The sequence below is a fragment of the Aedes albopictus genome, chromosome 2, assembly GCF_035046485.1.
Source record: "Aedes albopictus strain Foshan chromosome 2, AalbF5, whole genome shotgun sequence".
NCBI lineage: Eukaryota > Metazoa > Arthropoda > Insecta > Diptera > Culicidae > Aedes > Aedes albopictus.
Genome location: NC_085137.1, coordinates 144432734 through 144504822, shown reverse-complemented (window position 1 = coordinate 144504822; position 72089 = coordinate 144432734).

The window sequence follows — 72089 nt, the reverse complement described above, 5'->3', positions numbered from 1 at the left end:
CAGGTTCTAATTATTACCTACCGAGGAAAATTTCTACTCAGTCACTGGGTTGTTCTTACTCAGAATCAGAAATAGTTTTTGTTTTCCTACACTAAATAACGGCTTGCGGTTGAAATTACTATGAGCCATTTTACGAAGTGACAACAATGTTGATTCGCGAATACGAAGTTGTCGAATGTGCGTGAAGGCTTACGTGAGAAAAAACGAGAGGGAAATATTTTTTGCTTTTTTTCACGCACATTCTGACAGTTCCTTACGAGGTTTTTCATTAGAGCGACAAAGAGTTGGAATCTCTTTTACCTTCGTAGTCGCGAATGTTGATATCGATTTTCACGGGTTTGGACGCTATCTCCTGCTAAAATTTTATTCATAATAACGGATCGTAAAATGGACTATTCTGCAGGATCAATTTAAATATATACATCGCCACTAAATTTGTGTAGACTGAGTTTCGCTTCAATTCAACAGATAAATACGGTCAATTTTATAATTGACCCGATTTACAACTAACCCTTTACACTGAAATTAATTTTGTTGTGAAAACTAACTGAAAGACGGCTTGCGGTAATGACCAGCATAAAAATGATTTCAAATTTACCATGGCAAAAAAGGTGATCATCGTCCAACAAACGCTTGTTGTCTGCGTTTTGTTCCCTCTCATATCAACTCGTTCTATAGAGATAAGTGACATTTCATCACACGAACACTAGCGCAAATTTTTCCTCACACAAAAGTGCACGCCGATTCAAAGGCTATTCAGATTGCATATGCAAATATTATCCAATCGATTTGGGTAAAACGGGTAAATAATGATAAAACTAACGTCCGGGGTAAGAGTGCAAATATTTTCCTCGCAGTTTCACAACTACATCTACAAAAAAGGCACGCATACATTTGAACGTGATTACCTCTATAGCCGAGTGGTAGCATGCGAGCCAGTTGATCTCAAGCTTGTTGGTTTGGACCCAGTTGCCAACAGATTTTTTGATTAGCGGGGTAACATTGATTGGCTTGACCGACCTCATGAAATGTTCATGGATCATTTCCAGTATGCTTCATTTTAAGTTTTTTACACTTTTCATAAGTCTTATTTTATGAAGTTTGTCATAATCAACACAATGAATTTTCATGAGGTATTCTTATGGCTTCCATAATATTTAAAGAAAAAGACAATTCACACCGTCTTCAGCCCGCACAGACTGAACACATTACTTACACTAGACAACGGACGAGACACAGAACACCCAGTGGCCCAGTGATGAATTTTTCGTTTGACGAACAGTTTCCACCGACTGGAGCGGGAATCGAACTCACACTTCGAGGCTTACGATATGCCTAGACGACTGCCGTCGCTAACCACACGGCCACGAAGCCCACAAAATAATATTTAGTTATAGCAAAAGTTCATAAGGTGTTTTGATGAATTTCGTTATTATATTCGCTGGGTGAACTAAATCGATATCCCTGATTTCGAATATGCTGTCCAAAGTCATACAAATTATGTGCTTTTTTTGTCACTGTCAAACCGTCTAAACTAATAACGCCTTAAGGTAGGCAAACTTTTAGGGAATTGAAAACCTTCTTTTAATAAATCGTATATTTCATCAACCCGGTTAGGGTTCATTCACAAATTTCATAATGCCAAAATTGGCCTTTCCTGACACCCACCCACCCTTTCGTAACACTATTTATATGAGAAAAAAATTTATTTGTTCGGGCTGTAACAACATGAAAGACACTCACCCACCCCCTCCAGCGTTATGACATTTGTGAACAAGCCCTTACGGTCGAGTCGTGTACTGAGTACACGCACCATGAAAAAAGCACATTTGTGGTACACAGCGTGAGCGTGGTGTCGCTGGGGTGGCTGAAGACGCGACTGTTCGAGGGTTAAAAAGGATCACTTTCGTAGTGTGCCGCGCTTGTTGATGAGAGTGAACATTTTCGCTCCCGTCGTTTATTTTTAATTTCATTTTTATCAAATTTTCCATTTTCCTCAGTATTGAATGTTTTTGATTCCTGTATAAAAAGGACCAAAAATTTTGTTTTGGGACTGAATCACCTTCCTCAGCGTCATGCTCAAACTACTATTCTTATATAAGATGATGGTAACAATTTTCGAGCTTTCGGATATGGATGGGATAGTTCATTTTTTCAAAATTGATTCATAAAGTTACACTCATAGCACAATTATGGGTTAGGTACCTACTCAAGAAGCAGTCATTTCATAATCGATTTTCATACAGAAATAACATTTACATTATTTTTATTATGCATTCTTATCATTGAAACTCCTTTTTATTGTTTTATATAAAAATCTGCTGAAAATTACTAAAAAGTTGATGAATAATAATGAAAACTACATTAATGGGCCAAAATTGGCTGTGTAACAATTATGGGTCAACTTGTTGTCTACCTATTATTTATTTAGTTACTCAAGTTTTATCTATTTTGTTAATGAATTATCATTTATTCTCGTTAGATCAACTATAGTAGAATCTAATGCTGGTCTCAAATCTCTTAACGAAGCGTGTTTTCATGATTTGAAATCAATTTTTCAAAATTGGGACCAAATCTCCATCCACCCACACCACCGATAAACGCCTAAAAGTATGCAATGTATATGTACGCAGAACTCTCAATTACATATATGCTGCACAAAAAGTCACCCATAATTGGGTTTTTAAATTTAGAAAAATTCAATGATTTTATATTTTTAAACGAGAGAGCACCTTTTCCTGAGCCACTATGATTTTTTCAGATTTTTAGAACTTTATTTTGATACCTAAAAACAATTTCAAAGAGATTTTTCCAAATGACCTTTTGACAGCTGGGCAACTGTTTGACAGCTCCGCCCAGTACAAAACGCGACGAGGGGTGATTCGACAAATCGCTCCCATACAAACTTCAAACTGATTTTTAAATAGGTTCCCGGGCACCAAAATTCATGAAAATTTGGATTTCGGCTCAGTTTGGCATGCAGATTCAGAATATGGAATTATCTCAACACCGCTAAAGAAGCCAATTGCGTGATTTTCACGCAGCAATAATGAGTCACTTAAATTTTGTCTGAAATTAGCTTTAATTAGCTGCAATCACATTAGTTTCCACATTAGGAACACAAATTTTACCTTTGTTCTGGTGGCGATACCATTTCGTACTTGAAAATCACTAAAGATCACTTTTACAGAGCTTACGAAAGCAGCGCACGCACTTTATTCACAATCGAAGCGTTACTTTGACAGATGGTTTTGCACCGAACAAAAGTTTTTGAAAATTTGTATGTTATTATTGGAAATACTGTTACATGGGAAAATATTAGGAAAATTTGCTGAAAAACTATGAAAGATACCCCATTTTACTGTACATTTTTGGTTTACCCTTAAAGAATCTAATTGCTATAACTATTACAAGTTCAAGCTTCTATGTTGCAGGAGCTAGAGAACGTATTCTACGAGAAAGGCACTATCACCGCTAGGTGGATTAATCTGGGTATTTATGAGTATTCCCTTATATAATTTTTCTTATAAGAGAAATAAATGTTCTTATTGGCCGTTGGGTTTTAAGATGTTTTAAGAGAAAAAATTCTACTCAGCTACTGAGATGGATTTATTTCAAATTATTTTTTTTTTCCTGCTCAGTTTCAGTTAGAAGTGAGGCAACTAATTGAGTTGTCTCAGTTTTAACTTAACGGAAATTAGGTAAGAAAATAAAAGTCTTTTCTTTTTCTGAGTAGGACCAACTCAGTGACTGAGTAGAAATTTACCTCGGTGTATGAATGTAGTAAGGCAATGGCACGTCAGGTAACGGTAAGTGATAACGCTAAGTTGCATACATCTGGGCGTTAAATTGGATATTAAGACCAATACGCATTGACGGCACCGCGTTTGACAGCTCGTGTGCGTGAAGGCAAAATGTAAATAAAAGTGGAAAAAAAATAAAGATTTTAGTGCTTATTTTTTCGTAACTTCCAGTGATTGTATTAAAAAATGGTATGTATTCTCTAAAACTATTGGATTAATTCACTGAGGCAATTGACAATTGACAATTGCTAAAACTGTTGGATTAATTCACTGAGGCCAACACTGTCCACGGGGGACCACTACCCAGGGGCACCGACAAATTACCGCGGGGGAACTTTCGGTTAGCGTAACGGCGGAGAAACACGGAGCAACACAAAGATGCGTGTGCACGGCGCGGCGGTCGGTTTATTTATCAATAACAACAATGTATAAACAATAACAAGCATACATACATTAGGCAGGGTCGGCGCAGGGCAATGATGATAAACATCGCACAACATATATTAGGCTGGCCCAAATATTCCAACACTCCTCCTCGATGTTGGTCATCACTATCACAAAGTTCCACAAAGTTAACAATCACACAAAGTCTTCAAAGTTCACATTGAACAACACAGCCTACACAAAGTTCCTCCTTCTGCACCGAACACTTCTGCCTCGTCAAGTATTACCACAAAGAATCACAAAGTTCTTAACACTTAGCATCGGAGTCCCTCGTCATAACAATCAAAATATTCTTCTTCTTGGAACTCCTCCTCAGCGCGATGCCCAGCTGCATTTCTCCGGCGGTTGCCGATCTCCGCTCCTCCAGCTATCTTCAGGGCATACAGCTCACCACTAAGCTCCGCGACGGCTTCCACTCTTCCGCTGGAACTCACTATCTGGCACTTCGACTCCACAAAGTTAACTTTTAGTCCCTGCTGTGCCAGCTTCCGGACCGACAGCAGTCCACATTCCAGCTCCGGGATGTACAGCACATTCTTCACGAGCACTCTGTTATTTCTTCCGTCTCCATCGACGCACTCCAGGAAGCCTTCTCCAACACCGGCGGAACTCAACACCGAGCCGTCCGCCAAGTTCACGTTCTGCTTCACCTTTTCGTCGATTTTCACGAAGAACTTCCGGTCACTGGTCATGTGGCTCGAGCAGCCACTGTCCACGTACCAGGACCTCCGCTTCCGCTGACCTCCCACGCCGAAACAAATTCCCGGGTTCTTCTTCACTGCAGCTTTCTTCACTTCCAGATCTTTTCTTCCACTTTCACTTAGCATTGGGCACTCTCTCCGGAAGTGGCCCGGTTTCCGGCAGTTGTAGCAGACTCGCTGTCTTGGTTTTCTGCTTCCTTTGCTCCTGCTTCGCACATTCAGCGCCCGGTCGTGGCGCTCTTTGGACACATTTTGCCGCTTCTCCATCCGTCGGTGGTACTCGTCCATCAGCCGCTGCTTTACGAACTCCAATGACTGATCGGCGTCCGGACGGCTCTCCAAGGCCGTCACCAGTCCGTTGTACGATTCCGGCAGACTCCGGTACACCATTGCCACTTGCAGCGAACTCTCGAGTTTCTGTCCCGCGCACGACAGCCGATCGAATAACTCTTCGATCTGGAACAGATGTTTCTCCATATCTGTTCCATCTTCGTAGTTGAAACTACACAGTCTTTTCAACAGGGACACTCGCGACGTTACCGTAGCCTTTTCGTGGTACTTCTTCAGCTTTTCCCACACTTCCGCTGCAGACTTCAAGTCTTTCACCAGCGGCAACTGATTGTCTTCAACGTTCAGAATGATCAAGGCCTTTGCTTTCTGATCCTCTTTCGACCACGCCGCATTCACCGGCACCGGCTTCACTTCAGATACCGTATGCCACAGCTCAAAAGTTATCAGCAGCATCTCGATTTTCACTTTCCACGTCTGGTAATTTCGATTATCCAAACGGGAAATCAAAACTTTTTCTGCCATTCCGATTTTGTTCTTTTTCTGTTGGCGCACACTGTACAGCCACGAAGGTACAGCCAACAACACACGCGAACGTACCCGACGGCGGTACACAGACTCCGTCACAAATGTTCGTTTCACAATCGAACACCACGGCTACGGTGACGAATACACTAATCGCGGCACAAAATGGCAATAATCTTCTTCTCACGGCTGCGGGACACAAAATGGTGCACACTGAGTCCATCCGGCACTGTCTTCTCCGTTCTGGACGCTACCAAAGTCAAACGGGATCAACAAAGTTCGCCGACCACTTTTTCTCTGTCCCGGTCACAGCTGTTCTTCCACACAGCAGCTGATTGCAACCGAACGAGCCAAATAAATTAGCTCTCCCACCGACCGGCACCACACAGGAGGATTCGCGAGACAAATTTCGCACTCAATCCGCGACTGTTCCGAGCACTTTTTCACTGGCTCTTCCGCCACACTGGGCCCATGACCTGTTGGAAATAAAAACACAGGCTTTGTTCTCCAAACCCAGGCACTGACTGATTACCGCGGGGGAACTTTCGGTTAGCGTAACGGCGGAGAAACACGGAGCAACACAAAGATGCGTGTGCACGGCGCGGCGGTCGGTTTATTTATCAATAACAACAATGTATAAACAATAACAAGCATACATACATTAGGCAGGGTCGGCGCAGGGCAATGATGATAAACATCGCACAACATATATTAGGCTGGCCCAAATATTCCAACATTGATGAATCTTTTTTAGTGATCGTAGAAGATTTTGCTTTACTAGAAAGTGTTTTAATTTTCATTTCTTTATGAGGTGTTTTTTTACGGAGGAGCAAACATGCAAAATATTTCGGCAGAATTATGAATTAAAATTGATCAATTTCCGAAAAATAAAACTATACGTTAACAGAAAAAGGTTCAATTTAATCAAATAATGAAAAATATCAACAAAAAAAATGACCACTACTGCCTTTATTAAGCCTAACAATGTTGCTCATTCCAGGCGGCTGTGGAAGAAACAAGTGAGGAGCTGACGATAAAAATCCAATTGACTGACATCATCGGATATGCTGCGGGCGGTTCCAGGATTATAGTTGAAGGCGAACGGGTCTACCAGGCCAATCATTTGCTGCTAGTAGGTGTGCACGCAGCTTATGAAGATGGATATGATTTGTTTGCTTCTTGTTTAAAATCCTCGTCTCCAAGTTCAGAGCCACACAAAATCTACATCCGAACCAAACCTTCATTCGACGCGTGGACATTCCGGTGCTCCTGTAAAGCAGGTCTCGGAAAGTGTAAACACGTGATGGCAGTACTCAATCATTTATTGTTGTTAGTAATTACATTGATACACGGTGAAAAAAAACTTGGTAATCCCCTATTTTATTGTTTTAAAGGTACCCATCCATCCAGCGGCTCACAGTCACCGATATGCAGCAAAAATGGGGTAAAGTTGCCCAAAAGGTTGCGAGTGATATGTACAAGGCTACCAAACTGAGCGAGTTCTGCAGCAAACCTCAGGCATCCCCTAAAAGCACCACCAAGACTTCGAATATTACTGTTACGACCAGTGTTGAAGAGCAGACCCACATATTAAACACGTTTTTACAAAGTATGTTCCATTATTTTAGTAGTTTAGTAATTCATACCTACGGTAGTAGTTCCTAGATTAGTTTAGTTTAAAGTTTCAATAAGTTTTATGTGATGTATGTAGAAGCTATAATATTATATTCTTTTATTTCAGAGCTTCCCGAAAGCAGCCTATACTTTGAAATAAACGGTAGGCCAGCATTGGGAGAAAATGTTGAGAAAGATGCGTCTAATTGCGTTGCTTTGGGTGAGCTACTAGACATTCGGCTTCACTACCGCTGCCCTTCGATCGATTCGCTCATATCGGTTGAAGATTCGGAAGAAATCACAACTCTCAAACAATTTCTGGCAAATGCTTTCGAGTGTGAGTTATACACAGACATCGATCGAGACAACATGTACTTTATTGGACCTCTAGAGCCCAACTTGAGTGTATACTATGAAGTTCAAGTATGCGTTTCCGAGCTCGAATCTTTGCAGTTATGTGCAGATACAATAGACCAACGCATATCACCAGTTTGGAAGGATGAAAGGAGCCGTCGAATAACTGCCTCGAAAGCGCATAGCTTGTACACGTACTATAACTGTCACACAGACACTGTTAAAGACTGGCGACGAAAAATAACTGGACTTGTTGTTCCAAAAGAAATTCATTCCGTTGCAATATCTCATGGCATCAGGTGTGAATCCCTTGCCATAAGGGCATATGAACGAGACTACAATAAAACTGTTAGTCAATGTGGTTTTGTAGTTCCACCACACATTCCATGGTTGGGATGTTCGCCAGATGGTATTATAATGCATGAGAGAAAAATTATTGAGGTAAAGTGCCCTTTGTTAGGTGCAGATCACTCACTTAACGATGTGCTGGAGAAGGCAACGTATCTCTCCAAAAGCTTGAAGCTTTTGAAACGAAACCATCAGTACTACACACAAGTACAGTTAAACATGTTTGTTTTAAAGTGTACTACTGCGGATTTTATCATTTATTCTGAAGCAGAGGATAAATGTCAGGTTGAAACCATCAACTACGATGAATCCCATGTAAGAACGATACTTTCATCCTTAAAGGAAGTGTATTTCAATGCATATTTGAAATATTTATTTTCTGTGAATTTCAAAAACAGTAACCGTTAAATGTAAATTTTAACTTCAGCTATGATAACCAAGTATTGAAATACGCAATGTTATGTCTTTACCTGTTAATGTTCCTTCTCACCAAATAAAATAATAAACTGCATTTTTAAAAGCTTGTGTTCTTTTTTCGTTTTATTTACATGTAAATATCTATTTGTCATTTCCTCAAAACCTTTCATTTGAAAGAATTGGCTTCGACACGTTTGTAATGCCACATGTGATCAACATAATATCATCCAGGACAGGAATCAGATGATTATCTATTTTGTCGTTGAGGATCCCGAACTGCTTCACCCTTTGAATGGCCCGTTCCACATGCACTCGAGCTGCAGCTATAGATACATTTTCCGTGGCATCAATCTGGCTCAGTTGTGTCAAAGGAGCTCGTAGAAACGGTGGTCTTACTAATTTAACTCCCTTTTTGCGGCATTCGTCATCGATTAAGAATCCTTTGTCAGTCATTACCGATTCCCCAACGTTTATCTTATCGAGAACATTTTCCTGTATTACGATCTGTTTGTCCGAGCACTTTCCACCATATCCACGACTAATAAAAGAAATGGTTCCCCCTGGAGTAACTGCAATGAGATACTTGGCAGTCTCCCGTCCTTTATAATGCGAATAAGCATTAATGCGGCAATGTAAGCAAGCGGATTTCTTAATTGCAATTTCCGTGCAATCTAAAACTGCAACCACGTCTTCATACGTCGGACGAAAATAGTGAGGCATGTTTCGTTTAATCTGAGCTTGAGATGGCCAGTACACAAGGGGTTCACAAACAGCTCTGATCCAAGGAATTGTTCGGAAGAAAGTTTGCGACACAGTCTGGTAATGCAAATGGAAAAGGGTACTCATGCAAGAGAATGTCAAGTTAGTTTTCAGCTTTATAAAAACTAACAGCATCCGTTCTCGCAAAGTTACTGTGGAGTAGATGCTCGCTTTATAAGCTGACAGTGTCCTTATAGACTGCTCGATCGCATCCAACATGTTCAAAGAGTTTAAGCCTGTCCAAGAGTTCAGCTCAACATCCGTCTTGAATACGACGGCCATGGTCCTTTGACGTCCTTGAAATAATTTGTCCATATCCAGTGTATCCACTTGAATCTCGGCTTCTGCTGTTTTGATTTCTTCGGTCTGTGTCATCGTCGAACAAAACTTGTCACTTTCATCAATCTCCATATTCAACTTGTTTCGCTCTCGACTGGCGATTCTAGTTGCACGATCAACAGATAACTTTTGCACCGTAGCGCACCATTAATCAGGATTGGGATGCAGACTAAAACAGACAGAAAAATAATATGACAAAATTAGTCTACGATTACATATTGACACATATTATCTTAATATGATATTTCACAATGATTTCTATAAATTTCAATAGCAAACAATAGTATGAAACGAGCTCACCCATTTATGTGCATCCATTTATCTCTCCGTCGATAGCTGTCTTGGTTTTCGTCGTCGAACTAAGCACGAACCCGAAAGCAAAACTCAAAAGAACCACTAAATGCACCCGCGCTAATCTGTACCGCAAACGAAGAAAAAACAAACAAACCGCCACCTCTAACGCACTAAACTACCTCGGCTACACACGGCGAACGACGACGCACACGACACAGGCCGACGATGATAGCACAACGGTGCGAATCGAAAAAAGCGGCTTTTTTGCTGACTGGCATCGCCACCTCGAAAGCACTGAACTATTAGCTAAAAATTACCGAATTTTGACAAAAAACCAACGAACGTTTGGTAATTTTATGAATTGGAAAATGAACATTCGTGGAACTTTTGAAAGAAGAAAAAGACATCTCTAATTTCTGATATGTTATGTATAAATGTCTCAGCTTTCAATTGATGCAAAAATTTCCGGTAAAATCAATATGGCGGACCCATCTTTTAATTATTGTAAATATTAGCTCTATCTTTCCTCTTATTTTCAACAACAATTCATTTTGAGGTGGTAAACTTTCAAGTTATAACGGTTTTAATGGGCCACCATTTGACCAAAATCGAGGGGTCTACAAAAATTGTTGTGGCTCTAACTAACGTGGGGTCCATCAATTTGAGTAACCAAATGTATTTTCCATACTTTTTTAGCAAGAACTTTCAGAAAATCGCCACCTTAAACATTTTTGAAGATAAGGTGTAAATAGTGGGCCGGTCTCAGCGAGAATTACCCAGTATTATGTTCTTTGTGAACTTTTTGTCTTCTCGGGGTGTTTGTATCAAAAAACAAGTTGTTTTTTTTATAAAATTCAAATTTACCGCACTTCTACTTCCGGATGACTAACAACTTTACCAATCATCGCTAACTTTACACTGGTCACCCCAACACCCGAAGAAGTACCTTGTTCTATTTGTCATCGTGCTCGCAATAGCAGAACATCCGGGAAGGCGATGACACGGCACATTTAACCTCAATTCCAGCCAGCAGCTGCTCCACCCGTGCAGTTCTGTCCTTCCTCCTGCCAAACAATTCTCTAAAAAGCCACTACGATATTCTCAAAGCAAAACAACAACAACAACAACAACAACCACCCAAGCCAACAAACCGTCCGTCAGTTATGTTTGTTTTTCCTGGGACCTGTCCAAGCTGAAAAGTTGCAAACGGAAAGTGGCGACCAGGCATCCAAACCTTCGGTGACGGACCCAAGACCGCTCGGTTCCTTTTGCTAAACAAAGTGCATTTCATTTGTCACTCTTTCGCTGCTGGCTGCTGGTCGGTATTACATTCCATGACTGGTCAGTATTTTCCGCCCATTTGGAAACATTTTTCATGGCGGTGTGACCAAGTCATTGGCCAAGTCCAACAGACTTTTCCGGACGGATTTTCCTTCTGCACACACACGGGAGCGAAACTTAATTTACATACAAACACAAACGAAGTCGGTCCGGACGACCGACGGGAGGACAGACGACATGTTTTGACAGGCCTTAAACTGGCTACATGAGGCATAACATTTCCGGAAGTTTTCGGGCAAGACGAGAGGTTGATTAGGAATGTATGCATTCGGTTATGGGGGAACAATTACTGATGACGTTGCACAATTTGTTCCTCGGGGAGGATTGCTGTGCATTTCAAGTTCTGTACACCGTATTCTTGGTGGATAAATTGAACCTTGTTTCCCTAGTGCAACAGCATAAGGTGGATTAATGAGGGGATTCTTCCACTGCACCTGATTTTTCAATTTTCCAACTAAGCGGACAAAGTATTGCATGCTTGGCATGACGAACGGTGGGTTATGCTTATCCCTAAGGCTCACGTCAAATCGTCATTCACATGTTTTGCCTCCTCCCCAGGTCTCTGTAGTTTTTACCATTCATTCACTGCTGAAGCAATCAAAACACGGGCTTTTTTTCCACCAGATTTTTTTCCACCTACAGCTAGGATGAATTACACCGGTCTGCCTGCCTGGCTGCCGTAGTGGAAACATGGCTACATGCGACGTTCTTTGTAGGCAATTTATTCAATTATGGATTATTTACCCTAATAACAGACATTTGCCTCTGTGTTGCTTTGCTGTAATGTGATGATTGAAGACATGCTTTCCTGATACATGTATATTTCTTTTATGGTTTGATTCATTTTTGTCGTTTTCTTTCCATTTCTTTACAGGTGAGTGAACCAATGCGGATATTCGAAGCCTCTTGTGGTGTTAGCATCGAAAGAAGAACTCCCACAACCAAAGAAGTAAACGCGAAGGTATTCCGCAATATCATACATAAGATGACAGGTTCGATTCCCTTTCGATCGAGGATCTTTTCGTATCTAACATACATATACTTCCTTAAATTCCTTAGGCATAGAGTAGGCAGCTCGATATGGGCACCATCCGGTATGCCACGCACATATAACACCTACAAAAGGTTAAGCGCCAGGGATAACAATGAAAAGGATAATAGTAAATTGATGGTTAGGGACTCGGCTTAGTCGCAGACAATGATGAGAAGTAGACAAATTGTCCATTCAACGCTAGACAGATGGTAAACGATAAAACCAAATGGTAGCCCACAAAACCGGGGTACGACCAATATTCACAAGTTGTTAGAGCTAACAGAGTTTCAACTTTTTTTTTAATCTCTATTAACGAGATTTTAGCCCTAGACTAGTTCATCTCGGGACCCACGATTTACTTCCCTTCCGAAGGAAGAACTCAAATTTTTTGTGGGCATGTCGGGAGTGGGATTCGACCCCAGGTCCTCGGCGTGATTGTCACGGGCTTAACCATCACACCAGATCCGCTCCACCGAGTTTCAACTTCTAGTCTCAATAACACTAGATTACAGCATTTTTGAACTCGGTAAGCTGATGATCATTTTTGGTGTAGAACCGTGTCCTGAGTTCGAAAATGTGAAGCAAAAAAAATTACAGTAAAGCGGAATTTTTTTCGACTTTCCATACAAGGTTGATGATTTGAAATCGATTTTTGTTCTATTTTTAAGCAAATTCGCTCACTTCACATATCTTATTCTCCGCAATCAATGCTCGGATTGAGCTGAATTTTTTACTGTAAGTCGCCTATATATGATATGTCAAATAAACGTTTAGAAAGAATTTTTCAAATTGTTTTTTTCTTATTGAAAAAAATACATTGCTTCATACATTTTTGGAAATTTTGCTAAACTTTAAGGAGATCGTCCCAGAAACTCGTCAATATCTTGAATTTCATGAATCTGACGCAAAACCTGCATTCAGATGATCGAATAGTATTGTATTCAGCTTTTAATTTATGGAATAAGATTTGAAATTGGTTGAACGAAACGCAATATACTTGAATTTTAGTTAAGGACAAACGTCTTCAAATCCCGCTTCAACATTGCATCAGAACTTCAGACGCACAAATCTCAAGAAACAAGCATCAAACAACAGTGCATTTTATTATTCTGTTCTGGCTCACATGTCATATGCTTAAAATAAAAAGATCATGTGCGCTGGTTTAGTTTACGAAGAGATTTGTGCTTTCGAAATCGTGAGTAGGTGCTAAAGTCGGCCATTGTGGCGGCCATTTTGGGATTCTAACAAGTCTGTCCTTAATTCCATATTTTAAAAAATTGTGAAACTCGATATTGAGCTAAAACTCAAAAACTGCTCTACTTATAATTTTTTGAAGCGCGGTTTCGAAATCAGCGCTAAATTGTACTTCGAAAATTTTGATCGTTGACAGAAGTTCACGATTTTCATTTTATGTTGTAAACTAGTGTAATCATTTAAATATCGAAATTTGAAATAGAAAAAAGTTACCCTGACGGCCACATAAAGATTAAATAGAGTTAATGCATTTCCATTGCAGTTTACTACGAAATATATACAGTATTATCGAAATCAGCCATTAGATCCTTAGGCGAAAAACTATATTAGGTCGAAAAGCTCATAGGCCACTGGTAGGCCGAAAAGGTCGTCAGGCTGATATATCGTTTGGTCTGAAAAAGGTCATGTGGCCGCAATATATTGTCGCATCAAAGTGCTTATTTGGCCGAATAATACATAAAGCCGATTCAGTCGAGCAGGTCATTAGGCTGAATAGATCATTAGGATGAATATGTCATTTTGTTATTAGTTTTAGTAAGTCAAATAGGCCGAATTGGACGACAAAAGATCATTATGCCAAAAATATCGTTGGGCCGGGTAGGTTATTAGTCTAAATAGGTCGTTAGACCTATCGCTTCTCGGCCTAAAGGCTAAGATCAAAGTGTGTAGGTCGTTAGACCTAATGAGTCATACAAGTAGTCATAAGGCCGATTAGATCATTTGGTCGAATAGGTCTTTAGGCCGAATAATGCATTAGATCGAATAGCTCATTGGATCCAATAGGGCGCTTGGTCAAATAGAACATTCGTTCCAATAAGCCATTAGGTGACCTATCAGGTATCAGGTATCAGTAGGTCGGCTCTAGAGGCACGTTCTCCTCCATTCGGGAAATTTGTGCCATCGCCATGAACACGAGCCTATTCATCATTTACCTGACGGAGAAGGGAAGGAAAAAGGATAGGACTTGGGAAAGGACAGGTAAGGGAATAGGATCGTCATACTCGCAAAAGCGTACCACAATGGGTTCACATAGCGTCCTGAAAAGGACACGGTAATAACGCATAAGCGTGCCACAATGGGTTCGAACAGCGCTCTGAGAAGGGCACTGTGATAATGCATAAAGCGAAAGAGAGCCTATAGCTCTTTACCACAGCGGGTTAAGAACAACAGAATATCCTGAAGATTCAGGTTTCTGAAGTCAGTTTCACTTAATAAGTGTTTACCGAATACTCGGAAACGCAGTTGCGCAAAAACTGGACAGTTACATATCAAATGATACGAAGTTCCATAATCGGATTCACAGCTATCACATGCAAATGAATCAGCTTGCTGAATATTCGCCATGTGATAACTGAGTCGGCAGTGGCCAGTCAACGCTTTGACCAGAATGCTGCAATTCTGCTTTGACAGATTTGTAAGATACTTCCCCACCCTTGGAGATGGCTCAGTACAATACAATTTGGTTTGACGACATGACTCCAAACTATTCCAGTATTGTCTGTGTTGAGTGGCAGCCCAGGTATGAATCTGAAGCTTTACCCAACACTTCGATATCGGAATAGCTGGCTCAGGGCCAATGAAGTCATGTGATGCTCCAGAGCGAGCTAACTCATCAGCCAATTCATTTCCAGCGATGGAAGAATGGCCAGGTACCCATAGAAGGTGAACAGCGTTTGCTGAATTCAGCTCCTCGATTTGAGTTCGACAAGCGATAACTATCTTCGACCTGGAGTTGGCCGAAGCAAGTGCTTTAATAGCAGCCTGGCTATCTGAACAAAAGTATATTACTTTGCCCATTACGTGCTGCTGAAGTGCTGATTGCACTCCGCACATAAGAGCAAAGATTTCGGCCTGAAAAACGGTGCAGTGTCTGCCAAGTGAATAAGACTGATACAGCCTTAGCTCACGAGAATAAACACCAGCACCTGCTCGACCTTCGAGAAGGGAGCCATCAGTGTAACATACGATGCCGTCTGAAATACTTCTCTCCAGATAACCAGATGTCCACTCTTCCCGGGAAGGGAATTTCGTGGAAAATGTCCTATATGGAAAATTACAAGCAATTGTAAGATCACTTGGAGCAAGGACAACTTTGTCCCAATTCACCAAAAGTGGAAACAACGAGGTGTGTGTTGAACTGCGGTTCACAGGAGTATCCTCTAGTAAACCGAGTACCCATAAGCGGTAAGTGCAAGAAAGTGCTTCTTGTTTGAGATGAATGTGTAGTGGGGCAACGTCAAAGAGCACTTCGAGCGCTGCCGTAGGAGTTGAAGAGAACGCTCCAGACATCGCCATTAAGCACATCCTTTGGAGATGGCCTAACTTTGATTGGACCGTTCTCACTTCGCCCTTTTGCCACCACACAAGACATCCATAGGCCAATATTGGCCGAACAACAGTTGTGTAGATCCATTTGATATACTTGGGTTTTAGACCCCAAGTAGTACCAAAGGTTCGCCGGCATTGCCCGAAGGCCATACAAGCTTTCTTGATTCTGAACTCAACATGAGGTGTCCAGGAAAGCTTGGAATCAAGAATGACTCCAACGTACTTTACCTGTTCAGTCACATTGATTTCAGAATCAAAGAGACGTAAAGTTCGAACACCATTACGGTTTCGCTTTTCCGTGAAAAGAACAATAGATGTTTTACTCGGATTTACCGAAAGGCCATATTGGCGACACCAACCCTCAACTACCTGAAGAGCGTTTTGCATCAGGTCGAAAAGGGTGCTGATGCACATACCGACTAACAATGTTAGGTAGTCGTCGGCAAAACCATAAGTAGGAAAACCGCTATTATTGAGTTGCCTCAATAGCGTATCTGCTACGAGATTCCATAAAAGTGGTGATAAGACTCCCCCTTGGGGGCATCCACAAACACTCAATTTCCTAATCGCCGCTTGACGCAATGTCGAGAAGAGATGTCGGTTTTTGAGCATTTGGTGAATCCAATTGGAAATCATTGGAGATATACCATGACCCCGTGCGGCTTCCAATATGGCATCGAAAGGCACGTTGTCAAAGGCACCCTCGATATCTAAGAAAACACCCAAGCAGGATTGCTTTTGAGCGAATGCCTTCTCGATATCGTAAACAACTTAGGTGACCTATGTACATTAGGCTGAATAGGTCAATAGACCGAAAAAGCTATTAGGCCAAATAGGTCCTTAAGCCAAATAGATTGTTAGGTCAAATAGGTATTTAGACTGAATAGGTCATTTGGTCGAATAGGTTTAGACAGATAGAACATATTCGGAGAAATGACCTTGTTCGCGCACATAATAGCGTCTGTACTGATCTGTCGGTATTTGATTTATCACTGGAGTTCCGGAAATGATAATCACTGGATAGTACGCGGTCTGTCTGAATGTTTGGTTTTATTGGTCGGAATAATCGGGTCTGATTTACACGGAACTAGTTTGGGCTGTCTGATTTACTACACAAGTACTTAACTTAACACAGTAACTGTATTTCGAGGACGAAACTATTACAACGGACGCAGGACTTATAACAGGTACGATTTGGACGGATACTTCGATACAAAAACTATATTGATACTCTATTACTAACAATGATACACTGATACTAGATTGATACTTGATACTGATTTGGTCTAGAACATGGATGTGGTTAAATACTGTTTGGCTGACTATTGAACCCATTTGGTGCATTGTACTGTGTGAAGAATGCGCTTATGTTCTTGATCCATTATCACTGATGGTTACAATTGCTACATTGTTGCATTTTACTGAGAGTACAGACAAACTTCTCTAATGCGGATCAAATTCTAACTTTAAGCCTAAACAGACCTATTCAGCCTAATAAGCTATTCGGCCAGTCTAACGACGGATGAAAATCCACTGTAACTTTTTGAAATGGCTTTGAAACCCCCTGAAACCCTTTCGCACCCCATGTAAAGCACGTGAGATCCTCCGAAACCACCCGAAAATGCTTCGGAAACTGCCTGTTCCGCCTTTGTTTCCCTCCTCTCTTGAAACTTTTTTTTTGAGAGCCTCTCATGGCCCTCTTTTTAAATCTCCTAGCCTCTCGCTCTTCGTAAACTTTGTTGCAACTTTGAGATTAGGTTGTTTAGCGAATAAAATATTGCTATTTGTTGTAGCCTAATCGAAAGAGCTTATTTTCCTGAGTATAACGTGATTTTATTGAATTGCAATGCCTTTAGTTCGATGGTTAAATAAACAAAATAATCTTAATTTCCGTGGCTGGAATGACAGTTCAATCGATAAAATGACAGTGAGATTCCAGCAAAAACTTTAAATGCATTTTGAAAATAGTTCCCGGACTCTAAAAAATATGATATTTTGGATTTCGACTATTTTTATTTTAAAAATCCAGATACCCCTAAAAAACAATTCAGGTAAACATCTATTTTGGGCAGTCCCGTATCATTTCCTAAATGGAGGTTTGAGTGTAACAAGCACCGTTATGACGAAAAAACTCAACATAATACTGAGTAATTAGAACTATGTTCAGACACAACCTTTGTGCACATAATTTTGGAAAAATTTTAAATACAGTTTTGTGAACGAACTAAATTGTTTATTGTAGGAAGCGTTTTACTAATATTTAGTAAATCTTTTATTAGGCTAGAGCAAAAATTATTGAAAACGCGAACCTTTTCAAATTCCACAAGAACAATGAAGAGGACCCTTATAGCCAAAGCCGTAAAGGCGTGGGTATTCAGCATGACCATGCTAAGGGTGACTGGTTTATTCCCAGTCGGTCGAGAAACTATCCGTAATGGAAATTTCCTTGACATCCTTGGGTATAGAGTATATTCATGCCCACCACACGTATGCACATGCAAAACGGTCATTTGGAGAGGTAGCTCGCAGTTAATAACTGTGGAAGTGCTCACAGAACGCTTAGATGAAAAATAGACTTTGTATCAGTAAGGACGTTACTTCAAGAAGAGAAATAAGAAGAAGAGAACACTGACTCTATCTACTTATAATAAACTACACATGAAATTACCCAAATACAGATTGAAACTCGATGCCTGTCGATTTCCAGCTGCATGCCTTCCTATCTGCACCATCCTACAGATGGTAAGCCGAAGAACCCAAACTCAATGATGATAGTATCCTTGTAAGATCTTCTAAAAGTATCATTGAAATTAATTCCGGAATCAATTTCAGAATAAAAACTGGTGCAATTTTCGATGGAATTTGTTTTGGAGTTCCTTGAGGTTCCCTTAAAGAAATTCCTGAAGTAAACAATGGAGAAATTCTCGAAGGAATCATTGGAAGAATACCTGGAGGAATCATAAGAGGAGTTTCTACAATCCTGCTGAAGGAATATTTAGAAAAAATCCAAGACGGAATGTATAGAGTAATGTCTAAAGGAATTCTTAGAAGAACTTCTGAAGGAGTTCTTAAAGGAAAAGGATTCCGTTCTTGAAGAAGTTACCGAAGGAATCACAGGAGGAATTTCTACAGTAATCTTTTAGGAAATTTCTGAAAGATTATATGAGAAAATTTCAGAAGGAGTTCTTTGGGCAGTTTGGCCCCGCCCAAGGACGCATGCCTCAGAGGGGTGCCGATGATACGATTATTGATAGTCGTGATACAGTTGTATGTTTTGATTGTTTTAATATTTTCCGTGTGAAAGATAATAAAAATTGAGCGTTAAGAGTTCCATGATTTTTTTGGTAATTCATCAAAATTTGACTTTTTTATTTTTTTATTTAATATAGGTATATAAAAAAAACTTAGTTTTCTCATGAGGAAATGTCTAAACGCTACCTCCAAAACCTTTCCTGAAATTCATTGGAACTCTACAATAACTACTACAACCGTTTTTAATTAAAATTATTAAAATATTGTTCATGCTATTCTTATTTGCAGAATATGTTTTTAAGGTTAATAGTAATCACTGTGGTGTAGGTTCTTACAATTTAACTTATAATTTAAAAAAATCTATAAAATATCAGAAGTATGAAAAGATATTGTAAATTTACAATTATTTTTAAATGCTATTTTTGCTTAATTTCATTCTTTTATTGATTCAATTTTTTTAAAAGGCTTTTCTGAGTTCCTCACCAGAAAGAAAAATTTGAAATTTTTATACCAGAAATTCAAAGCGCATTCAATTACATTCCACAGGGAGATAAAAGATATTTTTGTGATGTAATTACTGAAGCAGTGTGTGGAAGAATTCCTAAAATAAACTTCGAAAAAGCACTTTTAAAAATGTTTGGATAAATTCTTGGAGCAACCCTAAGAAGACCTCTAGTATACTTTAGAGGAGCTCCAGAATAAATCTTTGTCGAAGAAATCCGTAAAGGAAAAGTTGAAAAAACGATGAAAAATCTTTCAGGATACTCTAAAAGATTAACTGAACAAGTTATTGGAGGTATTTCTGGCAGAGTGGCTTGAGAAATTTTCCAGTAAATTGTTCAAGCAATTTCTGAAGAAACTCTTGAAAGAATTTCCGGAAGAATATTAGGAGGAATTCATGAAGTAACTTTTAGAAAATTTCCTGCAGTATTGGTCGAAGAAAATGAAAGGTAATAGAAATTTTAAAAGAATAATAGAAGAAATTCTGGAATTTCTGGAATACTTGGGTGCAATTTTCGATAAAATTAGAAAAGGATTCCTTAAGTATCCTTTGGAGAAATTTTTGAAGGGACCTTTGGAAAAATTCCTGAAGGAACCCTTGAAGGAATGTCTACGGAAATCCCTAGAGGGATTCATGAGCAAATCCTTCGAGGAGTTTTTGAAGGAAAACTTGAAGGAATCACAGCTGTGATCCTTTTGTAAGTATTTTTGAAAACACATTTGGGGCAATTCTATAATGTATAGAGCAATATCTGAAGGAATTTTTGGATGAATTCTTGGGTAGTTCCTGAACGATGCCGAAAACAATCATCGGAGAAGTTGTCGAAGTGATTACATTTGAGGCATTTAAAAAGTTATCTTTGATGCAATCCCTGAAAGAATATATGATATAACTTTAGAAGAAATCCTTGAGGGAGTCACTAAAAGCTCCCTAAGGGGAGTTTGTTTTCTCTGTATCAACAAGAAATTTGACTGGGGATAGTCCATCTCGATGCCCACGCTTTACTTCCATTTCGAAAGAAGAGCTCACATTTTGTGAGTTTGTCGAGAGTGGAAGTCGATCTCAGATCCTCGAAGTGATAGTCACGAGATTTAACCATCACACCAGGTCCGCTCCACTCTGGGCAGCTCGTGGAGGAATCATAGCATAGCATAGCTTAGCATAGCTTAGCATAGCATAGCATAGCTTAGCATAGCATAGCATGAATACTTGCACAAATCTTGGATGGAGTTGCAAAGTTGAATATATCCATTGACATTGCTGATGTCGCTACTATCTACAATGTCATAGATTCACTCAGCTGCACACATCTGGCCAAGTCCTTGCAAGCATTTATAAATCCCTTCATCAACTTAGAAAGAGCCCAGACCTGAAGCAGCTTCCAATAGATGAAAGGATGTTGAAAATAGCGAATTTTCAACTTATGTGCAGTTATATAGCAAATATATACTGAAGTAGAATTATTTATGAATAAATAGTATTGGAAAGATCTCACCAATTGTTGTGTGGCTTTGTGGTTCAATGCAAATCATCTAATTGTCTTGATTAATGTTCTTCTCTGCAAAGAAACAACACAATATTCCTGGGCAGCTCGTGGAGGAATCATTGCAGAAATTCCTAAAAAAATCTTTGACATTTTTAAATCCATCATTCCTGAAAGAATTCCTGGGGAGTTCCATACAGAATCATTGGAGAAACTTCTGAATTCCCAAACCTTGCAGACATATCTTTTGGAATTCTGCCTTAGTTTCCCCAACAGCAGCGGGGAGAAACAAAATGGAACTCCTTAGAAAAATGAATTATTTTGGAGGCTTTTCTGCTTGAATTATTCCCGTAAGATTATTTAGCAGAGAATCATGGAGCATTTTTTAAGATTTCAGACAGGAATGGCTTTTCGCACTGAACATGCGAACAGTGCAGCTAATTTTCGTATCAAAATCGCTCACACTTGCACTCACACTGAGAAGCATGCCATCTCAGATGCATTTTGGGAGACAGTCCATTATAATGTGTTAGGTTTTCGATTTAATTTGCAGACAATGATCAATGATAGAAAATGTGTGTGAAAACAGCACCATCAGCTTTAAGTTCCAAGCTGACAATTTTCCTTGTTTATTCTCACCAGCCAAATTCAATGGTAGCGATAAAAATACTACTTGTGGATTTACATTATGCTGTTTGTAGAGTATTAAATATGCCACAGTAATTCCACAAAATTAGTCCAATTTCGCATCGCTTGCGTCAATTTACTATCATCAACTGAACGTCGTTCAGTTTCAACGAAGAACGATGGATTCAGTTTTTCACTCGCAGGTAGGGTAAAAGGGTATAATACGCACCACCGGGGCAAAACGCCCCCCTTCATTTTCTAGCGATTCAAGCGCTTTTTGCATGCGTGATCGATTGGAAATCTTAAATATTGATGAATAATTGTCATCAAGCTAGTCCGTTAGTTGATTGGTCCAAAAAAGCAATAAAAATATCAAAAAGTCTGAAATCGAGGCTTTTGGCGTAATATTTTACCTCTTGTAAGCTAACTTCATTGTAAAAGAAGCTAGTTCTGTTCGCTTGTGTTATTTTGCAACTTTTATGCAGTTAAACACTTGTTAAAAGGCCCTCCTAGGATAAGCATGTGGTGGAATTATTCCCTGGTACAGTTTTATCACGGGACTGGACGTTTTTCTTTTGATGGGGCGTATTGCCCCGTTTGTTTTGATAAGGTTAATTTTGGAACGTTTTCGGAAAACGTTTCAAAGCTTCCATTGCCACCCCTCCAAAGGCAAAGTTGTCATGCAACACTTCACCGACTTTAGAAACAACGATTTGCAGTGGACAATAGATGGAATAAGGCGCCAATTTTAGATATATTGCCATTTCTGCTTAAGGGGGGCATATTATACCTGTTTACCCTAACTGGAAATGGATGGGAAAACGCCGTCTGTTCACCGTAACTAGCTTACTTCTGCATGAAATTATCTCTTTCTGTAGTAACACATGAAAAACCATGACAGAGTTTTTCCAACCGCGTTTCCGGGATATGTGCAAGCGATGTGTAACCGATTGTGTTGTTTTAGTGCGATGTTGTTCTACGAAGTTCATCGGTGGGCAACGACGACGGGAAAACCAGCACTTGAATCCACACCGAGTCCCACGTATAGTATAGGTACTATTAGGTAGACACGATGAGGACTGTAACTAAACCGGACCACGGTTCCATTCCAACCAACTGCTGGAGACTCATCTCTTTATCCGCTGCTCTAATGCACTTTTTCCTCCTGTGTTTGATGTTGCGAGGTTGAATGAATTTACTCCGTTGCTGGTTTGTTCATGGAACTCACCCCAATCGGCTCAGAAGTTACCGCCGCCACCACCACACCGCTTGGATAACATAAACATCCCTTCAACCGGCAAACAAAATTCCATCAGTAATTTATGTGCAGATATACCTCGCTCGGTTCCGAATGGCTCGGTTTGTCCCAGAAATGTCCGGGGTCGTCGCATCGGATGGGCTCATCGAGCAGCTCGCTCCAAACTCGGAAATAGAATTTATGTAACGATCCGGCCGGCGGACCCCGGGACAAACGGAAGTGGCAGCCAGCAGCGAGCGTGAGATCGGTAGCACCTGGCTGACCAACAGAACAACGAACGCAACGGAACGGGAACGGTTAGCTATTTGCTCGTAAATAGAAAAACAACATGTCGGTGCCGGTCCGTGGCAAACACAATTTACAGGAAGTTGTGTAACGATTTTTTTTTGTACTTCGGGGACATCTACAACGGTGGAAAGTGGTTACGATGCTGGGGTGCAAAAAGGTGGTTCGCAGGATGGCACTGAGAACTAATGTGTTTCCGTGAAAGTTTTTGCGTTTATCTTTAAGCTTGGGGTAATCAACGGGAACGCAGTTGCATGTTTAGAACATGGCTCGTCGAGTTCCAGGGCGATGTTGTATAGCAGGCAGTAATGCCCAGCACCTTTACGTTTCGCAGTCCTTGAGATTGGATGAGATTGGATGAGCTAGACAGTTCACTTAAAATACTTTCGAAAATTTTGTAAACTATCCATTGTTGCTTCAATTAATCTGGTAACCATCCCGGTAGCGCTGTTCACGTCGATCATTTTCCGTAGCTATGTATTTCGCGTTGGAATCTGGTTATTAGCGTGGTTCAAAAAACCGTTTTTACTCAACACCGTTTATTCGATTTGTAACCAGATTCTATACCTTCTCCCAAAATTTGAGCTGATTTGGTTAAACATTGAGACTGCACAAGCCTTCGAGTTTGTATGAGAATCACTATGGGAAAACAATGTTTTTCGTTCATTAAGCCGTAGCATTTCCTCAAGTACCCTAGAGGGCTAGTTGGGTACTCCTAGAGACCGCATTCAAATGGGTTGGCTCATTATTTAATTACCGATTTTAAACCAGAATGAATATCTTTGATCATGATTTATTTATTTATCAAACTATTCGATTGGCATCACTGCAGTTTGCCTTGAAACATAGTAGCCATGATTTCTGTTGGCTATCTTTGGCGCCATGTGCAGCAATGTTGCCTGCTGGGAAACTGAACGATTATTGTTAAAGTTTCTCCAGTTCGATAAAAATCGATAACTTATTAATGATGCTTCCAATTTGAATGTGCTCTTCGGCAAAGTTGTTGCTGAAAAAGTAGCCTAGAAGTACCCGGGGTCAACCAACCCTTTAGGGCACTTGAAAAATGTTACAATTCATGGAATGAGAAATATCGTTTTCCTATAGTAATTCCCATACAAACTTTGAAGGGTTTGTGTAGTCTTAATTTTCCACCAAATGGGCTCAAATTTCGGTAGAAGACAAATAATCTGATAACGAATCGAATAAGCGGTGTGGAGCAAAAACGATTTTTTGAGCCAGCTACTGCGTTTCTGCCATACGTGAAGATTTGCAGCACTGACAGACTTTTTTTTTTTTTTTTTATTATTTATTTCGTCAACCGTTTGTAGACTACATACATACATAATTTGATCTATATTCTATTGTATCGTACAGAGTTGAAATATTGTTTTAAGACTGTCGATAAAGGCGGCTGGATAACTTTCCACGAATTCATTTACTTTAGGCAGGGCCGGATCTAAGGGGAGGCCGGGGATGGGTGGCAGGTCTCCGGGCCTCCATATTTTAGGGGCCCCCACAAAAACCTTTTTGCTTGTTAAACATTATCTTTATTTTTCATTTTGCTCAAGTGGAGTTCAAAAACAAAGAAAAGCTTTTCTGCTCATCGCATTTGTACCTCGGAGGGGCCTCCACATCCGCTCTGGCGCCGGGCCTGACTTTAGGTGATAGATAATAGAAGATGATCTGGAATAGCACTTTGAAGGCGGCATTCAAAATGGTGATTACACGGAAGTTCTCACGTTCTAAAAGGTTCTAGAGCAATTGAGCAGATTACCACTTCCGTTTACTCCTACTGTAACTACAGGTATACCCTAGGGTATACCTTGATTGTTGAAATGTCTAGAAAATCGAATTTTATATCAAATCGAACCCACATTTTTTATTTTGTTTTTTATTTGAGTTAAATAAAAACTGCATGAAAACTGAGTTTTCGATAGAAAGTATGGAGTTTTTGGCATACATTAGTACAGGGTTGACAATCGTTCTTCTCGTCACCACAGCTTGAAGAAAACAATAAAACAATCTTCGTCGGAAAAAACAACGGTGACGATTAACCTTTTCGTCACCGACTGCGGGTTTCATGACGAAGCTCAACCATAAATAGTCACCAACTAACTTTTTCGTCGTCTTCTTTGTTCCTTGGAAACGAGCGTCGACGGGCCAAGCGAACGCCAACAGGGAATAGCTTTTATGGGTGTTTCTGCACTTACGTTGGTGTGAAACCTCACTACCTCAGTTGGTAAGAGTACTGGATTGGCAATCTAGAGGCTCGTTGTTTGATTTCAGGTGCAATTATTTTTCTATTAAAATCTTTTTTTTTGTATGTTGCTGGTGGCCACATTGACTTCGTCAGCTAGGCGCACTTCGACGAAGAGCGAAACAAAACGAATGAAGATTTTGTTTTCGTCACGACGCAAGCCCTTAACGTCGATTCGCTGGCTAAAATGAGTCATCCGATGTGGAACGAGCAACGTTGACGGTCTAGTTTTCGTACTCGTCCTCGACTTTTCTGCTCGTACAGCGACGGTTTTCAGCCCTTCATTAGTAATTCTCGTTGAATAACGAATAAACCACTACCTCGCTAGCTTGTTACGATCGAAATCTTTTGTCTCCAAAAACATGTATGGTTGATTCAAAAGACAATATTTTGAGCAACGTTATTTGCATAAATGTCCCAAACAATTCAAAAAGTTCAGAAATTCTTTTGAAAATATCGCCAAGGATTTATTTACCCTGGAATCCCTTCTGAAATTCCTCAAGGGATTCTTTCGGAAATTTAGTGATTCGTGGCAAGCATTCAACAGAGCGGGAGTAGTTACTAATTGTGCTGTATTTGCTGAAAGATCTTTCTGTACGAGTAGTGTATGTTTGTACCGCTATCTGTTGCAATTCTGCGGTGTTGAATAAAAGTAAGTGAATTTTCAACTAAATTACGACGGTCTTCGAAGAAAACTTCCCAAATCAAATCATCATCTAACAGATTATTTCAGGAAATCTTCCATGTGTTCCACCAGAAGTGTCACAAAGAATTCTTTCACGAAATTCGGCATGAGTTGCTTCATCAATTCCACGATGATTTTTCACAAATCATTTTGGAGATTGTTTGAGAAATTCTCCCAGGGATTGCTTCAGAAATTCCTCTGGATATTTCTTTTGAATTTTATCTAGGGCCCAGGCATTTGTTTGGAGAATTTATTGGACATTCCTTGAGAAAATCTATCAAAAATGTCATCAGAAATTCTTCTCAAAAATCTTTCCAAAAAAAATCGGACAAATTTCCGTCCGAGTATTCGACCAAAAATTCCCTCACGGATTCTTTCAAAAAAACTTTTATGGATTCATTCGGAAGCTTTCTTCACGGGTTTGCTTAGAAATTCCTCCTATTCTACTAATTCCACAAATAATTCTTTCTTCTTCACTTCTAAAATTCCTCAATTTTTTTCCAAAAAATATTCATGAATTTGAGCAGAAATTCCTCCAGAAGTTTTCGTTCTAAGATTCCAGTGACATGTTCATTTTAACCCCATTGATTAATCATTTTACTCACACTATTTTTCATGATTTTTTTGCATTTTTTGTAATCAAAAATAATGTAAGAAAACTGTATTTCTTATCATCATTTTCTTTCAGGGCTCTTAAATTATATTACCATCTACGATATAACGGGGTAAAAAATAAAGATATTGTTATATTTCTATTGGAAATGACGACAAACCCGTAGGGTGTTCATTAGAGTGAGTGGATCATCCGTAATAGCCTAGTATAGTCTAGTCTAGTCAGTCTACACATACACAACCATTCATTGACAGAATCCTGGAAAATTTTAGAATCGACTACTTCCATCATTTTTCTTGTCATTATTAATAATTGCATTACATCGGAGATGCATTACAAGCATTAAATCGGCCAGGCCTACTGTGCAGCGTTGTTGATACTACAACACAATTATTAAATGGGGACATCTCGTACCAACCACTCAGTTCTAAAAGAAGCAAATTCGTGAAAATCGGTGGGAGTAACATTGCTACAAATGTTAATGTAAATATCATCTTCTAGGAATGGAACACAGGTATTCACTCCGTGTCCGGACCTTTTAAGCCTAGGCTTTAGCGCCATTACTCGCTCTCTGGATTGAAACAAATTACATATGTCTGAATATATGACTCAACCAAAATTTTGTTTTTTTTTATGGTTCATGAGCTGCCCTGTAAGAGAAAGGAAAGTATACAGCCAGAAACGATTTCTTTCGAAGCAGGAATGCATTGGCATCGTCCTACTGAATCCCTCAAGAACTGCCCTTTACACACACGCGTAGAAACGATGCCCGACACTAACAAACTAACTCGAATTGAACGGCCTATGTCATACACTCATTCCCATTTCCTCATCGATAAGCCGTCCACACTTCTATGATTCACCCTTGGATTCACCAAAGCAATTGACCGGAAGCAATGAAGAAATAAAACACTTATATAAAACCAATATATGCAACGTTTCACAACGTAGATGAAAAACTTTCACTGGGATCACTTAACTGCTCGTAGTACCATACGCCATTTGATTTTCCTATCGGCCGAATTGGATTGCACAAGACAACGAAAAATTTCACCCACGCGCACAGCTTGTTGCGATCATTAGAGTGGATCATTCGTTATATGAAAAAAAATGAAAATTTGATGACATCCTAGATCAGATCAAAGCTTTTCTGGTCCCATTTCAGGACCCAAATAACAGTTTTGTCTACGTTTTGCGCATCGCGTTTGAAGTTTGAATGGGATTTTACATGGGAAAACAAACTTTTTCGGTTTCTCTCATGAGAAGCTCAATTTTTCTAAAACCATATTACCGATAATGTGAAAGCAAAGCAAAATTTGTCAAAGACCGCGAAGTGATCTGATGCTTATGAAAAAAGTTATATCGTTGACATTGCTTGCCGAAACAGCATGATTTTGTTGCTCTTGTTATTCCTGTACATGTTAAAACTTAGAAACATGCATGCGGTTTGTTTTATATAACTTTTTTTACATGCATAGGTTCGCTTTGCGGTCTTCGACAAAGTTTTTATGAACATCGTAGGCTATTATTTTAAATTATCGGTCAAAACGTTTCAGATAAACTTTTCCAACTTATGACAACAATGCAAAAAAGTATGTTTTCTTATACAAAATCCCATACAAATTATTATAACAATGCGCAAAGTGTAGATGCAACCGATCGTACTCAAATTTTTCATTGCTACTCAGGGCTCGAAATGGATCCAAAAAAGCTTTTATCGAAGAAAACGGTTCCGATGACCCACGCTAGTGTTCATATTACCCCCAATTCCCTACAGGTAGAAGCCCCTGTAGAAAATCCTAATGAAACTTCTGCAGGATTGCCAGATACAATTCGTCAGGGAATCCTGGAAGCCATTCCAAGAGCAAACCAGAAGAAGTTCCAGTAGGAATCATGATACCGTGGAACCGGATGGAACCGGTGACTTCAAGAGAACTCTTGAAGGAATCTAAGAAAAAAAAATCTGGAAGGAATACCAGTGAGAACTGTTGAAAACATCCAAGAAGCATCTCCTGGAAAAGTCACATTCCTTGAGCAGACCTTCAAGGAACCAGACCTTCAAGGATTTGGGAGGAATTTTTGGTCGAATACCGCAAGAAACTCCTGTCGGAATTTCAGAATAAACTCCTGGAGAAATCCCTAAAACGAAATCCTGAAAGTAGAAACCCGTTTAGATTTCAAGGATCAATCCCGGAAGGAATTCCTTATTAATCATGAAGAGGATTATCTCGAGAAATACAGAATGAATTCCTGGGGAATTCCAAAACAAATTTATTAAAAAATCCAAAAGAGATCTCCAGAAGCAATCTCGCGAGAAATTCTGGGAGGAGTCCCAGAAGGAATACGTGTAGGAACCGGAGTAATCCGGAGAGAAACTCAAACTCTGGAAGATTTTTTAAGGAATTCCGGGAGAATATCGGGAGGTATTCCTAGATTAATCCTGGGGAGGAATCATGGGAGGAATTTCTGGACGAATTCCAGAAGGAATTCATTAAGGAATCCTGGAAGGAACTTTTAAGGAAATCCCGGAAGGAATTTCTGAAAGAATCTTGTGGGGAACTTCTAGAGGAATCCTGGGATGATTTTTGGACGAATCTCAGAAGAGGACACTTCGGAGAGAATCCAGAGACGATTTTTTTTTGATGAATTCCATCCGGGAATCCTTCAGGAATTTTTCCCTTTTTCTATGTTTTTTTTTCTCTGTTCGGGTGAGCCACTGCGACCAGTATTTAGATCTTTTGTGGCATTACCCGTATCCTTAGTATTTAGTGCATGTCGGACTACTCCATTGTCATTGAGAGGCAATGAAGCATCGATTTCTGTACAGTTCCTGTTTTGTTATCCCAGAGGTGCAAGAAATAGATTGCGATAAAAAGGTCCCGTTATCATAGAGATTTAAATCCCAGTGAAAGAGCGCTCCTAATCAAACACAATCTATTTGAATTCTGAGAAAAACAAAACGGTGGTACTGGTATTTATCCATGCATCGGAACTCTAGCCCCATCCATGTCTTGCTTCTAGTTTAGTCCCAGGACAACAAAGAAAAACCCGGGACTTTAGGCTAGTTGCAAAACTCTGTCAAAATAGAGAATGTGTTCTGCAATAAGAATGCACGTGAGTCCTTGAATTACCAGAACTTAACAGTCCTTGATAGGTTAGTACGCAACTAGATACGTAAAGCATGTTTGTTTTCCTAACATCAAGTGTAGTCTCGGGTGGGCAAAGTCCGATTCTTTAACTATCAGCAAGGCAGAATAAATGCAATTTTAGAAACTGTCACCAGTAACAAGGACTTTGTACCATGAATCCTTATTACCAAAACACATTACCCCAACTTGACAAACCGGATGTCACTAGGGTTCGGTTTGGTAGATCTTGAACCGTAACGCAACACATAAAGGCGATCTACCTACGTTACGGGCTCCGTTAAAGATCGAGCATATTTTAAACCCCCTCAACCATTCATCCATCAGCACGGGTCGCCTGACACCTTGGATTGGGGTTCCCTGTTTAGTGGACTTTTACCCCCCCAACAGGTGGTCCGTTGTGTTATTCTTAGCCAATTAAGACAACCGCTACCGACACTACACAGCTATCTAGGCTGATCGGGAAAAGAAGTTAATATTGATGATCAACTTCATACGGACCCGAACAGCCGAACTTTTTCTATGTTAGTCTACGACCAAGCTTCCACCGGGGTTGGATACCCGGTCTTCCGCGCAGGCCGCTTTTTTCTTTCTTTCGGTCAGGCTAAGGCCTGAGTGGCCTCTGCTGTAAATAATAGCCGTCTCCATTCCACTCGGTCCATGGCTGTGTGTCTCGAGTTTCGCACTCTACGTAGGGTCCGCAGATCGTCCTCCACCTGATCGACCCATCTAGCTCGCTGCGCACCACGTCTTCTTGTACCGATTGGATGACTTTCGAGAACCATTTTATTTGAATTGCTATCTAACATCCTGATATTCCTGATGACGTGACCCGCCCACCGTAGCCTCCCGATTTTCGCGGTGTGGACGATGGTTTCTCTCAGCAGGTGATGCAGCTCGTGGTTCATTCATCTTCTCCAAGTCCGAAGTCCCATCTTCCATTTGATATCCGTCGTAGATGGTACGCAACACCTTCCTTTCGAAAACTGAAAGGGCGCGTTGGTCCTCTGCACGTAGAGTCCATATTTTGTGCCCATAGAGGACTACCGGTCTGGCGTTTGTACACGAATTTTTCAACCGTCTCGATTTCATCACCGTCGCTATAAATTCGGAGTGGCGGGCGCGATGATTGCTCCCTGGAGCCTTTTGTCATCATGTACTTTGTCTTCGACATATTAATGACTAATCCGATTCGGCTGGCTTCACTCTTTAGTCGGATATACGTTTCCGCCATCGCATCGTCTCAAATTTACGAGATATAATATCAATATCATCAGCGAAACCAAGCAGCTCAACGGACTTCGTGAAAGTCGTCCCACTCGTGTTTATCCCCGCTCTCTTTATTACACCTTCTAACGCAATGTTGAAAAGCAAGCACGGAAGTCCATCACCTTGCCATAACCCTCTGCGAGATTCAAAGGGAGTTGAGAGTGTCCCTGATACTCGAACTACGCACATCACTCGATCCATCGTCGCCTTGATCAATCTTATCAGTTTTTTTTTTCGGGAATCCGTATTCGTGCATAATCTGCCATAGCTGTTCTCGATCGATTGTATCATACGCCGAGTTGAAACCAATAAACAAGTGGTCGGGGTTCTGCTAAACCGAACCAAAGGCCATTTTTTGAAAAATTGAGTTTTCTTAACCATAAAGTGAAGAAAATGATGATCTTCCTTCCATGTAAAAATCCAGTAATTCTGACAGCTCTTCGTGGAGTAAATTCAAAATTTCTGTTTGGCGAAACATACAAAACATCATTTTGCATCCAACCAGAGTGAACTGTAAACCATTCGATAGAATCAGCGAAATATTTTAGTTTTGGTCCAGGTGATGAACATTTCAAGTTCTCCTCATCGCCGTCAGATTTCTAACTTCTAACCGACTCATAGAAACAATCTGTGAGAGAAATGAACATGTTATTAGAAATATGGGTGTGGGAGAAACCAATTATGTTTCGATGGCGCTGATTGCCATTTTTCCAAATCACATTCAGCCAGACCGAACCAAGTCCACAGCATTTTAGAATCAATTTATTCTCAACAATACAAAAACCAACTGGTTTTTAATACCAGCGTTATATCGATACACCTCATACTGGTAATTTAACACAGGAGCCGTCATTGAACAATAAGGCTAATAAGATTAATAAAGCTTGAAAAAAAAATAAAACACTTGGTTCGCTCTGGCTGATCGAAAAGTGGCGTTTTCACGAAAACCATCCTTGAGAAGAATGTTTAGAACATGATTCAGACTTAACGACTGACCTTCAGCAAGGTAATATGACCTAGAGATAACGCGCATGGTTATCACTCAGATGATCCAAGTTCGAATCTCTTTCATATTTTTGAAAACTTTTTTGTACTTAGTACACTTTGGCAGAACATTTTCATGGTTTTCTTCGACCAGCATAAATTTGAAGTACACAAATTGCTCCACATTCATATCTCAGGACCTCAGGGTATTCTTTATTACACCAACAAAGCTAGCCATGAACATGTTTGACAATTCTCAGGTCATTTTGACAGACCACACACATGCACGAAAAAGACGGATCATAGATTCTACTTTATCGATCTTGTTGCCGTCCTTTTCATGCTCATATAACATCTGTCAAAATGACCTGAGAATTGTCAGTCATTTTGAGGTTAGGTTCGTTGGTGTAATAAAGAATGTAAGGACAGCGTTTGACATAATCACTCTTGCTATGTGCCTCCACATGCACCGCTTATGAAGAAAAAGCATGGGTGGGAAAAGCTGAGCTGGGAGGGCTTCCGCCGTTCATATTTCAAACTATTTTGAGACCTTCGTGCTACCATTCTATACGCGTCCTTTTTGATTCATGTAAAGGATTGTGAGTGATATCGATTTCAACTTGATAGACGATGAAAAATCGAGATTTTTTTCACTGCCCAACTGGTTTTACCTAAAACAAAAAAACACATTCAGCCAAACTGAACTATTCTTTATTACACCAACAAAGCTAGCCATGAACATGTTTGACAATTCTCAGGTCATTTTGACAGACCACACACATGCACGAAAAAGACGGATCATAGATTCTACTTTATCGATCTTGTTGCCGTCCTTTTCATGCTCATATAACATCTGTCAAAATGACCTGAGAATTGTCAGTCATTTTGAGGTTAGGTTCGTTGGTGTAATAAAGAATAAACCATTTTCCAATGCTTTTGATCAGCCAGAGTGAACTGAGTGCAACGTACCAAGAAATAAAATGTAATTATATCAATGATTCCAAATAATTTACATGTATTTTTAATTTCTGATGGTTAATGAAGGCTTGTAAATTACATGTATGCGGAAAAGTTTCAAACAATCTCCGCTGTTGTTTATTTGTGAGTGGTTGAACTTTAAGCTTAATTATCTCGGAATTATCTTTTTGGCGCTTAGTTCGGTTTAGCAGAACCCCGGCCAAGTGATATGTGTGGGCACGTTGTATTCGCGACATTTCTGCCACAACAACAACACGCAGAGCGGACCTGGTGTGATGGTTAGAGCATGTGACTATCACGCTGAGAACCTGGGATCGAATCCCACTCCCGACAAACTCACAAAATATGAGTTCTTCCTTCGGAAGGTAAGTAAGGTATGGGTCCCGAGATGAACTATCCTAGGACTAAAAATCTCGTTAATACAGAAACAAAAAATTCTGCAACACCTGGCGGATGACGAAAATCTGGTCCGTTGTAGCGCGTTCATCCATCAATCCAGCCTGATATTGCCCCACGAACTCTCTTGCAATCGGTGATAGACGGCGGCATACAATTAGAAGAAGTATCTTGTAGGCAGCGCTCAGTAGTTTGCTCGCGCGATAGTTCCCGCAATCCAACTTGTCACCCTTTTAGTAGATGGGGCACACGATACCTTCCATCCACTCCTCCGACAGTACTTTCTCCTCCTAAATCTTGGTAATGAGTCATTACTAATGACCCCAGTGTAGTGCTCTCACCAGTGCTTCTCCACCGTATTTTAGTAACTCGCTTGGTATTTGATCTGCTCCAGCAGCTTAAATGTTTTTCTACCAGCCAACGTCCTCCTCAATCTATTGGTGGTCAGGGACCGGATGTCTTTCGTCCTGTGCACGTACTCCTACATCGTGCGTGGTAACAGCCACCGACCGGTGTCATAACTTTGTAAGATTAGAAGATTGTCAGTCAGTCAGGAAACCTACACTCAGGCAAAAATGTCTTAAGAAATTCATTACAGCGGTCTTATGAAAAATCTCATAAGAATGTTCTTATGAAACGTTGATCCCGAAAAGCCAAACTTTTTATTGCACTCCAACCGTTCCAACTTTCGAAGCGTCGATGGGCGCGTGAGTAAAGCACGCGTTCTCCGATCTTGACGTCCCTGGTTCGATTCCAGGTTGCGATTTTGTTTTATATTGCGCAAAAATATTTCATAAGATGTCTTATGAAATGATATCATAAGAATTTCTTATGGAAATCAAAACATTTTCTTATGTCGAAATGTCATAAGACAAACTTATGCCCTTCATAAGATCAGTTTTCTCAGTGTATGGTTTATTTTTCACATTGTCAAACAAATATATCGACACCAACATTTCAAAAGGGCGTAACTGCTTTTGGAATCATCACCTTCTTTTAAAGCTGTGGATCATGTGTTATGATTTCCATGTTTTTCACAACAAGTACCAGATGGGAAAAACTCTCCTCTTTCCGACAACCACGGTGGTTTGAGTGTAAGGGAGGCAGTACGACCTACAGCATTGAAAGAAGGTATTACTTCCAAATGCAGTTACGCCCTTTTGAAATGATGGTGCCGATATACATCACACCTGGTTATGAAATGTAGCAGCAGAAGGCCTTAAATGTTGCGGTTTTGTACCAATCCCACACCCATCTCTGACTTTTTACTCGCAAAAGCCAAGGAAAAACCAAAAGCCATCACCACCAACCGTTGCGTTGCCGGCACGGTTGACTAGCCTATGCCTGTAAAAGCAAAAACATTAATAAATCAGTTTTCCGCTTGTTAAACAATCGATTAAACGTATACCTTTCACAGACCGTCGCCCATCGTTCTGATTGAACCATGTCAAAACCGTTCCCCGAATGACCTCCCCTCCGTCCACCCTATCCCAGCCAGGGTTTCTATCGACCAGCACAACGATTCGATCACCTTCCATCAATCCCGCTGCTCCCAAAAGGCACTTTCCATTCCATTTACCTAAAACCCGGCCAAACCCCGGCAGTAGTAGCCGTCGGCGTACCTTCGCATTCGTGTGTTATGCTTTTCACCTTTCCTCTCCCTCACATCCATTTCATCAGGCGCTGTCCATTAACTACGTACACTCATTTTTTGCCATCTCAGACCCATCTTCCCCCTAGTCGACTTTTGTCCATACAAAATTTTCGAAATTTGCATTAAGCGTCGACTAAGAGTTTAGTTAGTTTACGTAGTTTATGGACAGACCTTCAGTGAGCTGGCCTTTTTCGCCAGGCCAAATCGATTTTTCCCTCCCCGGCGACGGACCGAGCTTTTCCTGGTCCACTTTTACGCCTCAAGGCTGTTTTCCTCGCTCGGGGGTTGCTGGTTGGGCTTTTCGGTGTAAAAGCATGATTAGCAGGTGCCTTTCGACCGCTGGCTGCCGCCGCCGCACCGTCCTTCTTTCCACGCTCTGGGTCCTTTCTGAACGATGTTTGTTTTCTCGGCCGATTTTCTTGTGCTTCCTGGCTGGCTTTCCTAGAAGCGCTGCCGAGTGCCGATCCTTGCTCATTCATCAGATTTTCCAATTTGGTAGAGTGGGTGGATGGCTTCTGCTTTCGTGTGCCGAGCCGAGCACTTTGCCTGCCTAGGGCACCACACAGATGGACTCGAAGAAGCGAGAAAGGACTCGCCCAGCTGTAAATAATGGACGTGAGAAAGCGTTGCTAGATAAATAGTACGGCGACGACGACTGGTCGTTGCTTCGCTTGCTCGGTAGTCCTTGTTACTTACTACAATCCATGGAACGTTCCGCTGAAAGCAGGCCATTACCTTTCGACCACGAGAAAGAGATTCCTATCTAGTATTGATTAGCGGACAACGAGATTTAATTAATACGATTTGTCGATGAATGAGTGGTAATTTGCGGCAATAATCACGTCGTTGTTGTTTGATCGATGACGGTTATTGATTGTTGGGGCTGAACTTGGGGGTTCTAAAAATAGATGACAGTATCTTTGAGGGCCCAATAGCCAAAGTTGTAAGGGCGTGGGTATTAAGCATGACCATGCTAAGGGTGGTGGGTTTGATTTTCGGTCGGTCCAGGTACTTTTCGTAAAGAAAATTTCCTTTACCGAAAAGTCGCTCAAATTCTTCGCAATCCAACGTATTCAAAGTATGATTGAGCAGAAAGTTTTAAATTGAGATGGTAGCTTAGGAATAACGACCAAAATATTTCCATTAATATGTTGGCCCTCCAGATTACAGTACACCATCACAGTGCAACAAAAAAATCTTTCTCTGGGGTTGTGAAATACGATGTTTCTTGTGCAGAAAATCCACGCACACATTTGTTTGCATCCTCCCTGGAGGATAAAAACTGTAAACAAAAATTTTGCCGAGTGCAAAAAGACGATTGATTTGATTGATTGAACAGCTTTTGCTACAATTTGCAGCAGTGAAATCCAACTTTGAAGTGCCACAGAACTTTAATGGGGTGTGAATTGAAGGTTGGTTCAACAAGTGAATCTGACGAACGGTGAAAATTGAACGGTAATGAAGAACAATTTGGCTAGCTGCTGCTTTGGTGTAGTTACCTTCGTCGTACGCAAAACGAGGAAAACTGTTAACTTGTAAATGGAGTGAAATTGAAACGTAAAATTTAGTGTCATTTTTTGGTTTCCAGTGCTAAAAGTGGCTGGTTATCGTTAGTCTACATATTTTTGCATCCATCTAATGGAACATTGGCAGAGGTAAGTCGGAATATCTGAAACGAATGGCTATCTTTCGTCTGATGTGACGGGAATTGGCGCATATGACGAGATAAATTTTCAGCCTGCATGGAACTAATATGCCAGAAATGCGCAATTGTGCGCAATAATGACAGCCCTCTAGTTTTACTGCGAAAAAGATTAATATTCATGCTAGTATTTCTGCAAAAAATGAGACATGAGGACCATTCATGTTGGTGATGAAAGTTCGAATAATAATTTTGTTGTTCGAATCGAGCTTAGAATTTCTTTGGCAATCTCTCTCTCTCTCTCTCTCTCTCTCTCTCTCTCTCTCTCTCTCTCTCTCTCTCTCTCTCTCTCTCTCTCTCTTCTTGGCGTTACGTCCTCATTGGGACAAAGCCTGCTTCTAAGCTTAGTGTTCTATGAGCACTTCCACAGTTATTAACTGAGACTTCCTCTGTCAATGACCATTTTGCATACGTATATCGTGTGGCAGGCACGAAGATACTCTATGCCCAAGGAAGTCAAGGAAATTTGCTTTACGAAAAGTTCCTGGACCGACCGGGAATCGAACCCGTCACCCTCAGCATGGTAATGCTGAATACCCGTGCGTTTACCGCCTCGGCTATATGGCACTCAATTCAGTCATTATTGTGAATTCTTCTGGAAATTAAAAAAAACACTCGGATATCAACCAGAGGCTGTATAGACTCAACGAAACTTAACACTAGACAAGGCACACATGAAGCATGCACAAATGAATGCGGAAAATAAATTATTCTCACGATAAGTTTCATCGCCCGGAGCGGGAATCGTATCCTCACCCCACAACATGGTGCGATTAGAAGCTGGGTGACCCTAACTACATGGCGACGAGGCTCCTCATTTCCTTTGTGAATTAAACCGGTGTTCAGTACTTTCTTTGAGAATCTTTGGTAACTTGTTTGGAAAATTCCTTAGTAATTCCTTTCAAATTTTCTTCACATATTCCATAGCATGCGTTTCCCGCCATTTTATTTTTGAAATTTCTCTACAATTATTTCAGAAATTCATTTGCCAATTACTTCGGTTTATTCTTTGGGAAGTCTTTCGGCTAATTCTTTGTGATTTTTTTCAGTCATTTCTGTGGAAACTGAATTGGGCTTGCTCAAACAATTTACAAGGGAATTGCGATTTCCAAAATAATAGTCGAAGAAATTTGAAAATGAGATTGCCGAATCAATTTGCAAAGCAATTTTCAAAGGAATACCCGAAAAAAACTTCATGAGAAATTTCCCAAGGAATTGAAGGATATCCATCGAAATTACACCCGATTATGTCAGTCCCTTTCCGGAACACATGTTTTGCTCTCCTTAAAAATCTCAACAGTTTCCATACCATACCATAATAACCATAAGAATATAGAGAAAAAAGTTCGTTGCAAAAGGAGGCTGACAAAATCGGGACCATACTGTCTACAAACATCGAAGGAATTTTCAGTGGTATGCCAAAGAAGTTTCGGAAGGAATTCCCAAAAGAATTTTTGAGGAGTTTCCTTAGGAACTACCGAATGATTTTCCATATACCATGTTAGAGAAATTCTTAGAGGAATTGTTTAATACATTTTCAAACGAATTTATGAAGGAATTTTAGAAAAAAAAAACAAAAAGAATTGCCGAAAGAACTTTTATGCAATTTCAGAAGGAATGTCTGAGAGAATTCTGTAAGTAACGACAAAGATTTTATTTTTCTAAGAAATTCTCTAAGAAATTTGCCGAAGAAATAATCGAAGAAATTCCCAAACAAATAATCAAAGAGGTGTCCAAAAAATGTGCCTGAAAATGTTTCAATTGAATTGCTGATGAAATTCCTTAATTTCTGAGCAAGTTACATTGGAATTGTTGAAGGTATTCCTTAAGTAGTTATTGAAGAAAACAAAATGATATTGTCTGAAGAACTCTCAATCAATCATAGAAGAGATTCATAAAATAATTGCCTAATGAGTTTATAGGCATTTGCCGAAAAAAAATTCTAAAACATACCGATTCAAATTCCGAAAAAAAAATCAGAAGGCATTGTAGTAGAATTTTTCAAAGTAATTTACGGGGAAGTTGTCAGAGTCATTGTCGAACGATATATCAAAGGTATTTGCCGGAATTGCCGAGGTAATTGCCGGAAGAGCTATTGGAGAATTATAAAAAAACGAATATTAAATGAAACACTGATATAATTTAAATAAATACTTGACAGACTGAAATGGTTGGCGAAGATAGTCCCGAAAGAAATCTGAAGGATTTGCCGATGAATTTAAAAACAAAAGTAAAATAAACTCTTATAGGAATTGTAGCAAATAAAGTGAGCGTAAACTGGGGTTTCACTGTACATTTTACAAAATTATTTGTTGTGTACCGTAAATGTATTCTTAAATTTCCATGCGATTATTCTTTTTAAAGATCTTCTTCGGATCGTCACCCTAAAATAAAAGTTTTGCCAAACAAAGTCCATACATTTATACATACATACATTTATTTGTTCAACATCATTAAGACAAGACATAATCAACAATAGTACGTCACAATACTCTGTTTGTGGCTGCCGCTCTCCATCCTCGGTTGCGCCCAATGCTCGCCAAGTCACGCTCCACCTGATCCACCCATCGTGCTCTCTGCGCCCCACGCCTTCTTGTGCCAACCGGATCAGTTGCAAACACCAGCTTTGCAGGGTTGTTGTCCGGCATTCTTGCAACATGCCCTGCCCACCGTATCCTTCCGGCTTTGGCCACCTTCTGGATGCTGGATTCGCCGTAAAGTGCAGCGAGCTCGTGGTTCATCCTTCTCCGCCACACACCATTCTCCTGCACACCGCCGAAGATCGTCCTTAGCACGCGTCGCTCAAAAACTCCGAGTGCTTGCAGGTTCTCCTCGAGCATGGTCCATGTCTCGTGCCCGTAGAGGACCACCGGTCTTATTAGCGTTTTGTACATGGTGCACTTGGAGCGTGGGTGAATCTTTTTCGACCGCAGCTTCTTCTGGAGCCCGTAGTAGGCCCGACTTCCGCTGATGATGCGCCTCCGAATTTCACGGCTCTCGTTGTTATCAGCCGTCAGTAAGGATCCGAGGTAGACGAACTCCTCCACCACCTCGAAAGTATCCCCGTCTATCGTAACATTACTACCCAGACGGATCCGGTCATGTTCGGTTCCGCCTACCAGCATGTACTTTGTTTTTGAGGCATTCACCACCAGTCCGACCTTTGCTGCTTCGCGTTTCAGGCGGCTGTACAGCTCTGCCACCGTTCAAAATTTTCCTGCAATAATGTCCATGTCGTCCGCAAAGCACACAAATTGACCGGATTTTGTGAAAATTGTTCCCCGGCTGTTGAGCCCGACTCGTCGCATCACACCTTCCAGAGCGATGTTGAAGAGTGGGAATGAGAGTCCATCACCTTGTCGCAGTCCCCGGCGAGATTCGAATGAACTGGATAGTTCACCCGAAATCCTTACGCAGTTTTGCACCCCGTCCATCGTTGCTTTAATCAGTCTAGACAGCTTCCCAGGAAAGCCATTTTCGTCCATGATTCTCCATAGCTCTGCGCGGTCGATACTGTCGTATGCCGCTTTGAAGTCGATGAACAGGTGATGCGTTGGGACCTGGTACTCACGGCATTTCTGGAGGATTTGCCGTACGGTAAAGATCTGGTCCGTTGTCGACCGGCCGTCGATGAAGCCAGCCTGATAACTTCCCACGAACTCGTTTGTTTTAGGTGACAGACGACGGAAGATGATCTGGGATAGCACTTTGTAGGCAGCATTCGAAATAGTGATCGCCCTGAAGTTCTCACATTCCAAATGGTCGCCTTTCTTGTGAATGGAGCAGATTACCCCTTCCTTCCACTCCTCCGGTAGCTGTTCGGTTTCCCAGATCCTGACTATCAGCCGATGCAGACAGGTGGCCAACTTTTCTGAGCCCATCTTGATGAGTTCAGCTGCGATACCATCCTTACCAGCTGCTTTGTTGGTTTTGAGCTGGTGAATGGCATCCTTAACTTCCCTCAGCGTGGGAGTTGGTTCATTTCCGTCTTCCGCTGCACTGGCGTCGCCAAACAAAGCCCAATGGTCTATCAAAGAAACGACCATTTTGTGCCTTTCAAAACGTTTTTTTTTTTAATTTTTATTAACGTGTATGGGTAATTCTCGCTGAGACCGGCCCACTATTTACACCTTGTCTTCAAAAATGTTTAAGTTGCCGATTTTCTGAAAGCCCTCACCTAAAAAGTAAGAAAAATGCATTTGGTTACTCAAATTGATGAACCCCCCGTTAGTTAGAGCCACAACAATTTTTGCAGACCCCTCGATTTTGGTCAAATGGTGACTCACTTAAACCGTTATAACTCGAAAGTTTCTCCAACAACCACCTCAAAACGAATTGTTGTTGAAAAGAGGAAAGATAGAGCTACTATTTACAATAATAAAAAGTCGGGTCGGCCATATTGATTTTGGCCGCCATCTTGGATTTTTATACCAAAGCATTTTTTTCGCCATGAGGGCAACCACCGATTTTCAAAATTCTTGCATCAATTGAAAGCTGGGACATTTATGCATAACATATAAAAAAATTAGGGATGTCTTTTTCTTCTTTCAAAAGTTATCTGCCGTTTTGAAAACCATGCCACTTTTGCGCACTGGGCCCGGTGCATAAATGCACCGTTATTTCGCAGTGTTTACGAACACGAATTTAAATTTTGAACCCACTATTGGAAAGCTGAAGGTTTAAGCTTTTCAAAACACTAAAAAAGTTATAAAAACAATGCCCGCATCATTGAGAAACAGTCAAAAACGGAAACGAACCTCCGATTTGGCCAAATTTTGCGACACGCGCCTTTGTGTATACATGCAGGCGTAATCTCGGATGCTGTTGCATGTCGTTGCCGGTGCGCATGGAAATGTATGGAGAAAACGTGGCTTAATTTACAAAACTGCAGATAACTTTTGAAAGAAGAAAAAGACATCTCTAATTTTTTGATATGTTATGTATAAATGTCCCAGCTTTCAATTGATGCAAAAATTTTGAAAATCGGTGGTTGCCCTCATGGCGAAAAAAATGCTTTGGTATAAAAATCCAAGATGGCGGCCAAAATCAATATGGCCGACCCAACTTTTTATTTTTGTAAATAGTAGCTCTATCTTTCCTCTTTTCAACAACAATTCGTTTTGAGGTGGTTGTTGGAGAAACTTTCGAGTTATAACGGTTTAAGTGAGTCACCATTTGACCAAAATCGAGGGGTCAGCAAAAATTGTTGTGGCTCTAACTAACGGGGGGTCCATCAATTTGAGTAACCAAATGCATTTTTCTTACTTTTTAGGTGAGGGCTTTCAGAAAATCGGCAGCTTAAACATTTTTGAAGACAAGGTGGAAATAGTGGGCCGGTCTCAGCGAGAATTACCCGTATTTTAACTTAAATGCTAATTCTACACTCAATGCCTTTCAAAACGGTAGATACAAGGGGTGGCCAAAATGTTTGGGATAAGCAACTTTCTCTCACAAAAAGTTCAAAACGTAGTAGCTTTTCAATGAGTGCATCAAAAATTCTCAAAATTTGATTGTTTGTTTACCTACTATATGTGCATCATTGGTACAATTTTGAGCACGATTGATTAATCTTTCGCGAAGCTAGAATCGTTCTCGTAAAACACTATGTTTTAGACAACTTACTTTTGAACTGTCATATCTCGGAAACCAGTGAACCGAATTGATAGATATTTTGAACGTTAATCAACAATACATTGGTGCTTCACATGCTACTAAAACATAGGTTCTTTTTGAGCGTTGAAGAAAGTTATCATCGATTGAAACTTTTTGGATTTTTCTTGAAAAAAATGTAAATTTTTCACATCAATGTCTTTAAATTTTAGTGTTGATATCCAAAGATTTTCCACTTCTGTTCACAAGATATCTCTGATAGGATATACTAGAGCCTATATGGATTGAAAGAATAACACATTTAGTAATTTTTGAATGATATTGTAAATTTGACTTATTATCCTCTTTATAGGTGAAATTGTCAAACCGGTATATCTTTATTCATCATGAGAAAATATTACATTTTATAGCGTCGTATCAAGTATCAATATATTGAAAATATTAAAATATATTAAAAATTTCATTTAATTCGGTTTACTGGTTTCCGAGATATGACAGTTCAAAAATTGGTTGTCATTATCAATTTTATTTAATTATTTTACAACAAGGAGCTACTAATAGCACCACTATTGGTACATTTACCCTACCAATGATGCACTTATAATAGTTGAACAAACAGTCAAAATTTGAGAATTTTTGATGCACTCTATGAAAAGTTACTGCGTTTTGAACTTTTTTGTGAGAAAAAAAAGTTGCCTATCCCAAACATGTTGACCATCCCCTGTATCTCAGTTCCGAGCATCTTCAAGACTTGATTTCATCTAGATCCCTCTGTGACAAACAACCAAACTTCGCACCGGGAGAGCGGAGATAAATTATGCACCCACATTAAATAAAAGCTCTCGCGCATCCTTTTTATTTTAAGCAATCTGAAATATTGCCCCTTACCACCTTGGAACTCCCTCCGTTTCTAGAATGGATGGTAAGAAGAAGCACCATCAGGTGGATTTTCCAGAAGGGAATCTCTTCTTCTTTACCTCACCGGAGATGCTTCAAGGTGAATGAGAAAAGATTTCCGCTCAATGTTCCGCGATTCGCTGGAAAATCTCCGTGCGATGAATACCTCCCAAGAAAATCGCTCGGACGCACGGGCGAGCCAGCCTCTGGAACGCACACGGAACCGGTCCCAAACGTTCTTTGAATTTAACGAGTTTCCTAATGAAGCTTGTTACCTCGCGTCGTCGTTGTCATCGTCATCGCCGTCCTTGGCTGCGAAGTGATTGGCGGAGCAAAAAATGGGATCCTTTTGAAGGTCCCTCTTGTCGCATTCGTTCGGTTGTCCAACAACGCGTTGCGGCGGCGGTAGGGAGGGAAACGGGCAAAACTTTCCGTCATCGGAGCAATTTATTAGCGGTGCGTAATCCCTTTTGCGTGCCGGTGGTGGTGGTGGAAAGCTGTCCTCTTGGACCGAACACATCCTTCGCCGACTGAGTCAGCAATTATCAATTTATAAATTGGGTAATAAGATAACAAGATTAGCAATTTGTTCCTGTATCCTCGTTATAATCTCCCAGTGCGCTCACGTCGGCCTTAGGCGGATGGTTGTCACCACCACCAGAGATATTTTTTTCGTTTTTAGGAATGAGGGTTTCATGGGGTGATCAAAGGACTAGCTGGCTAGCAGTAGCCACATCGCATTATGAATTCTGATGGTGACACTGTAATATGGATTTGCACTGGAATATTTTTTTGGTGAGCAAAGCATGAAAATAAAAAATGAATTGAGAGATGAAGTTGTGAAAAGTTAAAAAAAAAAAATCGCGTTCTGGTGGGATTCGAACCCACGACTGCGATTGCTAGATTCGCTTGATTCGCTAGACCAGCGCTTCAACCAACTAAGCCACAGAACAAGTAACGATTCTGCGGAATAAAAGCCAATCTGATTTCGGTATGCTGAGTGCGAGAATAAGCCTTGGCTTCTATAAACAATTCACTCTCACTTGTAGTTAATGGACACAAACGCGAGTCTATTGTGGATTTTCATCTCAATCTAAAGGGAGAGAGATTTGTGAAAAAAGAAATGTTCATGTATGATTCTCGACAAAATTCTGAGAGGATTCTCGTCAGAATCCTGAGAGGATTCTCGACAGAATCCTGAGAGGATTCTTGACAGAATCCTGAGAGGATTCTCGACAGAATCCTGAGAGGATTCTCGACAGAATCCTGAGAGGATTCTTGACAAAATCCTGAGAGGATTCTCGACAGAGTCCTGAGAGGATTCTCGACAGAGTCCTGAGAGGATTCTCGACGAAATCCTGAGAGGATTCTCGACGAAATCTTGAGAGGATTCTCGACAGAATCCTGAGAGGATTCTCGACAGAATCCTGAGAGGATTCTCGACAGAATCCTGAGAGGATTCTCGACAGAATCCTGAGAGGATTCTCGACAGAATCCTGAGAGGATTCTCGACAGAATCCTGAGAGGATTCTCGACAGAATCCTGAGAGGATTCTCGACAGAATCCTGAGATTATTCTCGACAGAATCCTGAGAGGATTCTCGACAGAATCCTGAGAGGATTCTCGACAGAATCCTGAGAGGATTCTCGACAGAATCCTGATAAGATTCTCGACAGAATCCTAAGAAGACTCTCGACAGAATCCTGAGAGGATTCTCGACAGAATCCTGAGAGGATTCTCGACAGAATCCTGAGAGGATTCTCGACAGAATCCTGAGAGGATTCTCGACAGAAACCTGAGAGGATTCTCGACAGAATCCTGAGAAGATTCTCGACAGAATCCTGAGAGGATTCTCGACAGAATCCTGAGAAGATTCTCGACAGAATCCTGAGAGGATTCTCGACAGAATCCTGAGAGGATTCTCGACAGAATCCTGAGAGGATTCTCGACAGAATCCTGAGAGGATTCTCGACAGAATCCTGAGAGGATTCTCGACAGAATCCTGAGAGGATTCTCGACAGAATCCTGAGAGGATTCTCGACAGAATCCTGAGAGGATTCTCGACAGAATCCTGAGAGGATTCTCGACAGAATCCTGAGAGGATTCTCGACAGAATCCTGAGAGGATTCTCGACAGAATCCTGAGAGGATTCTCGACAGAATCCTGAGAGGATTCTCGACAGAATCCTGAGAGGATTCCCGACAGAATCCTGAGAGGATTCTCGACAGAATCCTGAGAGGATTCCCGACAGAATCCTGAGAGGATTCTCGACAGAATCCTGAGAGGATTCTCGACAGAATCCTGAGAGGATTCTCGACAGAATCCTGAGAGGATTCTCGACAGAATCCTGAGAGGATTCTCGACAGAATCCTGAGAGGATTCTCGACAGAATCCTGAGAGGATTCTCGACAGAATCCTGAGAGGATTCTCGACAGAATCCTGAGAGGATTCTCGACAGAATCCTGAGAGGATTCTTGACAGAATTCTGAGAGGATTCTCGACAGAATCCTGAGAGGATTCTGGACAGAATCCTGAGAGAAATCTGGACAGAATCCTGAGAGAAATCTGGACAGAATCCTGAGAGGATTCTCGACAGAATCCTGAGAGGATTCTCGACAGAATCCTGAGAGGATTCTTGACAGAATTCTGAGAGGATTCTCGAAAGAATCCTGAGAGGATTCTGGACAGAATCCTGAGAGAAATCTGGACAGAATCCTGAGAGGATTCTGGACAGAATCCTGAGAGGATTCTGGACAGAATCCTGAGAGGATTCTGGACAGAATCCTGAGATTATTCTCGATAGAATCCTGAGAGGATTCTCGACAGAAACCTGAGTGGATTCTCGACAGAATCCTGAGAGGATTCTCGACAGAGTCCTGAGAGGATTCTGGACAGAATCCTGAGATTATTCTCGACAGAATCCTGAGAGGATTCTCGACAGAATCCTGAGAGGATTCTCGACAGAATCCTGAGAGGATTCTCGACAGAATCCCGAGAGGATTCTCGACAGAATCCTGAGAGGCTTTTCAGAAGAATCCAGGGAGGATTTTCAGCAGATTTTTGGGAGGATTCTCGGCAGAATGACAAATCCGTTGCCACATCTTTTTAGTTGCATATTGTTAGAATGTGTTACTCTGCAATTATGATTGATATTTTTTAAAGTTTACACACTCAATCTGCCGCAGATTTTTCTCTAATTTTTAAATAGAATTCCTTTCAAGAGTGAATTGTTTGCTATTGTTCCAACTCAACACCCAATGCTAAGGATTATCGGGAAAGAAACTCATTTACACTGCCTGTTTGCTGGCTTATACTCCTTTGCCTATGTTTATAGTGCTCGCCATTCATCCGGTGTAATTAATTACCGTACTACAGCAGGAGAAACAGAAAACAATGGCCAAAGTACACTCAAAGGTGAAAACAATGCATGGCCCTTGAGAGGCAGCAGGCAACTCGACTTTTCTACGCCTTCACCGTTGTCGTCGTCACCATCGTGATCCAACCGATCCAACTCCTAGCAACGCCTAGAAGGACGGTATGTGAGGGTGGTGAAGTCGGCCCGATTGCATTCGCCTGCTGCAGAGTGCAGTCACTGAGCGAGGGATGAAACAAGCGACGAAAAGCTTCAAGTTGCAGCCTGTGTGGAAATCCGAGATTTATGAGCACTCGAAAATGAAGGCGAGAGCTTACCTGCTGACTGTGGTGGCGGAGCTTCTGATTGGGACGAAATGAGCCGACGCTCGAACGAAGACTATGAACTGGGTGGGAATCAACACAAATCTCAGCTCTACCTGTGTTTCTGCTGCTTCCTGATGGAAGAAGGGGTGATAGCAAGGATGAAGGAGCATGGAGACGACGCCGGCGACCACTTGGCTTACAATTGGAAAAACGAACTCACTGTTCGATGTGGGAGCGGTAGCTTCACCCGGTACACCACCGAACAGAGGAAAAAAGGGAAATTCCATCGTCGTTGCAAGAGTTGGAAAAAATATTGTCGAGGAAATGGATCGGTTCAAGTGCTTATTATTGTTATTTTTCCTTCGAGTTAAGCCTTCATTATGATCGTTAGGAAGAGGGTCCTCGACTTGGCGAAAGAAAAACAATATTGTCTGTGAGGGGCTTGTTGTTTCAATTGGTTATTTGGGTGGCTTAATTGGGGGTATTCAATTGATTAGCAAAATCTCGAACTTAGTTGAAAGGATGCCAGGTGGTTAAGTGAAAATAGGACAGTATTGTGGCAATTGTTTGGAACAGTGAAAACACAGACATTGGCGTAGCTGAAAAGGGTCAGGGGAATCTTTCAGGAATTTGTAGCGTGATTTCACCAGAAGAATATTCAATGATAACCTCACAAATTCCTCCTGGAATTTCTTTGAGGTATTTCATTCGGAAATTTTCTCCATTGGATTGTTTAGTTTCTCTTTAGAAATTAATCCAAAATTCTCCAGGTATTTGTTCAGAAATTCCTGCAGCGATTAATTCAGAAAATCTTTAAGTGATTGTTTAAGAAATTCCGCCAAGAGTTCTTTCAAAGATTTCTTTGAAAAACAGTCAGGAATACATTGATGCATTGAATGCATTGATACCCTTAATATTCTTTCTCATTTTTCCCAGAAATTACTCAGAAATTATAATAGAATTCTTTTAAAAACCTTCTCTGGATTCCTCCCCACATTGCTCCATGGATTAGAAAGACTAGAAAATCCATATGAACTCCATAGATTTTTTTCAGGAATCCATACAAGGTTTTTTTCTGAAACTATCCATGGATTCCTTTAGAAATGCTTACAGTGATTCTTTAAGAAAATCGAAGGTTGTTTCAGAAATTTCTCCAAGGATTTCTCTTAAAAACCTTCAAAGAATCCTTCAGAAATTCAGAGATTCCTTTGAAAATTCTTCCTAGGATTGTTTTGAGAATTTTCCAGAAAATTCCTTATCATATTCCTCCATAAATATGTCCAAAGGTTCAAAGTCCAGGGAAATATTCCATGGATTCCTTCAGAAATTACTCCTGGAATACAGTCTTAAAATCCATCAGAAAATAATCCGGCGATTTATTTTTTTTCCAGATTTTTTTCCGAAGACTATAAGAAATTTCTCCAATATTCCCTAATGAATTTCTCAAGAAATTTTTATAGAAACCTTCGGGTTTGATCTGAAGCACCACCTGGAATTGCTTTAGAAATTCTTCTAGAGATTCGTTTGGAACATTCATCGAAAATTTATCCAGGCATTTCTTCAGGGATTTTTTTTATTTTTTTCAAGATTCTCCAGTGGATTCTTCAGAAAATTTTGAAAAAAAAATCCTTTATAAATTCGTTCAGGTACTTCTTCAATCCACCAGAGATTTGTTCTGGAATTGGCCTAGGGATTCCATGGAAAATTATCCCAAGGATATGTCCAAATTTTTTTTTTAGATACTTATTTACAAAATCTTGCAGGAATTCCTCCAGAGATTGCTACACTACTACTTCCAGCCATTTAGGCAGGAGTTATACCAAAGATTCGAGTAAAAGTTCATTCAGAAATTCCTTCAGGATTTTTTCCAGATATTCCTTCATGGAGGCATTTTCTCGATGAATAACTCCAATAATTCCTCCACAGATTCTTTAAGAAATTTTCTCAAAATCATTTTCAAGAAATTTACGTACATTTCTTAAGAAATATTTCAAGAATTTGCTTGGGGATCTTTTAAGACGTTTATCTTTGCGTTTCTCCTCGGTTTTTTACAGTTTTATTTTTCATGAATCCATTCATTTTTTTTCCTCCCCTGTTGGGCCCTGGGGGGGGGGGGGAAATTTTTGAACTTTTCTTCTAGGATTCCTTCAAGAACGAACCTTGGTTTTTTCCTGCACAGAATCCAGCTGAAAGTGCTTTCTAAGATTTATTAAGTGATTTTACTGAAGTTTTCTTCAGTAATTCTTGCTGGGATTTCTTTTGTAGATTAATACATTTTTTTTAAATTTAAGGGATTTCTTCAAAAGTTCTTCCATGGAGTTTTTCAGAAACTCTTCAAATACTGTCTTCACAAATTCTACAGGGATTGCATAGGCGGGACATTCTTTCCAGAGATTCTCTATCAACTCTTTTAGAAATTCCTCCAGTGATGCCTGCATAAATTCTAACAAGGATTTTTTTTGTGAAACTTTTCTTGCAGTTCCATCAAAAATATCTCCTGGGATGTCTGTAGAGCTTCCTGCTGAATTGGTTCAGATATTCTTCCTGGAATTTTTCATAGGTCCTTCCAGAAATTGTACAGAAAATACTGAAGAATTCTATATGGAATCCCTGAAAGAAATTCTGACGAGTTCTGGGAGGATTTTGTCCAGAAATCTATTAAAAAACTACTGGAGAAACCTCCAAAACCTCCGAGAAGAGAAAAAAAAAATTAAAAAAATAAGAAATTAATGGACAAAAATACCTAAGCTTAAATCTTTTCACCTCCTGCATGAATACCAAGGATCATTCTTGAAGAATTACTCAAAGAAATTCCTTAATAATTTTCTGAGAAATGAGATTTTTTTATGGAATCTTTGGAAGAAGTGCTAGAGATACCTCTGAATGAATTCTCTGAAAAAAATCTTTTAAAATCTTTCAAGCGTTTCAGCTAAAAGTACTTCCTAAGATTTCTTCGGGGGTTTTACTGAAGATTGCTTCAGAAATTCTTGCTTGGATTCCTGCTGAAATGCGTTTGGTAAAAGATTTTTATCTCTGGAAATTTCTTCACAATTGTAGGGATTTCATCGAAAATTCAAGTAAGTTTTTTCTGGAAATTAAAAAATCTCTACAAATTCTGCAGGGATTGCATCTGAAATTCTTCCCAGGGTTTCTCCAAGAGCTCTTGGTGAAATTCTTTCAGTGATTCTTGCAGAAATTCCTTCAAGGATTTATTTTTGGAAATCGCTCTAGCTCCTGCAGTTCATCATCAGATCTATTCCAATTCGTCTGTTACTTTATTGCCAAAAAATAGTTTTTCGGCCCTGTTATGCTTTTGGAATTAAAAAAAAAAGTTTCATCAGAAATATCTTCTGGCACGTCTCTAGAGATCCCTGCTGAATGTGTTCAAATATTTCTATTAAGATTTGTTACGAGTTCTTCTATACCTATTACAAAAAATACTAAAGTATTTTTCAGGAATCCCTGAAGTAATTTCTGAAAAATATATGGAAGATTGTTTCGACAAATCCTTTGAAAACCCTCTGTGGATACCTTAGGAATCTCTAAGTAAAATTTTTTAGGTATTTTCCTTAGAATTTCTGGACAAAAAATCCTGAACCAATTTCTGAGGTGAACTGTTGATCAATTCCTGCTTGAATACCTGGGATATTACTTGAAGAAACACCTTAAGATATCTTCCTACTTTTTTAAAACAAAATATAAGGTTTCTTGATGAACTCCGTAGGTAATTCCAAAGAAAATTTGGTTGAGAAATTTCCTTAGAGGAATTTGTGATGGACTGCCCTAAGAAAAATGTTTGCAGAAATTGTAGAAAAACGTATTGGTGAAATCAATAATTTTCTGATATATCCCTGGAAGATTTTTTGAAGAAATCCTTGTGGAGATAAGGTCTTGTGTCATTTTGGCAGGTGTACCTATTTTGGGCACTTGCCGCTACCGTCTTACCCCGCTGGTTCGACACGTTTTAATACGACACTTTTTAATTCGTACCCCGCCTATTCGTCATTTCTCGGATACTTTTTCAAAACGACGTATAATACACGCAAATCCTATGTTGATACGTCGTTTTGAATAAGTATCCGAGATTTGTCGAATTAAAAAGTGTTCAAATGTCACAGCGATGTACACTGTTAATGCAAAAGAGTTTGATATTGCACTTATACTCGCATCCGCAGCAGCTCCTCTTAAAGCCGCTAATTCCGGAAGTTCTGAGTTGGTGCTATTCGACACCCAAACCGCCTGGAGACCAACTGGAATGAACTGAGGAAGGCAACAATCGTAGAGAGAACGAGCTGTTGAATTATTTTTTTTTATTCCTTGTTGGGTATATAAGTCACTGCGACCTGTTTTTAGATCTATTGTGACAAATGCCCCAGTTTAGTTTAGCTATGTCAAGTTGACGTATCACCATTGAAGTTAGCAATAATCAAACCTTGACTGTAAGCATGATCCCAACACGGTGCCACAGTTCGGATGAACTGTACTACCGCATTGGCGTTTGTTCTCCAGACATCAAGGGGTTCTATCAGCCCCTTGTCGAAGAACCTAATTCTTTTAGCTGCAATTGCCGGGCAACGGCACAACAAATGCTCCGAGTCTTCTGTATCTATGCCGCAAAAGCGACATACATCATCTTGAAGTTTTCCAATTAGCTTCAGATGATACCGGCTCGGACAATGACCTGTTAGAAGGCCAGTAAAAGAACTGAGATCTTTTTTAGAAAGTTCTAGAATTTTACGAGTACTTGAAACGTCCGGCTTTATGAATCGTTTCGACTGCCTCGCAATAGTGGTGTTTTCCCAGTTGGATTTTATTTTCTCATGTTCCCATGCTTTAAACTCCATTTTGAGAAAACAACCAGACACACCACAAAATGGTTCAGGCCCTATGAATTGATGAGACGATCCAAGTCTTGCTATTGAATTAAGTTTCATAACAATTAAGTTTCATAACAAATCCGGAAATCAAAACAAAAACAAAAATAGAGTTGCCAAATTTCAATGAGCAAGGTGATGTAGGGTGACAAGTTTGTCGAATTAAAAGTTTACCCCGGTCATTCGACAACAGTCGGTGTCATATTAGCGGGGTAATACGGTATAACGAAGTCAATTTCATACCAATTATTTCAATTTTTGTATAGGATTGGATACTTTACGTACATACAGGGGATAGACAAAATGATCGGGACAGGCAAAATTTTTACTTTTCCAAAAATGTTCAACTAGCTGTAACTTTTCGATAAAAGCATCAAATATTCTCAAATTTTTACTGTGAGTTCATCAACTAATTGTGTATCAGTGGACAAAATTTAGAAAATATCGGGCTATTCTACACGAAGTAATAAAGATTGCCCGATAGCCAACTTTGAGCTGTTATATCTCCGGATTCAATGAACTGAATGCTATGAAATTTTGATCATTTATGACTTATAAAATGAGCTCTGAAAAACGTTTGACTCAACTTTAAATTATTAACAAGAGAAAAAAATATAGCAATTTTATTTGTTTTATGATTTTTTAGTAAATTGGTCTATTTTTAAAATGCATCCCAATACTTTTTCTATTAATTGAAGGCTATGTTGTTTCCTTCAAAACATTAAGAATTTTAAGTTTTGTCAAAAGTTTTTCAAAGTTCATTATATGAATCATAAATGATCAAAATTTCATTGCATTCGGTTCATTGAATCCGGAGATATAACAGCTCAAAGTTGGCTATGGGATAATTATACCTTTTTCTATCATCTTTCTAACTTCGTGCAGAATAGCCCGATCTTTTCCAAATCTTGTCCACTGATACACAACTAGTTGATCAACTTACAGTGAAAATTTGAGAATATTTGATGCACGTTTTGAAAAGTTACAGCTAGTTTAACATTTTTTGAAAAGTAAAAATTTTGGCTGTCCCGATCATTTTGTCTATCCCCTGTATCTCCCCGTGAGCCAAACATTAAGTGATTAGGTACAAAATTGACTTTATTACAGCGACAAGTGCCCAAAATAGTTACTCCTGCCCAAATAGTACAAGACCCTACCTATGAAGAAATTCTTAGTTGAAGGAATTATTTCCGAAACTTTTGTAAGAACTTTCAGAAGAATCACTTGAGAATTTCTAGAGGAATTTTCAAATAAATGCCAGAGAATATCCCTAAAGTAATGGAGTGATACCTGAAGGATCCTCTACAGAATATCAAGCTAGAATTTCTGAAAAATATCTGAGAATTTTTTGGATTTTTGAAAAACTGTTTGAATTTTTGTGAAAAAGCATTTCCTGGATTGGCATTTATCAAATAAACGTTTGGAGGATTTTCATAGAAAGTTTTTTTTTATTTTTTGCAGAAATCAAACAGAAAAATCTCTGGAAAAAATCGAACAATATTTCTGGAGGAAATATATGAAGAAATACATGGGGGAATACAAGCATGAACTTATAGCATGCAGCAAACCTTGTAGGAGTTTTCCAGAAGAAGGAATTTCTGATTAAATCTGTGGATCAGTTTTAACATTAATCTTTTGAGAAACTCTCTGAGAAGTTCTTCGAGGAACTCCTGATGAGGTTCCAGAGGATATTCCTTAGGGAATCCTTGAAAGAATCTCTTTGAAGAATCCCTGGAGGAATGTTCAAAGAAATCCTTGGACAGGAATTCATTCTGAAGGGATACCAAGAGAAAGAATCTTTAAATGAATTCTTACTAAAATCATTCTAAAAAAACCTGTGAGTATCTTCTTCATGTACACATTTCAGATAATTTTATTTAAATCTCTTAACCCTTCAGGACGCGCGCCATTAAGCTTGAGCTTGATTGACCGCCCGTAGATACTACTCCAGTATCGCCAGACCAGCTACACTCACACAAGGAACCAATGAGATGTCTACCGGAGACTAAGAAGGCATCTTTAATGTGTGAGTGTTGGTGATCTTCTATTTTTAGGCGTCAATGGCGCCTGCAACGTCAGGTTGCAGGTCAATGTGGGGAAGGGGAAGGAAGTGATGATTGCACTCATTTGTATCCACAGCAGACCAGTGCCGGATTAAGGCCTCGGGGGGCCCGGGGCAAACCCTATAAAGTGGGCCCCCAGAATCAAAATTTCGAAAAAAATGAACCATACAATTACGTTTTCTTCTTAATCTTATGTATTATTTTAGGCCTAATACTGAAAACTTCTGATTTCAGAACTTCTCCAAAATTCCGACAAATAGAAATTTATTCGAACAATTAATCTGATATTTGGCCCCAATGTCAAAATGCTAGCGTAAATGACATCTTGTTCAGATAGTACATATATTTTAAACTTTAATTCGAATTGAAAACATTTATACAAGTTTAAGAACTTAGCGTTCAGTTAAAAATTTACTAAAACATGCAGCAACTTTATTTGAGATTGCATGAGATCGACGAGTATTTCATGATTCAGATTTTACTTGGGAGCAACTGTAGCAATAAATCTTAATATCTTCAGTAAAACCAAACATAAAGATATGAAAAGTTACAGTTTCCAGAACACTCGGTTTTCAAAACTAGCCTTAACTCCCAAACATCTCCAGAATTCATTATCTTCTCTTTTTCATGATAGCAACGAATTGATGCAAATAAGTATTAGGCTTTTGTTTTCAAAATATAATCATAATCAACAGACGTAAATCCGGCACTGGACGTATGTATAATCATTGTGGAGCCTCGTAGCCGTGCGGTTAGGGTCACCAAGCTTCTAATCGCACCATGCTATGGGGTGAGGGTTCGATTCCCGCTCCGGGCGATGAAACTTTTCGTGAGGATAGTTTCTTCTCCGTATCCACTGGTGCATGCTCCGTGTGTCCCTTGTCTAGTGTTAAGTTTCATTCAGTCTGTGCAGCCTCTGGCTGAAGACGGTGTCCGCGTCTTTTTTTTTTTTTTAATTGTGAAATAATAGATAAATTTGTGAAACTATGTATTGAAATTTATATTGAAGGCTTAAATTAAGTTTATATTGAAAGGTTTAATCTTTCAAACACTCTGCTTAGAGACACTTTTTGTAGCAACTTAAAGTCACGGAAAAGTGTTTCCAATCGATAAAAAACTTTCAAGGGTTTTTAGAGAAAATCGCGTATTTTTAAATACTGCACCAAAAATTATGAACCTTGATTTCGAATTATTCTTAAGAGAAAATCCAGATAAATGACCAAAAATAATTTAGATTCCTTTAGGAACCAATTATAAGTTCTTTTTTTTGTGACGTCCTCGCTGGGGCACTGCTTCTCACCTTAGTGTTTCATGAGCACTTCCACAGTAACTGTGGAACTTTTATTAACAAAGAGTTTCCTTTGTCAATGACCATTTCGTATGTGTATATTGTGTGGCAGGCACGAAGACACTCTTTTCCTAAGGAAGTCAAGGATTTTCCTTTACGAAAAGTTTTTGGAACGACCGGGAATTAAACGCGTCACCCTTAGAATATCCACACCTCAACAGCTGTGGCTATAGGGGCCTTGTTTAAATTATGAACGCCCATTCACGTAAATTTTATATGGTTTCGTTGAAAAATATAAATTGTATTTCGGATTCTTGGGGGGCCCCTTTCATCGGGGGGCCCGGGGCACTTGCCCCCTTTGCCCCCCCTTAAATCCGGGCCTGCAGCAGACCGAATATACCTCTGCGTCTGCACAAATTCATGCGGATGTCGGAGCGTTGTTGGGATATGGTTGGCAATGGGTTCACACATTGGTGCGTGAATGCCAGCCGTAAGGTGATAGATTAGTGTATTTATTATTTTGAAGATAGTGCGGCACAGTTCGCTTTGGTTGCATAGCTCGTAGGCGTTATATGATAGATTGACACTGCCCAAGCAACACACATGTTATATAAGAGTTACGACAGCGCAAGTTTTGGTTGTATAGAAGTTAATTTTAAGTAATTTTAACATTGTGTTGGACTAACGTCATATAAACTTCTATACAACCAAAACTTGTGCTGGCGTAACTAATATATAACATGTGTATTGCTTGGGTGTGCTGTGAAAGTTGGAAAGAAGGGAAATGGATTTTTCAACCTGTTCCTGTTCTAGCATGGCTGTGAAAATGTGAATATATATGAGTTGTATATGTAGAGCGGAGGGACCTAGTATATAGAAAGACACGAAGTAGTTAGAAAAGGATGGACCAGGGATTGATCCCAGGACCTTTGGCATAGGAATCAGAAGCAGTAGCCACTAGACCACCAAGCCCGCCTACTAAAATAAATCTTTTTAAAAAACTCTTCTTCGTAAGTTTTTCAAAGGGTTTCTCAAGAGATATTTTTTTTTTTGAGAAACTTTGCAAAATACTCTTGAATCCATGGACAGGGACTTATTCAGAATTGATAGTGGGTGGAAGTATTTTGAGATAAATTTTTGCTAAAATCATTCCAAGAAATTTTGCGAGAATTTTCTTTCTGTTAACATTCCAGAAAATTCCAGATGAATCCTAAAATAATCCCCAGAGGAATTTCTGGCGGTATCCCTGGGGGTAATCCAGGAGAGTTTTCCAGAAATTTAAAAATGAATTCTGGCTAAACTCATAAAAGGCACTGCTTTACGCTGTAAGTACAGAACAATTGGGTTAATAATGCTTGAAGGGGAATGATGCCTGAACAATTCTTAAATAGGTGCGATAGTGAAGTTCTTACAGGGAGTAAATAAAATGATCGGGAAAGGCAACATTTTCACTTTTCAAAAAATGGCCAACTAGCTGTAACTTTTCGAAAAGTGTACCAAAAATTCTCAAATTTTTACAGTCAGTTGGTCAACTAGTGGTCTATAAATGGTGTTAACAATTTTATGTTAGGGCAAAAGTTTTTCGAAGCTCATTATATGAGTCGTAAATGCTCAAAATTTCATTGCGTTCGGTTTATTAAATCCGGAGATATAAGGTACACCGGGGCAAGTTGAAACGGGTGGGGCAAGATGAAACAGCGGGTTAACATGATGTTTTCTAATGATGATAAATAGTTTGATCGCCATAACGCATAGTTTTTTATTTAAACAATCTTTTAACGAAGGATAAATTATCAAATTGTATTGAATCTGTTTCAAAACTTTGTGTTTCATCTTGCCCCACCCGTTTCAACTTGCCCCGGTGTACCTTAGCAGTCCTAAGTTGGCTATCGCATAATTATGACTGAATATTTCTTGCTTAATATAAAATAGTCTGATCTTTCCAAAATTTAGGCCATTGATTGACCAACTTACAGTAAAAATTTGATAATTTTTGGTGCAATTTCGAAAAGTTACAGCTAGTTGACGATTTTCTGGAAAGAGAACATTTTGCCTGTCCCGATCATTTTGTCTATCCCTTGTATTTTCGTGTGGGCATACCAGTATAGGCCTTTACCATGACATCACTGATTCTCAGAATACGCCAAAGCTCCCAGAAATTTGTGATGAAATGTTTGATGAGTTCATATGTATCAGAATGAAAAATTAGCTGGAAACAGTTGTCACGACAACGTCTGGTACCGCACAAAAAATACTACTGTAAACCTTGCCAATCATGTGCCAAATCAATTTTTATTTCACTCACTCAATCCACCGTAGTCGCCGTCCCCATCCATGTTCCCTCCCCTCGGGGAAAGCTTTTCCATTTACCGGGTCCCAGCACGATAATGGCACTGACTGCAGTCACCACACCACCGCACCGGCGTCCTGGCAACCGCTAGGGTATATCACTGAACACTGAATCCCACGTGTCAGTGGTGTAATAAATTAAAAATTTTGCGTCCACCTTTTTTGTGCCAACAAACGCCACACCGCCGCCGACTCTCTAAAACATCGTCGCTCGAAACCTTTTCCACCGGGTTGTGGTGGAATGGGAACTGCAAGAACGACCGAGGCAAAAACAGAAAGATCGTGACATGAATTGCAATCTCGGAGGGTTCGAGTTTTCGGGCCACACAAAGGACTCGAGGAAAATTCTCACTTACGAACTCATGGACTTCGAGGTGAGATCCGTGTGGGTATCTTCTGCGTAGGAGGTACTTCGACGGCGATGGTTTGCAATTGTAGGGGGAGTTGCGGTGTGAAATGCGCCATTTCAAGAATAAGATCCTTTCCAATATCACGTGTACCGTAAGCCCCGCGTTAATTTGAACGATATCTCATGCAAATCAACAGGATTTGCTTTTTTATTTGAACTTCGAACAACCTTATAGATTTGAATCTATATTTCTATTTTATTTTCCGTCAAATAATTAGGTAGGGTATCGGGATGCTTCGTTGGCATAGTCCCCTCGTTCGGCCTATCTTAATGTTAACCAAAAACTCAAACAAACACGCCGAACTGGATATCGGAAAAGCTTTGCGCCAAACACCTGTAACATTTCGTTTCAATTTTAGCACTTTGGAGTATTAAAATTGTATGAAAATGTCACTTTGTTTAGCTTTTGTAGACGCCATGATTCTTCGGCTTAGTGGGTAGTCTATACACATGATCATAAATGGCATGATTCTGGAATATTTCGAATTGCCTTTTCAATAACTGAACATTTGATGCGACGGCCAAAGATGTTATTTTGAATTTGTATGTTTGTTTTTAACGAATAATAACTATTTTACAAACTACATGTGGGCCGAATATTGAGGACATTTTTTTCACTATGTACCCAAATCTTGGCCCATCAGTAAAGTGACGTCAAAAACACCGATAAAGTGACGCCAACAACATTGCTTGCGTAAGAACCAGAAAGAACGAACAGAAAGATAGATTTTGTGTGTGGTGACTGTAAAAATATAACACAATAATCGGGTTACATTGTTTTCGTTACTGAAAAAGAAAGAACTTTAGTTTAAGTGATTTATTTATAGTTTTTTTGAAAATTTTGCTCCGAAAATGTAATTTGAAAGTATGATTGGTGAACAAACAGAGATAATACCTCAGCAGAAATATTGAAAAAATGAGATAATAAGTGGTTCTAGTGCTTGGAAAGCAATAAGCCAATGTTGTATCCACTAATAGGCCAATTTATGTACCATAGACCAACGTTGCATACCATCACATCGAATCTTTTCAACTTAGTTAAGTCAATTCTTGAATATTTACGTTAGTTTACTTCCAATTGATGAAACATGCATTGCCTAGAGTGCGTAATAGGGTCAACATATTATTTCTAGTGCTATTAATTCATGAGTTATGGTCAAAATTGTCAAGGCGGTTTGCAAATTAGGCCAAGGAATGATCCATATACCCTATATTAAAAACATCAAAGCTTAATTGAAACTTTCTTCAACGGGGGCGTGAAACTTCGCTCTCTCGCATGTGATCTAACACAAGGGTTCATTCAAATATTACGTAACGATTTTTTTTCCATTTTAGACTCCCTCCCTATCCCCACGTAACATCTTTTTATGGGAAATTTTGTATGAAGCGTAACACAGCTCTAGACCCCTTTTAGCGTTACGTAATATTTGAACAAACCCCAAGAGCAAAAAAAAAAGAAACTGTCGGCGTGGGCCAAGGTGTGGACCAAAGTATGGGCGGACATGGCGCGGGACTGTTATTTGCAATATGTTGGGAACAAATTCTCCGGTTTCCCACCATCGGAGATGGCGTCTGTGTGTTACGTGTGAAATGGTATTATATTGACCGCCTCGCCTCCAAAGGAAAAGACCGGGAGAAGATCCCAGAGCATTGCTGTAAAGACCCGAACCCGAAGGTTTTTGTGCGATGAAAGGAATGTGTTGCCTTCGTCTGGTGGCGTGTGGAAACCGGGTTCCAGACGAGCCGCATTGTCGACGGTGTCCGTGCCGAACGTGAGGAATGGTTTCCTTCGCCTGGTGATGGTCGGTCGGTCATACCACACCAAGGTTTGTGGGCTTGAACTTGAGACTTGCTGCTGGTTTTGACCACAGACATGACAGACGGTTCGGAATGCCAGAGAGGTACAAATGTGGACACGGGCCGAGAATTTGCTTCCATGGATTCGTGAAACGGGTGTAATGGGAGGAAAGTTGTGACTACATATTTTCAATTCAGTTGAGGAACGAACGTAGAATTATTGCAGCACACATAAATAGATAGGGTAAATCTACCACATTATAAAAGATATCAAAAATTAATCTTCACTTTTCATCCCTGGGAAAAAAAACTATCGTTTTATTTTTGTTTTGCATAATAAATCACTTTCACAAACGATAAGTACACTCCCAGCAAACATTATTGTTAATGGTGAATATCAATTGTCATTTTTCGAAGGTATGTAGTACGTGAAATTTACCTGGAATATTCGAAAAAGACCGGTTTTCCGTGACTTTCTTGTAAAACTGTAGCACAAGTTTTCCATACACCATATTCTCAGGTTCATCTTAAAAATGAACTGTCGGTGGTTAAATAAAAGTAAGTGAAAGTGAACCCAGTATTTTCAACATTACAACGGTTTTCGAAGAAAACTTCCCAAATCAAATCGTCATGTTACAGATTATTTCAGAAAATATTCCATGTGTTCCTCTAGAAGTGTCAAAACTAATTCTTTTACGATACCTGACATGAGTTGCTTTACCATTTTTCCATAGTTTTTTTTACAAATCATTTCAGAGATTGTTTGCCAAATTGACCTAGGGATAACTTTAGAAATTCCTCCGGATATTTATTCAGAAATTTCTCTAGGCATTTGTTAGGGGAATCCACTGGAGATTTTGGAAACTAACAAAAAATTCTTCGGAAATTCTTTTAAAATATCTTTCCAAATTTTTTTTCGAAAATTTTGAGAGTATTTGGCATAAATTCTCTTACGGATTCTTTCAAAAATTCTTCCGTGTATTAATAAGAAAATTTTCGTCAGGGATTTGTTTAGAAATTCCTTCTAATCTGCAAATACCACAAGGAAATTATTTAAAGCATCTTGCATGATTTACTTCTGATGTTACTCCATTCTTTTGTTTTTCAAAAAAAAAATATCCATGAATTTGAAATTTTATCTAGATTTCTTCCAAAAATTTGTTCAGAAACTCCTTCAGAAATTACTTTATACCTACATTTATTCAGAAATTCTCCAGAGATTGCTTTAATAAAACTTACAACGATGCCTTCAAGAACTAATTTTTGGAGTTTTTCAGAAAATTTTCCTTCACAAAGTTGTACTGCCCGAGCAGAGGAGAATATCAAAATAATAACAACTGAACCACAAAACCTGTTTTTATATCTTGGTGTGTTATTATTAACTTATTGATGCATAACTTTTCCATAACAGGTTTTGTTGGGCAATCTTATTTTGTTATGTTCCTGCTATTGGTATATTTTCTTTAAATAACATTTTTATTAGATGTTTTGTTGTAGGACACGTTCTGTTATTATTGTATTATTGAGATTGCACCATTATTTGATCATCAATAGCACAACAATAAAGTTTTGCCATCACAACTACACCATGCGAGATTTATAGCAAAAGAAATGAAAAAGTTAACATTTGCGTATTTCCATACAAAAAGCCATGTTTGGAGTCTATGAGCCATGTCTTTGGTGTTCTTCTTCTTCTTCTTCTTCTTCTGTATGGCTCTACATTCCTACTGGAACTTGGCCTGCCTCTTAAACTCAGTGTTCTTTGAGCAGTTCCACAGTTATTAATTTAAGGGCTTTCTTTGCCTGTCATTGCATGAATTTGTATGTTGTGAGGCAAGTAAAATGATACACTATGCACAGGGAGTCGAGAAGATTTTCCCGATCGGAACGGGAATCGAACTCGCCGTCTCCAGATTGGCGATCCATAGCCTTAACCACTAGGCTAACTGGAGACCCCAATATCTTCGGTGTCTATGAATCGGTTAAGCTGAACTTTTGACACGGAACTATGAATTACTTGTAATTCTTATTTCTATTTAGTTCGATCGAGTGAACAAGCATGGTCCACCATAACTCATAAAAAAAATTAATTTTGAAATTATCTCAAGGCCTTTTGGGCCAGGAAGACTGGAATTCTCTTTGAATGATTGGCTAATGAGTTATACCCGAGCAAAGTCCAACAACAAAATTACAGAAAATCGAAAACATGATTTGTATTCAACAACAAACTGATATCACATTTAAATATCATTTTATCTTTACTTAATTTGATTTCAAATATATGTAGCAGTGCTGAAAATTTCATTTCGTCATTACGTCGTTCTGCAAGAAAGTCACGGAAAAACTGCAATTTTCGAATACTTAAGGTAAATGTCACGAACTACTTCTGAAAAATGCCAAATGGTATTCATTGTGGTGATTGAATTTAGATATGACGAAATGAATTTTTCAGCACTGATCTGGACGAATCCCTGGAAGAATTCCAAGAGAAATTCCTTAAGGACTCCCTGGAGGAATTCCTGTACAAATTCCTGGAGCAAACTCTGGAAGATATCCTGAAGGAATCCCTGGATGAATTCTTGGAGGATTCCCTATAGGGTTTCTAGGAGGACTTTCTGGAGAAATTTCAGAAGAAACCTTTTGGGGAATTCCAGAAGGAATGCTTAGAGATATTTCCACAGAAATTCTTGGAAGAATCCCTTTGGGAATTCTTGAAGAAATCCCTGAAGAATTTTTTTGGAGGAACCTCAGAAGAAATGCCTGACGGAAATTCTGGACAATTTTTTGCCGGAAACCCAGGAAGAATTCCTGGATAAATCCTTAGGGGAATTCTTGGGGAAATTCCTGGAGGAATTCCTGTAGGAATTTCCGAAGAAATTCCTGAATCAATTCCTGAAGGAATTCCTGGAGGCATTTCTAAAGGAATTCATGGGCTAATTCTAAAAAAAAAACCTCTTGAGGAGTTCCAACACGAAACCTTAGAGAAATTTCTAGAGAAACTCTTGGAAAATTCTCTTGAGGAATCCCTGGAGCAATTTCTAGAGAAACCTCAGGAGGAATGCCCAGAGGAACTTCTGGACAAATTCCTGTTGGTAACCTAGGAAGAATTCCTGGAGAAATCCCTAGAGGAATCCTTGGTGAAACATCTATGTAATAATTTCTGGAGGAATCCCTTTACGAGAAATTCTTGGATTATTTCCTGGAGGAAAACCTGGAAAAATTTTCGGAGGAATCACTGGAAAAAATCTTGAAGGAATTCCTGCAGCAATTCCTGAAACAATTTCTGAAGGAATCCTTGGAGGATTTCCTGCAGAAAATCCTGGATGAATTGCTGTAGGCATTTCTTAAAAACAAAATCGCGGAGGAATTCCTGGACCAATTCCTGAAGAAATACCTGGTGTAATTCTTGAAGGAATTCTTAGTGGAGTTCCTGGAGAAGTCTCTCGAAAAATGCCTGGAGGAATAGCTAAAAAATTCCAGGATAAATTCCGGGAGAAATTTCCGGGGTAATTTCTGAAGGAATCCCTGGAGGATTTCTAGCAGAGGTATTCAACAAAATTTTAGAAACTGGCTCTTATCCACAGTGTTTGAAAATTGCTAGAGTTGTTCCTGTTTTTAAATCGGGAGATGCCAGTGACGTTAACAACTATAGACCCATTTCAACTTTGTCCACGTTTAATAAGATAATAGAAAAACTCTTAATAAATAGGCTAATACCTTTCCTGAACCAGCATAGTGTTTTCTATAAATTTCAGTATGGCTTTCGACAAGGAAGTAGTACAGAAACAGCAATCTCGGAGCTTCTCGATGATGTCATCAAAGGTATTGATTGTAAGCAAGTAGTGGGGGCACTTTTTCTAGACTTACGAAAAGCATTCGATACAATTAATCACTCAATACTTTTAAGGAAACTAGAAGCGTATGGAATAAGAGGTGTGGCCAACGAAGTTATACAAAGCTATTTAACGAACAGGATGCAATTTGTCTCTATTGGTGATACCGTTAGTTCGAGCAAGCCAATAACCATAGGGTGCCTCAAGGTAGCAATATTGGCCCCTTATTATTTCTGCTATACATCAACGACCTCTGCAAACTTCCGTTGAAAGGTGTCCCACGCTTATTTGCTGATGACACAGCCCTGTTTTATTCACGTCCCGATGCACAAACGGTGGTAGAGGAGATCAATGATGATTTGAAAATTTTGTCCAATTATCTGGCTTCTAATATGCTGTCACTAAATGTATCTAAAACAAAATATATGATTTTTCGTGCTCCGAGGAAACTTATAGATCGTCACAGCTCAGTAGTACTAAACTCGTATTGTATTGAAGAAGTTAGTTCATTTAAATATTTGGGCTTATTGCTAGATACAACATTGAGCTGGACCATACATATACAGCATGTTGAAAGGAAAGTTTCTTCATTATGTGGTATATTGCGAAAAGTAAGTAACTTTGTGCCACGTAGTGTCTTATTAAAATTTTACTTCGCCCACATCCATTCAACGTTCAATTATCTTATAGTTGCTTGGGGACGAGCTTGCAAATCGCATCTCAGGAAACTTCAAACCCTACAAAATAGGTGCCTTAAAACAATTTTCAAAAAACCTTTTTTATATCCCTCTATTCAGCTTTATTCAGACCCTTGTCATAATATTCTTCCCATAAACGCTCTCTGTGAATTACAAACTGCAATATTTGTACACGATATGCTTCATAAATCTGGTTTTCATCACAATGTTCGAATGCCTAGAGTACAACACGGTTATCAAACAAGACGTGCCAATAATTTGCTTCAAAGTAGAGCTTCTACAACACTTGGTCAAAAAAGAATCTCGATCATTGGTCCATTGAAATATAATCAATTGCCAGATGGAATAAAACAGATCATCAATCGTCGCACTTTTAAAGTAAAATTGAAACAACACTATAAACTGAATCTACCTGATATTCTCAACTAATTGTTTTTTTTTATTGCACCATCTATCAGTAACATTTGTATTTTATTTGTAATGTAGTTCATAATATTATTTTTATATTCGTTTAATTTCTAGTTTCAATCCGGCTCCCTTAAAAGGAACACTTAGTTCCACTGGGATGTCGCGCCCATCACATTTATTAATTTTAAATTTAGTTTGTCAAGTTTATCTCAGCTCATTTAGTTATTTGTTCTTTTCTTTGTATTCTATTCAATGCTGCTCAGATAAGAGCTGAGATAGTTGCGTCCACTACCAGAGGGCTCTCTTCGAGCTTTTTGGTGTGGGGGAGAGTGGCGGGTATAAAAAATAAAAAACAATAAAAAAACAATTTCCTGGAGGATTCCTTAAGAAATCCTTGATGGAATCCCTAGAGGAATCTCAGGAGGAGTTCATGCAGGAATCCCTGGAGGAATTCATGGAGTAATTCCTGGAATCCGGGAGGAATTTCTGGCGGAATTTCTAAAGGAAATTGTGGTAGTAATTTCTGAAGAAATTCCAGAAGGAACATTTGAATTTTTGAAGGAATTCCTGGGGTAATTCTGAAGAAACCTCTTGATGAATTTCTGGAGGAGTCTTCAGAGAAATTTCTAGAGAAATTCTTGAAGAATCCCTTGGGGAATTCCTGAAAAAAAAAAAAAACCGGACGGATCCCTGAAGCAATTTTTGGAGAAACCTCAGAAGGAATTACTGGAGCAACTTCTAACACAGATTTCTGTCGAAAACCCAGGAGGAATTCCTGGAAGAACTTCTGGACAAATTCCTGGCGGAATTCCTGGAGAAATCACTAGAGGAATTCTTGGGGCAATTCCGTGAAACTATGCCTGGGAGAATTCTTGGAGGAATCCTTGAATTAATTCCTGGAGAATTCTCTAGAGGATTTTTGGAAGGAATCCCAGGAGAAATTTTTGAAAAAAATCCTAGGGGAATTCCCAGATGAATATCTGGAGGAATTCCAGGAGGAATTTCCCGCGGAATTGCTAGAGCATTTTCTGGAGGAGTTCCAGAAGGAATTCTTGGAGGAATTTCTGGAGGAAATACTAGAGGAATCATCGGAGGAATTCCTGGAGGATACACGGGAAGAATCCTCAGAGGAATCCCTGAAGGAATTCCTGGGGAAATTTTTGCAGGATCCGTGAAAAAATTCTTGGCGGAATCTCTAGAAGAATCCCTGGAGGAATCCATGGAGGAGAAATTCCTGGTAAAATTTCCAGATGAATCCCTGGAAAAATTCCTGAAAAAATGCCTGAATTTATGTGAGGCAATTCCTGGAGAAATTCCTGGTGGAATTCCTGGAGGAGTTCACGGAGAAATGCTTGGACAAAATCCTAAAGGAATGCCTGCAGGAATTCCTGGAATAATTCCTGGGTAAATTCCCGGAGGAATTTCTGGGGAAAGTTTTGAAGAAATCCCTGGAGGAGCGGAATCTTGAAGAAATCCCTGAAGAAATTTCTAAAGGAATTTCAGGAGGAATTTATGCAGGAATCCCTGGAGAAATTCTTAGAATAATTCCTAGACTAACTCTGTGAGGAATCCTTGGGGGAGTTTCTTAAGAAATCCCTGGAGGCTTTCCTGGAGAATTTCCTGGAGGAACTGCGATAGTTATTTCTGAAGGAATTCCTGTAGGAGTTCCTGGGATAATTTTGGAGGAATACCTGGAGGAATCCCTATAGAAATTCCTGGAGGAACTTTTGGAGGAACGCCTGGAGACATGCCTGTCGGAATATCTGGAGGAATCTCTAGAGAAATTCCTTGAGAAATTTCTAGTAGGGTTCCTGGAGGACTTCCTGCATGAATTCCATGAGCAATCGTTGGAGGAATTCCTGGATTATTTCCTTAAAGGATCACTGGAACAATTGCAAGAGGAATCCCTGGTGGAATTCCTGGAGGAATCTCTGGAGAAATCTCTAGAGGAACTCCTACAGGAATCTTCAGAGGAATTTCTGGACGAATCCCTGTAGAAATTTTCAAGAGGAATCCATGCAGGAATTCTCAGAGAAATCCTGGAAGAATTCTTTAAGGAATTTCTGGAGAAATCTATTGAGCAGTTCCCGGAGGAATCCCAGGAAGAATTCTGGAAGAAATACAAAGTTGAGGAGTTTCTGAGGAAATCTCAGTACTGAAGAAATTGCTGAAATTCCTGAGGAAATCCTGAAATCCTGGGATTAATTCCTGGACTTGTTCCTGGAGGAGTTTCTGAAGGAATCCCAAGAAGAGTTCTTGCAGGATTTTTTAAAATAATTCCGGAAGTTGTTCCTGAAAGAATTATAGAAGGAATTCGTGGGTGATTCCCTGCAGGAATTCTTGTAGAAATTTCTGAAGAAACCCCATGAGGAATTCCTTAGGGAAATCTCAGGAAAGCTTTCTTAGCGAATTCCTGGAAGCATTTTTGTAGGAATCCCTAGACGAATTATTTATTGAAGCAATTCCGGGATTACTTTTAAATAATCGCTAGTATAATTTTCTCAAAGATTTTTTTCAATAAATTCCTGCAAAAATACTTCGAGTTATTCCAGATGGAATTATTGGAGCAATTTCTAGCGGAAGGAATATATGTATGGAGATATCTGTAGATATCTCTGATGGAATACCTGCAGAAATACCTTTAAGGATCTGTGGAGAAATTCCTGAAGGAAACCTCAAAGAGGAGGAACCACTAAAGATATCCCAGTACAAATCCTCGGAGATATGTCCGGGTGAATTCTTGAAGGAATCGCTTGAGGAATCCATGATGGAATCGCTTCAAAAAGCAATGGAAAAAAATCCTGGAGGAATTTGTTTATACTCATGTGGTTTACGAAACTAGGAACAAATCTTAAACAGTCATTTTGATTCCTCAAAACTGCAATGCCGATTTGCATATTCACATATCCGGCGCCCATCCCGCTTAAAAGTCATTACAACTCAGCCCCCCTGGGCCCCCTCCAGAAAAAATCCTAGCTACGCCAATGCTTAAGAGTGCTGAAAAGTACCACTTTTCGGAACTTTTGTTAGCACACACTTTTGTCAAGCCTCCGTATAAAGTTCTGGGGGAGCTGGGGATGGATTCTACTGCTTCTACTATGTCCATAAGGCTCTAGAAGAAGCTGGTCTCGTTTACGGACTCCCAGGAAATTCAAACTATTGCACGAAGGTTTGTGACAACGCTTACCAATGGCTGCCCGGAAATTCATGACAGCTAACTGTGGCACAGCCTACCTGATTGAAAAAACGGGCTTCAGTTCGGCATGGATGCTCTCACGTGGTATCCCTTGAAACATGGTTAAGCAGCTAGAATTGATCCAACTCAATAGGATTTTTCATAATTGCAAAAAATGTTGTATATAACTCGTTGCAAAACTCGATTTTTTCAGCATTCGTCTTAATTATTATAAACGTATGAGTCGTGCTGAAAAAATAATCATTTTGCAACTTGTTGCATAAATAACTATTACAAGGTCGCTCATAGAGTAGCTACTATGATGTGTACGGTTTTCCTTGTTTATGTTTTAGCTTCATATTAATCAATTAATTATTGAGATGAAATGATTTGGAGCTACAAATTTAACAATAACCACATATCATATTTTCTTTTCTTCCAGGTGAGTTTTAAAAAACATTGAAGGCAGCATTACTGAAGGTATTTGGAGTGAATAAAAGTATTAAACCTATATACATGAACGCACACTCCGCAGCCCCTCTAAACAGATTTTGCGTACCGTAATCCGGGGTCAAATTGATCACTTTAAAACAACTTTTGCGGATAACATTAGTGACAATTCAAATATTGCCAAAAGAATTTCTGTAAAATCAGTACCCAGTGGATCTCCATGGAACCACGTGACAGAATTTTGTTCAACAAATTTAAACTTTAAGTTAAATAACTCCAAACATCATTAAATTGGAAATGCCACTTTGGGGCGAAATTGATCAGTATGCAATTAAGCATCGGTTGGAAAGGAAAATTCCCTTGTCCGCTTAATTTTGCCCTTCTAAAAACGAATAACGCGTTTTAAATCTTACAACTAGTGAATTTAATGCTTTAAATGCAAAATTAAATTTTGAAATATCCCCTTAAACGCCTACAGGTAGGCAATTTCATTTGAAATAAGTGATTTCTGTCACAATAAATGACTATTTCAACATAAAATGAACTTTTTTTTAACTATTTCATGTTCTTATGTAGCTACTTTCCAACCAAGGCTCCACAAAAATGTTAAAACAAAGAATTTACGGGAAGTCCTATTAGCAATCGATTGTTTAGTAGCCATGATTTCAGCTAAATAAGTAATACATTGCAAATTCCTGAAAAATTAAGGCAAAACTAACTTTTTTCTAACACAATAAAATTCTACACTAATCTCTAGATATCTACGTACCAGATGACGTAAAAAATTTAAGATCATTACGACGCTTAAGAGTTCCTAGTATTGAATAACAATGTAGTAGCCGAATGATCAATTTGACCCCGGTTTACGGTACACAACATAAATTTCATCTGCAGTTCAATAAACGAAATAAAAATCTGTACAACCACATAAAATGGGCAACAACGCAACGCGGCTCCCCTTCGTCAATGTTTTGTCAATAAAACTCACATAAATATTGATATCGTTGCCATGTAGATCTCTACATGTGCTCCCTGTGAAAAGGAAATTCTGCCTATCCTTGATCCTATCTTCGGTTCTGCATCTACATAAGCCCCCGTCAGACTCGCGAGCTCCTGCTGCAGCTGTGATAAGAAGCCTTCATACTACGTACATACACTATATGTTTCGTCGTCGTCGTTCAGTCAATGTACCCTACGAGCAAAATATCACATCAGCCAGACAGAGCAAAAGCGCATTACAAAGGGAATTCACGATATTTCACTCGACTGATTCAACATGTAGCCGTGTCCCATCTCTGACGGGGATCCATACAATTTTTGGTTCCATAGGCAGCTGCTGTGTGGCTCATGGTTTGTAATGGAAAGCAATGTAACATCGTTTGTGAAAAGCACAGTACGATGTGTTGTCGAACGATGCCATGTGCAATGACATGAACCGATATGTCGATGTAAACTGGCAGCATTGAACTTGGTGCAGATTTTTGCTGTAATATTTTGAGAAATCGCATAAAAGAATAATATGTAGAAATTACATCCTCTACTGACGATACAGCGTAGATAAAGTTGAAATCAGTTGACACAAGAGCTGACTTCAGGTTAGAAAATAATAACAGATGCGAATTGGTGAGCTCGTTCTATAAAAAAATCCATTTTATTGTGATTATAGTTCTTTATCATACGAGTGGATAATCTCGAACTTCCGTTACACTTTCTCTAAACTTTTTTTTTATGCTCATCATTATTATTTCTTAAGCCATTAAAATTTTGGTTTTATCCTACACTGTTTTTACGTCACTTTTTCAATCATTTCCAATTCACCGTTCATCGGTCGCATGTTTCATGTTCTGTTTTGCATGTCGAGCATAAAACTACAAAGCGATGGGATATCAATAAATTGAATTCAGCAGAAACAATAAAAATGCCTGTTATGAACGAAAAAAAAACATAACAAACGCATCGATACTGGTTCGTACCTTTCGCGCCATTTTAAGGGAAAATCCATTGCATGGAAGTTGCACGATGCCAGCATTCAAATACCACTGTGTTGCTGCTGCGCGTCTGCTGTCGGCTTCCGATAATATTTCATTTCCCGCCTAATGTGGAGCTTCGGAACCTTCGACCGTGCCGCTTCCTTTTTTCCCTCGATGAAAATGGGTGATATCTATGGGCTCCCATAAAATATGGCATTTAAATATTTTGTTTTTATTTTCCGTCCCATCCGCGGTACCTTGGATCATGGGATCCTACCTACCTTGCCCAAATAATGGAAGCACAATTATTCCGGCACGAGAGAATCATACCACATTTAAACACCACCGGTGGCGCTGGGTGCCATAAATTAATGTCACTTTGTTTTTATTTTGTTTGGCCTCACTTGCGTTTTGGGACACGGAAACCGTCGTTGAAGGGTATTTGTTTTTCGCGAATTATTTCAATAAAAATATAGCTTTTGTAGCTCATGGCTCTGTGTCATTTTCGGAATGCCTTTCGTTGTCAACGATACAGACTTTCTGTTGTGATTGCACTGCTGTGGCGTCGCCATCGGTGTCATTCATTCACGTGATGTTTTCGAAAAGCTATACAAATGGAAATAGTTGGTTCCAGTTTAATTCATCACCATATTTGTCATCAACATTATGGTGTTGCGTTAATGACTGATGACCTTGTTTTGTAGACAGAAAAGGAAAATATAAATCATACACAAACACAAAACAAAAAATGGGGAGTTTTTGCGATACGTTGTTTATGGATGCTCCCTTACCTAAATGGAGTATTATTTTGGAGATGTTTGAAAAGGGAGAGTGAGTAGGAGAGTAGGTGCCTGGCCATTGTATTTATGTCGTTTGGACGAATATTGTTTGACTGAAAGATTCACCACAGATAAACAGACACACAGTGGTCCAGATTTGCTATTTTAGCCCAAATTAATGTATTAGAACCTTATTTAGCTCTCTTATTTAATGTTTATGGCATTTTCATTATTTTTTCGATTTCTTCAAACGAAATCTGAACAAAATTGTTATTTTTTCATACAATTTCACCATGGCGCTAATGTTTTGACAGCTCTTGGCAGGGTGTCAAGAAACACGACAAATTGCGCAAAATTCCGCTAAACTGAAGAATTATCGAATGTCGAGTCAAAGTCGTGTCAATTTTATCGTATGTTGGGCCACTGTTGGACCAACATCAAACGACTGTAGAGTCTATGTTGGGTTTGATGGCCAAAATATAAACACGTCAATGATAGGTTTATATCGGGTTTGATGTAATTACATTGATTATAATCAATAATGGTAAAGGCTTTAAACCAAAAACACCACAATTCCCTATCCCAATTTCAACTGGAAATGTCTGTTGATACTGACACTTCGCAACACTGCAGGGAATGTTGAGGGGACATCTCTCAACATCAAAAAGCCCCCTCCTTCCCCAGTTGTCCCCGTAACTCCAGTAATGTAACTTGTTTCCCGAAAACCAACCTTGTACCTACTCCCAAGTAATAATTTTGATTTTATCGAAGTTTTTTTTTAGCGATTCAAAAACCTTAACAATAAATCCATTGATGCCGACTTGAAAGTCATCTCGAGCTTTTATATGCCACCAAAATCCCACGTTCTGGCTAGTTGG